Source organism: Phalangium opilio, unplaced genomic scaffold (genome assembly GCF_054372755.1).
Source record: "Phalangium opilio isolate 3A_F unplaced genomic scaffold, DU_Popi_V2 ptg000043l_1, whole genome shotgun sequence".
Taxonomy (NCBI): Eukaryota; Metazoa; Arthropoda; class Arachnida; order Opiliones; family Phalangiidae; genus Phalangium; species Phalangium opilio.
The window spans coordinates 1850678-1922766 of NW_028324167.1; the positions used below are offsets into that span (position 1 = coordinate 1850678).

Consider the following 72089-nt stretch of genomic DNA (forward strand, 5'->3'; position numbering starts at 1 on the left):
ACTTAGATCAAATGTTTATTATTAAAAAATACGCCGTAATTATGGAGATTCTTGAACGAATCGTCTTGTGACCACTTTATAAGACAGAGTTTTTACGCTGGTTTTTTCTAAACCAAAATGTTTCTAAATATAAAAAAATTTAATTCAACTTATGTTTTTTTGTCTTTTAGAAATTTAATAATAATAGTGTGCTACATATTTATCCAAAATCCATATTAATTAATTAAATCCAAAAAGCTTACAAATAAAATTTCAGAGAAAGGAATCCCTTAAAAACCAGAACCACAACCCAACAGAGAAAGTCTCTTTGATATTTATTTACGCTAATTTCAGAAACTTTGTCTTGTTTGAGAAGGCAACACTATACAGTTGGCTAAATATTTAATATAAACCAAATTTAATATCATTAAATTAAACAAATAGTGTTATAAACGTCTTTTAAAAATAGACCAAGAGCCAGTGGCCTGGATCTTACCTCATAAAGTAAGAAGAGAGAGAAACCACTCTAATCTCTCACGTGACCCAAAAATATCTACCGCCAAACTCAAAATTCAGTCGTAGTGTGAACAGTCTACAGCCGGACGACGGCGTAAGGTAAAATTTCTACCGTATGCTGCGTGATTTGCGCCGGTTTATTTCGGTCGAGTGGGAATCTAGCTTTATGAGGCACGAAGTTGTCATAGTCTGACGCAAGAATCAGGCCGTCAGATTAATTCTAAGCCGCGTATTTTCCAGTCAGACTTTATATTCTGTTATTTAGCACGACCAGATCTATCAAACAACACCGGATTCATATATTTACCTCATGAGGTAAGAATTCATACTTCATTCGACCATTTTAACCCCCGTCTGATTTATTGATGGCCCACTTTGATGACGTCAGATTTCATATATTTGGAATCGCCATTTCCAGTTCTATCATTTGCCACCTTCTTTATTCATGTACCTCATGAGGTAAGAAATCATACCTCATTAGGGTCAAACATGACCCCGCCCCCCTCAAATGCCCCAGCTGTGACGCGTAAGACGGCCAAATCTATTAATGAGCATCAAAACTGAACTCATTCCAATGGTCCGACCTTTTGTACTTTATGAGGTAAGATCCAGGCCACTGGCTCTTGGTCTAAAAACGCAACCTCAAAAAACCAGAGCTATGTTCGTATGTCGAAATTAGGAAAGCATGTTAGAAGTCCAATAAAACAACAATTATTATCACATTTAAAAGTTAATACAGTCCATTACTAATTTAAATAATTAGAAATGAAAAATATTATTAAATAAATATATCTATATGGTTGCAGTTGTGTTGAAATGAGAGCAATTAACTTAAAGACACTTTAATTTTTAACATATAAATCATATAATAATGAATCCAATTGAAATATAATGATTGTAGGAGACAACGTATTTTTCATCCTTTGTTTTTATACTTGAACCAAAAAGAGTTGAGAATCTTGAAACCGAAACATATCTAATTAGAATAGATCAGCTTTAGTTCAAAGCTCTCCTTAAAAATCTCTAAAGACTCTAAATTTCAATATATGTTTGGTAATAATGACTTTTGGTTTTGGTGTTTAGCTCAAAAAATTACTAATCTGAGTTAGAGTCAGAGCTTCCTATCCGTTTAAAAGTATAGTTTGGTCTAAAAGCAGATTATAGCTGCTGTTTCCGTCGTGAGTTCTCAATGTTTCCTGTCAAATTCGAAGCTATATATTATAGACTTACTAGTTTAGTTAGGTCTCAAAGCAAGTTATAGCTTTTTATTCTCCGTCGTGAGTTCCCATTACGACCCCCCCCCCTGTTATTCTGCCAATTCGACGGTAGTTACGAGGACTCAAAATTGTCAATTTCAGTACATTTTTGGTTATATTGACATTGTCTTTGATATCATGCTTAAATAATTTCAGAAACTTGAGAAAGTAGTGTTTTATTCTAGAGGGCCGGTAGGCCCTTCTAGATAAGATCCCACACCCTCCCGTAATGTTAAATGAAAATTCACAGATTTTCGCCGATTTTCCCATAGGAATAACATGGGGTTTTTGGTGCTCCTGTGCATCGAATCATTTAAAAACTACATGGAAGTTAGCTTTCGGAATACTTTTAAATTAACAAGTAACTATTCAAGGTGTGCCTTTTTCAAGTTTCATCAAATTTAATTAAGACTAAGTATGTTAATTTAATTAAAAATGTAAGTACCTCAAAAGATTATTCTACAGCAGACGACGCTAATTGTTCGTTACTCTACAGTAGACGACGCTAATTTGCCATTTCACCGCCTTGAAACTTTAACTTGATATTTTTCAATAAATATAACACCATATTTATTAAAAACTTCTCTGGCGGGTCTAATTTTCGTTTAATTATGTGTCTCGGTTGAAATTCTATACTTAAGATACCTTTTTAATTTATATTTTAGATGTTAGTTTCGACCAAGGCTTAAGTTGCCTTACTTAGGCCATGGATTTATAATAGAAGCTTACGCTTCATGGATATTTCCCTGTAGCCTTCGGTAAGGCATTTTGATTTTAAACATATTTATGTCACAAAAATTCGTGCGGGTGGGGACTGGGGGGGGGGCTGATGACGTAGAAATTGAGGCAAACTTTTTTCTTTCGGCGCGCGTGCGCGCGCGCTATTCAAAATTAGAACTCGATCACGTGAAAAACTTCAACCCCCCTCTGAATTTGCCTCAAATTCTACGTCACAAACGCGCGTGCTAGGCTGGTACTATTTCAGACGAGGAATAAATGTTGTGCGCGTTTTAAGGTGAGTGAAATATCCAGGAAGCGTAAGCTTCTATTATAAATCCATGCTTAGGCAGACTATTGAGTGAGTCTATGCAATGGGTGATTGTAAAAGCTGGAAGGATAGATGGATCAGTGTTGGAAATAAGGATATTTTTAAAACTGGACCTGTGGCCTAGGTATTTTAATTAAAATAACTGTCCACGGTGCCAATCACTGTAAACGTACAAGGGCAGTGAACGCAATGTCATGGATAATTGCAATCGTAAAGTGGACTGTAAAAGATACGGCTTTGATAGTTTAAAAATCGTGGCAGGTTTGTTTTGAAGTTGACTATAAAGCTCGGGTTCTAAAACGAATTGTGAGCCGTATCATATAAGAATTAGTAGAAGTGTAGAACCATTTTTAACCTCGTCCTAGAAGTGAAAAATTTCGCATTTCAGGCAAATATTATTTTATAATAGATTAATGCAAATAAAGACTGAAGGAACAGATATTATATAAAAAGGACTTGGTTTGCCCAAGCCTAAAAAACAAAACGATAAGAGTTTTTTCCAGTTGACTGAAGCGCGGATATTTTATTTTTCTATATAATTTTAAAGACAATCTGTATTTTACTACTCTTTAATTCAATCTCCTGATTTTACTGGTAATGGATTTATTTCCTGTAAATTAATTGAAATAAAATATTACTTATCTCAGATTTTTCATGATAAAATGTTTACGAAAATGGAATTGTTGTTGAAATTCTAGATCGTTTCTGGCAAAAGCGAGCTTTCGCAGCTTTTGCAGTTAAACCGTGGCTGGCCAAAATGGTCAGGACTTCATCTAGCTAAATCATGTGCTCATCAAAGCTGTTTGTGGCAATAATTAGGTCGTCGAGGTAAGCAAAGACGCCTCGTTTACGAAGTTTGAGAAAGAAGTTTTTGATCATTCTTTGAAATGACCAAGGAACGTTAGTTAGACCGAACATGAGTACTTTTGGACGGAATGAACGCTTATCCGTGACAAAAGCCGCTTTGTCTCTTGAGTCAGGGTGCAAAGGAATTTTCCAATAGCCAGACCACAGGTCATTCAAGGATATAAATTTTGGGCGGGAAATAGACTCTAAAATATGGTCTATCCGAGGTAATGGGCATTTCGTAGTTACGCCATTGACTCCTCGATAATCAGCTATTAGTCTGTCCTCCTTCCCCGCCTGTCGAATCAGGAAAACATGGGCGCACCATGGGCTATCACTGGGTTCTATAAAGTGTTTGGCTAACATGTCCTCAATTATACTATTGATCTTGTTTTGGAGCGGAGAGGCATAACGATAAAGGCAACAAACTATAGGGGGACCTTCGGTATTAATGTAGTGCTTTGTTATTGTAGTCCTACCCGCTTCTTTCGTATAAACCTGCCTATGTTTATAAACGACATCGCAAAGTCGTTCTTTTTGTTCCTCGTTTAAGGGGGCTTCATTCAGGGCCTTACTAAGTTCTTCGGCATCAACGGAATCGTCCTGCCCGGCAAACATATATTTGTCAACTAAAAATTATTTACACTAACATTAGGCTCTTCAACCGTGTCGACGAATCAGTGAATTTCACTAGAATAGGCCTTCCAACAATAAGTACTCTCGGAAAAATCAACGAGCATACCACTATTTGACAGAAAATCAAGTCCTAAAATCCAGCTACCCCAGTTTTGGAACCGCTTTTTCCTGGTTTCCCTGCACTAGCGGAAAACATAAAATACCAGACTTTTCGTAATCTGACTGTGTGTTCAATTTAAGTCTAGGGTATGAAGTTAGGAGTAAAAACTAGAACATAAAACAACTAACCAAGGCAGAAGGCCCTGACCAACAAAGACAAACAGGTAATTTAAATCCCTGTATTATATTTACATTAATCCCCAAAATAATTTTAACATGCACAGTATATAGATACATAAAGAAGGAACCCCAAAATAATATTCGCATGCACACTAGCCCCCAAAATAATATTAACACTTAACGGTTCCAATTTAAAATTGTTTTAACAATACCCAAAACTCGTTGGCTCTCTCTCTCTCTCTCTCTCTCCGTTTAACGCGCACGAATAGCAGAAGGGGCTACTTTTTAGCCCGCATCAGGAATAGCTGACGAGAGACGGGACAGGTCAGTGGTTCTACTTCGATCGGCGTGGTCACTCTAAACGCCTAAGCCTCGAGGCGCTGCGGTTTTCTTAAAATCTTCTCTCAGGACGGTCGAACAGGAAACTTGAAAACGTCTAAGTCTCGAGGGCTCTTTCCTTGTCGTAGTCTAGGAGCAGCAAAACGTTGCTCTCCTTCCTGGTCGTGTCCTCAACAAAAAGTAATTCTTCTCGACCTCCAAGTTCAGTCCCTCAATTGTTCTTTTTCGCGGGCACTTTCTCTTTAGCCAATCATGTACCGGGATTTGGTCTAATTGGTTTAGTTTTCCGAACTCCGGTAAAGGTTCAAAGGTTGACAAGAGAGAGTAGATTTCTCGGCAGCAAATGTGTCCCGAGAGAGATCAATTAATCAGTGGTACCAGGTACCATTAAGTGGCACCTCGTAGACGCGAATGGTCCAACTTTCCAAATATAGAGTTAAAACAAAAATAAAAACAGATAACAGAGCCATTCGAAAATATAGTTCAAATGGCCTGAACCGACAAAATAAAAATATAGATGCTTAACCCGATATATGTACAGTTTAACCCCTACCCAAAAACTTTCGCTTGGACATTTTTCATATATACAAAAGAGAGATAGGGAGAATGAATGACTGTAATAAAATGGGGTTCTTTGAGAAGCCCAGTACTGAGGAGACCGCCGTAGGAATAAGCGTAAGAAAGGATTCTCGGACCTACCTGTGAGCAGGTAACCATTTGGGAATAATTAGTGAAACTGGGAATTTATAAAAATGAAATGTATTTCTGAGCAAAAGTGGGATCTAAATATATTTTAACCATATATTGAGGGCCCGAATTGTAGTTCTGTGGAATTTTTTCAAAGCAGTTAATACGATACAAAAAAAGTTATAACCAATCAAAAAACCATCCTTATACATTAAAGTCGGTATGAAGTCTTATCTAAGAGAGCTATCGCTCTCCTAGAATAGCCGTGAAACGTTTCAAATGAAGACTGAGTTATGACCAAGAAATTCTAAAAGTATACGGAGAGGGAAATTGCAGTGCAACCGTTCCTTCATAGTCGCGACATTAGAAATGTATAATTTCGATATACGAAATTAAATGCATGATTTCGTGCAACACCCTGGTTTGGAATCCACTATTAAATATTTACATTTTCTTTTCGAATGTTAAAGTTCGCTTAGAAAGAGTATTTCAAATATTCATTATTGCTCCCTCATCACGTACTCCCTTCAAAATAATTAATTTCATGATAAAATGTTTTCGGAAAATGTAATTGTTCTTGAAAAAGCAAAGATTTGTAATTATTTAATTAATTTAGAGTGAATAGATCGATGAACTGTAAAATCTGTTGATTGAAGTTACTATTGATTAAGGATTAAATGGATATAAATAACTAAAAAAATTGCAATATCTAAACTCCAGGCAATTGATAAACCTCACACATATATTTTGTTTTTTCGGCCTTGATCCAAACAAAGACATTTTGCAAATAGTTAAGCGCTAATAGAGCGGGTATATGATTCGGTTTAGCAACCTTGCTCCAAATGTTCCGATATTGGGAAAAATGACGTTACAATTACACCGCTTTGTGGTACATTTCTCTCGAAGAGAAATATTATAAACTTCTGGTATTACGAAAAGCGGATAAGGCCTCATTTGAACTTCCATTATACATTTTAGATAATGTGATACTTGTTAATGAGATGGAAAAGAGGCAATTTAAAATCTAATAGGTTTTGAAATGGTCGTTAACCAAGACTTTCTCGTTAACAGGAATAATAACTCTGAAAAGAGTTCGGATACGAGTTGTTATTTTAATGATGAATCTAATCATTTTTACCATGCATAGTGATTTTAGAAGCTAGCCTCTGCAGAACTTTGGAAACAAGACCCGGGATCGATGCAATTTTAAAGCGGTAATAGAGTAAAAAGTAATGAATTTGGACGCGCGTCAAAGTTCATGACCTCCTATACCGGGACAGAATAGGGGGTATGAATTAAGAGGCGGGTCTTAGTGCCAATGGTAATAAGGAACTACGTATTTTTCTCCGTCCCCGTAAGCAACGTCATAAAAACGTACTTTGAGTGAGCCAATAAGATAATTTAAAATATTCGTTTCGTGTAGAAGGGTGGGGCTCTATAGTGGGCTATGATTCGGAACAAAAGTCCATTACCTTATTCCATATGGAATTAAGTAATGGACTTTTGGTCGGACTGAAATAAACGCTAACCTTTCTCTGTTCTTGCTTCTAAAAATTGCATGCATCCCTCAATAGATGAAATGACACGAAGCTAGAAAATATTCATGAGATGCGAGCTTACTAAAAAAATGATCTTTTAAATAGCGTGATGTACGACATCATAAATTCTGATTGCTATTTCTCCCTCCGCTTTACGTGTAACTTAACCTCAACAACTCGAGTTTCAGTTTGGCATTGGAGTTTTGCACAGTTGATCGAAACAGTATCTAGCGCCGTTTTTGTCAAAACTAGAAAAAGTGATGACTTCATACCAAACTGTTCTACTAAATTTTTGGTTCGATTTGTATCTAGAGATGAATTACGCGTAAATAGATCGAATAGACCTAATTATTCTCTCGCAGGCGTGACTCGAGAGCGTAATGTTAGCCCCTCGTGTTTTTCATGCTACCTCGTTTTTGGTGACCAACCCAGCGCTAATATAAAAATTTGCCGTTTGAACTCAATTCACTTCGCGAAACATGAAAGAAACCGTGTATAATATTACTGTTGCATGGCCGGAAGGAAAGGTAAGTTACACATAGCCGAAATTGTAAATAGTCCAAAATTTTTGGTTTAATCAGGGTTTTCTATCTAGTTTACAAATTACTTAACAAAAATTTTTAAGATATGCAGAAATAACGATTATTGTGTTAAAGTTTCAGAATCAGTTACAAAAAAATATCAAACAAGTCCTGTAAAATGTGTGAATAAGCACGTTGTTTTGGAAATGATGTATTTGATATTCTAAGTTCTAAGGGGAGGGGGGGGGCATATCTCCGTAACCAAATGTTATACATCCGATGTTCTTCGATAATTTCCACTCAGTTGGGCCCAATGAATTAGCACGCTCCTTAATTATTGATTTACTTTTCAAAAACACCCTGTTTAAAAATACTATCGGAAATTTTAAGCACAAATTAAGAATCCGGATTTAAGTAAACGCAAAACTTAAAAAGGATAAAAACCGGAGCTGTGCTAATTAGCTGAGAACTAATTCTATTAGAGTTAGCAATTAGATAAATATTTATGAGCTAATTAATTAGCCAATAAGAAATTAGATAAATATAAATAGAATTACTAATTTATAATTAACTAAACCATGAGTAACCATTAAAGTATAAAAAGGCCCATGCACTTTGGTAATGCAAAGTTTAATGTTTTAATGCCCTCGAAAAACGGGTGCGGAAGCCGTAAATTATTCTCGAAAAATGAGACAAGCCTCAAACCTTCCGTTATGATAAAATATGTCTCATTTCTTCTTGCCACAGTTCCTATAATGGACTCCCGAGAAGTAAATTTATAGGCACTGCTATTAATTCAAGAAGGAAAAATAGTCGAAATTTCGAAATGAGGCAGTTACGATATACGATTTACGGAATTTTCTTAGATTTGACTGTGGGGGAATTTCATTCACGAAGAGAGAATGCTAGCACTAGTATTCTCTCTGGTTTTGAGTAGCTGAAAAATTCAGAGTAGCACGAAAGTTTCATCATCGATATTTTAAGGCCTTTTTCATATTCTAATAGAAGAATCATGAATAAATTCCTCAAGTTTTAGTTTTTACTACAAATTGGCATAAAATATTAATTGAAAATACAATTGGCTAATTAGTCAATCCTAAATCTAATTAAATTTTAAATAGATAAATGCCTTTCGAGAAGCATACCAATTAATTAGAATTGTTTTTCAATTAGCACTAATGTAATTAAAATTCAATTACCATTTTCAATTAGTAAATGATGCTAATTAATTAGAATTTTAATTCGCTAACTAATTAATTAGCACAGCTCTGATAAAAACCATCCATATACATTAACACCCTTATGAAATTTACCTGAAAATAATAAACTTCAATTGTGTGGCTGTAATTGGGATTCGCTTCAGTTTTGGAATAAAATCGCCGACATCAAGAATCAAAGCTTTTGGTTCTAACAGATCCTGGTTGCTAAAGACTTTAGTTGTAGAGTTGTTGCACTTGAGTAAAAGCAAAAGTATATAGATATAAAACCACACGGTTTTATGCAATACACTTTTGGTAATAGTTATATTTTGAGATTGAACGCGTTTTCCAGAAACCTTGGGATTATCCTTACGACTCCGCAGTTCGAGTTTGGCATTTCATTTTTGAACACACGAATCGTCTCAGGTACAGTAGGCAGTCAGAAAAAAATGAAGGAGGAGTACCACTCTTAGCTATTGACTCAACCGAAGCCGAATTCTTTACTGTTCGTCTTGAGCGCCAGAGGAAAACGCGAGGGAAAAAGACATCCAACGATTACTGCTAGAGCGAATTTTCACCGAAGTGGGAAAATGCTTCATCAGTTAATCATGGGGATCTTTAAATACCGCTCTTATTTGAAGGGTTATTCTAGGATTACTTTTAGATCTGTCATACCTTATAATTGTGTAAATTATTGTACTGCGCGTGTGAGAGTAGCTCGATATTAGCATTGCCTTAAGTATTTGCAACGCAATCGCGATGTGGTCAAAAGTACTTTTCCCGCGTTCGCGACCATATGGCTCGGGGCTACTCCTTCTTCATACGCTCTTGTTATCACTAGGAAAGCTCATCCTTAATGTGTTTAAAATTAAAGGTTCAACCCTACTTTGGACGTGGAAGGATGGCTTAGAAATGTAAGTAAGATACTCACAATGAGCGAAAAAAATATATAGAACAAAGTTTGTAACAAAGATGTTTCTGTTTTGATGAGTTTGACTACGTTTTGAGGGAATTCTACAGTTGCACTGCTGTCGAAAGAAGAGGGTGTAAGCTTATTTTTTGTCTTCTCTACCCAAAGCAGCGTGCTTTTGGGAAATAATGATTTCAGAAATTTTGAACCAAGAATTTTTCCATGTCGACCGTTTCTCGGTTTTTGGTACCAGAAAACCCCCTAAACCTCAGGTTTCTGTAACAGAAGAACCCTTAAACCTCAGGTTTCTGTACCAGAAGAATCCCTAAACCTCAGGTTTCTGTACCAGAAGAACCCCTAAACCATAGGTTTTAGTGCCAGAATAAACCCTAAACCTCAGGGTTCTGTACTCGAAAAACCTATTTGGTTCGGTTATCAATTGTAGCACGTTAAGTGAAATTTCTTCAGTTCCAGGATAAACTTTTGCTAGAGTGTTTAAGGTTTTAGGTATGTCCCGCGAGGACTATTTGTCACTATCAGTCGAGGCTGCAGGAGATTTTAGTTGGGGCAAGCAGCGTCTGGGATAATTTTACCCGGGTGGCCTGGGAATCTAAATGGGCGCCTTTTCTTGATTCTTAAGACTTATAAATAAGTGTAAAAACGTTGGTGGGAAGTATGGTGCTTATTAAAGCGTCGCGAACTCTTCTAAGGATACACGTGGTCTGCCCATTTCGATAAATACTGCGCTTTATGGAATTCCATTTGAGCCTAAAAGCTTCCCACCAAGTTTAGTGAATTCGACGTGACTCTAAATTGAGTTGGAAAAAGCAACGTCGCCTGCGAAAACGATCTATAGCTCTCCTGAGAAACCTGTATTTTAGGTCTATATTTTAATTTTTTGCCGTCATCCGTTGGCATTTTTGGGGGTTGTCCACAAAAGGTGTTGGTCTGATTTCGAGCACACTGTATATGTGTAATATTTGCTTTAGCCTGCTTGTTCAATTGCCCAATTTCAGAACGATTCTATGGATATGGATCCACAATCTTGCATAAGGGAAACAGATTATGGAGATGCTCGGATGGCTGAGATGGGATTTGTTAAAATCTGCACTGTTCCTTTCATGTATACATCTCAAATAATGATATCTGCAAAGAATCTGACATTCATCTCTGCTCCAATGGGAGCCTTCGACGATATAAAATCTATTTCGAATGGCGTAAGGAAAAGTTCATTCATTACTTTTACTTCTTTTCCGATATAGTTAAGGCAAATTGGGTCAGCTATATTCAAACAAAAGTCCCAATATACTCGAGGATCTTCAAAAAGTAATATTTGGAAATGTAAAAGGTAAAAAATTGCAAGATAGCCAAATCTTGGGCTGTAATACTAATTTCATATTTCTCATGTGAGTCCACATAGCGTTGAGCCCCGTCAAATATGATTAAAAACCCTGACTCGCTTAACAAATATATACTTTTGCAAATAAAATAATATTCTGAAACCAAATAATGAATATTCTCAAGCTTTTATATTTTAAAGCCAACCGACATTACAAGTTTTATTTTAGGAAAATACCCACCATCGAGCGGCATGGTAATAGAATGATCTTTTAAGTCTCTCCAAACCCTGTAAGCCTTTTCGCCTTCATGGTTGAGGCTGAGACATGCAGGCCTTTCATTAAAGGGACCGTAAAAAGTTAAACTTACCCTTGAATTTTTTTTAAAAAGATCACCCGACTCCCCTTTCTTCTAATCATTGACGTCAGAAGCTCATGTAAAACGCGTCAAAGAAGAATTATTTTTGAGGTTGTAAAGCGGTTCCTTACATCGGGTTAATCTTTCTTGTGATTGATTGTGATCCGCCAAGCTCCGGTGTATCCCCAGTTGCCACTCCAGAGAGTCCCAGACCCCGCTGCATTTCATAGAACCTACGACCGTAGTAATAGCCAGGCGCTGTGATTGGCCCAATTGAATAACCTGCCAGAAAAGGGTGAATAACACGAAAAGGGGTAATAACACTAATATTCCGGAAAAAGAAAGACTTTCGCTTTGATTACCACCAGAGGGCTGACAAGTCAATAAAACTTTTTCCAAAAAAACAATTAAACACCCCGCCGACTTCTTCAGAGACCCTTTAAATTTTACCGTTGACAAGAGCAAGAGTGACGTGATCGATATTAGAGGACGACAAATTATATTTGCATATCACCGTTATCCCCTTTTGTTGTTAAGCGTGTATTTTTACTCCATGCCTTTTTTCAGATATGGATCGGGTTGGTTTGCGTCATTAGCGTTCTGGTGGCGATTGACATACTGTACATGATGGTGTTGGGAACTCGAAAATCAATCATATCCGTTGTCTCACAAAAATGCATACAATACTTGGAGCCATTTTGGGGAAAGGTAATGGAAGATCCGCTTTTGTTAATCACTTCAAACTTTTGAATGATTCGTTCATCACGAAATCGAGTCAAATACTCCGTTATCTTTCGCGTGGCTCATGTTAATGTCTCGATAGCACAATAAGGTTCAACCAATTTTAAGGCTAATTTTCATTGAGCTGTCAAGAGAGAGTCCTCTATGCCATTTTCTTTTGTCTCTCCGATATCAATATCCTTCCACATGTTCGCCGCTTAATCATTTTCATCCAATAGGGAAATATTATTCCAGACCAGAATGTCACAGATGAACCATCTGTTAAAAATTGCTGTCCAAGGAGAAAGTTATTTATGAGATAAAAATTTATATTAAGCGGCTGGTTTTAAATAGCACTAAAGAGGTGAAAATCTGTGTGCCGCGCCTTTTTTTAAGTAACATTGTTACCTCTCCAAGTGACGATGACGTCACGGTTAGGTATTATACCGTGTGTGTTGCTGTCACCGCGTTCGCAATTGGCAATTGGGTGCATAAGTGTTGTTGGTGAAAAAACTAAGATATCTTAGTTAATGTTAATATTTAATGTTTTACTGTTTAATAATAATGTCTTCAAAAGTGAAAATTTGAATATCTATTACTTTACGCAATTAATTTATAAACTTATCTCTTATTTTTTTTGCGTCTTTGTCTGCAGAGCCAGTTTTTATTAATGTTTAAATAAAAATAACGTCTCTTAAAACTATTCAACTAGAAAATTAGAAAGCCGATTAGGCTTCACACATGAAGTACGTTGCATGTGCCTGGGCGAGCTATACGATATTTTGTAATCTTCATGGAAAGACTTCCCCCTTACGCGGAGGTGAATAATTCGGTATCACGGCTCCTTCCGCCTTAAGAACCGATTTACCAGGTACATCAATTCGGGAACTACTATAAAGACTAAGCAGGGTGTCTAAAATGTTAATTGGATAAAACTATTCTCAATACCAAAGATTATTTCGGAGTAAGGCACGAAGATCTTATCAATTTGGGTAGCTTTTGTTTGGATCTTATAAGACGCCGTGAGTCTGTTTTTTACGAGACATTGCGACTCGGCATGGGCCGCTCGGGCTCAACTAAGGCTTAGTTTTGTTTTCAAGTCTAATATTATTAGCAGAGCTATTTTTCTGTTGAAATAAAAAATCTTATAGTATTAAGTTGAAGACCTATTAAAAGACTCGAAAATTTTCTAAACTTGAGCTTTAAAACGTTGAATATTTTATAACGACTACCAAAGTAACCTAACGACACCGCAAATTTGCCTACCGATCTTCGCGGTTAGGTTTACGGTGAGGTCGATTCGTAGTTCGATGCAAGAAATTAGTACTGCAGCCGTCACAGACTGGTTTAGTATTAAAAGGTTGTCTACGGTTAGAGGCTTATGATTGGTTAAAGATTATTTGTTCGTGTACTTCGTTTTCACTTTGGGAATGTCATAAAATACATGGAAAGTTGAACTTACGTACTTTATGTGTGAAGTATAACCCGCTTTTGTTAGAATTAATGACGATTAAAATAATTGATATCAAATATATTTATTTAATCAGTGAATTATTTGAGAAAAAATCTTAATTGCGTCTCGACTCGGAGAGGTTTATTTTGGTTTCCCAACTTTATTTAAACAATGTGTAATGATTTTGATACATACTATCACGCGGATATATGCAAATTAAAATAAAACGCGCGATTTACAACTGAAAAATTTATTCTGTCTTAAGGGCGTACATCACGTCATGATGCTAACCTAAGACACTTAAAATTTAACGAAATATGGTATTTGAACACACTTTCATAGAACCCAAATGTTACAACTAAACTTAACATCTTAAAATTAATTCGAATAATCTTACAATGTATTTAAACTTAGAAGAAATTTCTCAGCAAGCTTTGACGTCTATTTGCTCTTTTAACTCAGAAGTGCCCATTTCGAGTGAAAATATTTTGGAAAAAAAAATATCCTGTTCGAAGAAAACCATTAGCTGCTGACCCATTTCTGTGACCCCCCCTTTGGCCTATCGTGACTGTTCCCCAACTGTTCTGTTTCGTGATGAAAGAGAGTTTTGTTTGAAATAAGAATCGAAGGGGAAAGCATGCGCACTTTTTCTGAAAATAAACCTTAACTTTTCAAACCAAAATTGGGACTTAAATTTTTACCTATTCGTTCGGTAAAATACCGGAGAAGTATTAGCTAATGTTACAAAATTAATTGTTGCCGAAACCCGGGACTCTTAGATAGACATCGAATAAGGGTCATAAGTTGGAAGTTTTTGTCCGATTTTATCGAATAAGAAGAAGAGAAGTTGAATATGGCAAACTACCAAGACTCGGCCGAGGTGGTAGCCGCAAAGAAGAAGTGGGTTCCAGTTCGTGCTCAACTGACGAAGTTATACAAGAAGACTGACGAAGAATTGGAAGCAGATCCGAGGGATATCGCTAAATTGGAAGCGTTCCTCACAATGTTAACACAGAAGAGATCAGCGCTTGAGAATTTTGATAATTATATCATGGACGAGCTGACTTCAAATCCAGCATCCAGAGAAGATTACGACGAGAAGGAAGCAGATGTTATCACGGACTATGCGGACGAAGTTACGTTATATAAGACTAAGTTGAATTTCGAGATAACGGTTTTTAATGAAGAAGACCGCGAGGATAAGGTTCCAAAATCGTCGAGTTCAAAAACCAGCACGGCAACGAACATTCCAAGTGAAATTATATCAACGCCAACAAACAATTCTATAGTTACTGTGAACTATACCTCCGAGTAAGGAAATCATCCGGCGAGCGCCGAACCACGTGGGAATCATGAAGAGACATCCACGATCGAACAACTACAAGGTTTAACAAATGCGCAGCATGCTCAATATTCGCCTAAATTAGAAATACCAAAATATGACGGGGATATGTATAAATGGACCAGTCTTTAGTCTCAGTTCGAAATAGTCGTTCACAATAGTAACTGGAGTAACGTAAAAAAATTTACTTACTTTATTTTGACACAGTGTGTAGAAGATGTTTCGTTCTTTATTTATAAATATAACTTCTCAGAACACCCTCTGGCGGTAACTTCTAGCTGATATTAGTTTTCCTAATTTTTAAATTAGGAAAATTTTAATTAAGCTTTGCTACATTTCAAAATGTTAAATAAACATTTGAATAAAGGAGTTTATGTTTTTCAATAGATGCAAGTGCCACGGTGAGAGAAAATCAGAGACTCGTTTTAGTCTTTGGGCGTTACGCGTTCATAAAATAACATGTTTGGACTAACAAACCAACTATTATATTAAAAGGCTCGTTTACACAAGCGCGAGAATATGAAGCTTAAAAATGAGATATGAAGATGACCCGTGTTTCTGTTTCTCGCGTGACCGTTCACAAGCCCGCGAGAATATCACTTGAACGATCTTTTGCCTAGAGATGAAGCTGATTTTCCGAATAAGCTCGCGATCTACCAAGGTAGATTTTCTCGCACGAGTTCAGCTTAATCGGAATGTCATGTGACTTTGCCTATCCCATGACAAGCATTTGTTTAGTCGGTGGTTAATTTTACTTCGTCTGCTAGTCATTCACGCTTGATTTTGAGAGTGAGATTTGATAAAAAAAGAACACGAAAAAATTTTAAAAGCGAACAACAGAAAAAAAGACACAGAAAGAAAGGAACATTTAATAAATATAATTCGCGATTTTTCGGAGATTTGGGACAAGTCCACCATTAATTATCGAGACAGGGAATTGCAAAACTTAACAAGTTGGGAGAACCAAAATATTACCTCTCCGAGCCGAGACGAATTTACTTTCTAATCTACACACGTCCACTAGCCAGTGAGAAAAACCGGAAATACGTAGTTCAAATTGGCGGGATATTGCGAAAGTCATTTGTAAAGGTTTAATCGTTTAACATTTCCCTGTGTATCCTCATAATTCCAATGAGGACCTAATATCTATCACTTATGTGTGTATTTAACTTTCGGCTCACTCTGAACCGTTAACACCTCTTGTAAGAGGACACGAAACAAGGTCAATTCTGGTTTAAATCTAGACCCAATCGCTTCAACACTTATAGAGAGCCGAAGTATTAAAATCCATATTATGTAGTGAAGTTAAAAGTTGTATATATAAATGTAGTAAAGCTGAATTAAAAAGTAAACACCAAATTTGAAATGTTAATATAAAAGATGTTCTTGGAATATTGAGATGAAACAGAGCTTTATAGCTACACATCTACTTAAAGAATCGTAATGCCGAAAAATATTTAAACTATTTCCATTTAATATTCTGCAAAAAAAATGTTATCATTTTGTAAGAGATCTTTTCATCCTACTCGCTTTATATTAACTTTGATATTCGTGTAGTGTTTCGATTCGGATGCAATCTTCATTACTCGTTCTATATAAACTCTCACTTGTGTCATTACATAGAAAGAAGTTAATCTTAAATAATTAAATAAATATAACTGATATTAATTATTTTAATCGTCAGTATTTTACGTTAGTTATAGTTAAGTTGGTTTCAGAAACTTAATTCCTAAAATAATTTTAAACATAGCCATCTTTAACGTTATACTTCTAGGGAACACCTATATCAGAACTTTTGAAAATTTAGAGTATATAAGGCGATTGATTCACACAAAGGGATAAGAAAATGCGCAATTGGTGGAAGCCCAGCCATTGGGAGGCCAGACGTTTCTCGTAATACTAGCCGCTCGCCGCGTACATCTTAAGACTAACGACGATGATGGAGTAGAAGCCAATGTTACAGATTGGTGTCTATTAGGTATAGACGAAAGACCAGTAGATGGTGGTGTTAGAAGCCATTAAGAACAGATTGGTGTGTATGTGGTGTACACGAAAGACTGGTGCATGGTGTTGTTGTTAGAAGCCATTAATTGGCGGTTAGACAGCAGATGAAGGTGTAACGGCTAGTTAATGATTAGGGTCAAATAAGATGGATAGAGCAATGATGTAAAATTTTCCGAATTTTTGTGTACCGCGAACGCGGTCCGGAAATTGCGAACACGTTTGCTCCGATTTGCCAACTGCGAACGCGGTGACAGACACGTCCAGTGTAAAACTCTCCGTGACGTCATCGTCACTCGGAGAGGTAAAAACCTAAAGGTGTTTCTACGTACCAGTGAATCGCCATTTTCTTTAAAACAAGTTGGGAAACCAAAATAAACCTCTCCGAGCCGAGACGAATTTACTTTCCAAACACAGGTCCGCAAGCCAATGAGGCAAACCGGAAATACATAGTTCTAATCGGCGAGATATTGCCATGATCATTTAGTTTAAAGCGTTTTAATAATTTCCTGCGTATCCACAATAATTCTAATGAGGACCTAATATCTATCACTTAAATGTGTATTTAACTTTCGGCTCAATCTGAACCGTTAAGACCTCCTATAAGAAGACGTGAAACAAGGTCAATTATGGTTAAGATCTAGGTTACCTTATCTCATAGACCCAGTCGTTTCAACACGTATGGAGAGATGAAGTATTAACATCCTTATTATTAAATGAAGCTAAAAGTTACGTTTACACTATATATAAATGTAGTAAAGATGAATTAAAAAGTAAACACCAAATTTTAAATGTTAATATCAAAAGATGTTCTTGGAATATTGAGATGAAACAGAGCTTTATAGCTACACAACTACTAAAAGAATTGTAATGCCGAAAAACATTTAAGTATTTCCATTTAATATTCTGCAAAAAGAAAATGTTATCGTTTTGTAAGAGATCTTTTCACCCTACTCGCTTTATATTAACTTTGATATGCATGTACTTTTTCCATTCAGATGCAATCTCCATTACTCGTTCTATATTAACTCTCACTTGTGTCAGTACATAGAAATAAGTTTATCTTAAATAATTAATTAAATATAAATGATATTAATTATTTTAATCGCCAGTAAATAACTTTAAAAATAGTTAAATCGTTTAAAATAAAGTTGTTCCTATTTTCTTTCGAAACTTTGCTAATATTGACGTTTAAAGTGAAGAGTACCTCTCTTGCCCGCTTTCTTCAAATTTTGGGATATATATACGATTCGTTTCCATTATAATAATAGATAATAACGCATTCGCGTGAACCGATGGTGGAAGCCCTGCCATTGGGAGGCTAGACGTTTCTCGTAACCCTAGCCGATCGCCGCGTATATCTTGAAACCAATAATAGATAAAAACGCATTCGCGTGAACCGATGGTGGAAGCCCTGCCATTGGGAGGCTAGACGTTTCTCGTAACCCTAGCCGATCGCCGCGTATATCTTGACGAAGGAAAAGAAGCCAGAATGGACTGACTGGCGTCCATGTGGAATGGACAAAGACCTGAAGATGGTGGTGCATAGAAGCTGGTGTCAATGTGGAATTGACGAAGAACAGAAGATGGTGGTGCATAGAAGCTGGTGTCAAGGTGAAATTGACGAAGACAAGAAGATACTTGTGCTAGGAAGGTAGCAAGTACAGACTAGTGTCCATGTGGAGTGGACGAAAACCAAAGCTGGTGGTGTTGGAACTCAAGTAGAATAGCCAGAGGAGACAAACCCAAATTTCCGTGAACTGTCAATGCAGTCCGGAAATTGGGAACACGTTTGCTCCGATACGCAAACTGCGAACGCGGTCACGTGGGGTCTGACAGACAGACACACAGACACACACCTAGTAGCACATACCCATCCATTTCTGTGTCGGTTAGGAGACGCACTGTACATTTTAGTGCCGCTGTTTATCTACTGGCCCGTCAGCCTTTAAAGTGTATTTTTCAGCCAACAGTAAAAAACCCTGTTACCCAACTCCTAAGTTTTAAGTTAATTTTAACGCAATGTTTAATTATGTCCAAATATTTTAAGATAGTACTTAGGAAAATAACATTTTTAATCAAAATTTTCAAGAACTTGGCTAAATTAATTTTTTTATCGGCCAGCATCTGCCCAACACCAAACCGTAATGCATGAATAAGCTTACGATTTTCGCACGGGTGTTGTTTTCTATCGTTAGCAATTTTCCTATGAACCGGGTAGGTTGGTACCCGGGAGAAGGTAGATTGATTAGGCGTGTGCCAAGACAAAAATCAGGCGGTTAATTCTTGCTAGGGGGATTCCCTCGTACGAGAAAAAGGATTTTCGGAAACATTTTTCATGTTTTTGAAACTGGCGGGAAGTGATCAAATATCTTGCCGACAGATGAATATTTATATTGTTGTTTTTACTCTCAAGTGCATTTATTTACACAAAAATCTTCTTGATTTTCCTTTATTTTTAGGTATATGACAAAAAGGTTCTACTTCAATTTTTTTTAATTAAATAATTTATAATATAAATGTAGATGGCGGACATAGCCGTGGCTAAAAATTTAGGAAAAACAAAAAATTCCTGGAGTGCCCTTTTTTATTATTTTCGCGGGGGATGTTTTTCTTTCTAAAGTTTTATATAGAAGGGCAAACGTTCGGGTTTTTTGTGACGTTTACCTCAGCACTCCACTTTCCCAGAAGTTGGAAAGCTCGGACCACTGGCTTGGGACCGTGCTCTATTCTTGTCTTTTTCTCACCTCGGGTCCGCCTCCGCTACCTTAATTTGGTGGTAAGTTAACTTTTGTAAAATATCTTATCGTTTTAGTTAATTTTAAGTCTATATAAATTATTCCTGTACTTTATAATGTTCTTAGTGTAAAATAAGATCGACAGTAGTATTATTTAATCCATTATATTTAGTTTGGGTTTATTAGGCCGAGGCCTAGGCCTACTTTACTGTTCCCAAATTCCCAATCGTAAGTTTCGCAACTTCCCATAAGCCTTGTAATTTTAAATTTCTTTAAATAGCAGTTAATTTGAATAAATATAATTTTCTATGTTAATTTAGTAACACTTCATTACATATAATGTTTTTTAAAGTTATTTGTAGGTTTTTTAGAAGCGACGTAGCTTAATAAAATTAGCTGATCGTTTTAAGAAATCATAAAATAATAGTGTGAGAAATTTCCTCCTTGTTTTACCACGTACACTTCAGGGCTGCCAGTAAGTTGTGAGAGAATCTCAAGTTTGGATTTGTTGAACTTCATTCACAAATGACTGGCAACACTGTTTATAATATTGTTTATTAATGCTGGGTTCTTACTATTAATTCATATTCTTCGTATAGTTTATTATGATTAACAGTTATAAAGTTGCCGATATTAGGCATTTTCAAGGAAATTTTATAGTTAAATTAACTTGTTCAAAAGCGCGATCATTAGGCTTAATTATGGCAATCTGAGAGTGAAGGTCAGAGATTTGCTTTATAATAAAGTGTTACAATGCTTGAACTATTATTAACTCATGTAGAAATCAAATATTTATGGAAATGTGTTGTTGAGATTCTAGCGTTATCGACTCTAATTTAGTGTTCTTAATCATATAATAATAATTTGTTTGAATACATCATGCTCTCTTTAAATTTGGCTTTATTTATTTTAGGATACTCTTGCAAAACGTGGAATTTTTGAATCTCTTCTTGTGGTTCATACTTTGGCGTGCTGTTAAGTGAGTTTTGTTTTAGTCTTAAGGTAATGTCCGGTATAAATTAAAAATTGATGAATTCATCTCAGAGAATTGGTTCTTTGTATAGCAAGGATAATTGTAGTCTTAGTAAGAGGCAAATGCGTAGGGAAGATCAAAATATTTACAATCAGTTATAGAGATTGCAAAAAATCCAAATACAAACGACGAGGGCCAATTACTAGAAAATGATAATGGCAATGAACAAGCTAATATATTAGAGAGTGTAGATGATATACCTGAAATATCCCCGGAAGTTAGGGAAATATACCCGGAGGTTAGGGAAATATCCTCGGAAGTTAGGGAAATATCAAGTGAAGATGACAATTTAGATAGGCTTTCTTGTAGCTCTTTAAGTTTAAATGCAAGCTGTTCTAGTATTTCATCTGAGGTCATTCAAAGTAATATGTCATCGGACATTCGTAGCTGGGTTCTTAAATACAACGTTGATACGGTAAAATCTAACAGTTTGTTAGAAATACTTAAAGCACATGGTCATGATGAATTACCCAAAGATGGCCGGACATTATTAAAGACCCTTAGATATACTAGCGGAATTGCAGTTATCTAACGGAGAGTTTTGGTACATTGGGTTTAGAGATGGGTTAACTCAGTTTTTGGATTCTCATCCAGTATATCAAGAGGATATATTATTTTCTATAAACATTGATGGCATACCTTTGTTTAAGAGTTCTAACACTAACTTTTGGCCAAAATTAGCAGGGGTTTTTAGTTTTTCAAAACGGCTGGTTGGTGATATTTTCCCCGTGGCTGTGTTTTGTGGTGAATCGAAGCCTACATCTCTCAATATAACTGAAATTATTTTTAGATGATCTTGCTAATTTAAATAATAATGGTTTTAATCATGATGGTAGATTATTTCCGTGCAGTTTAGCGGGCCCGTTTATTTTAGACACACCAGCGCGATCTTTCGTTAAAAACTCTAAGGGACACACCGGTTACTATTCTTGTGATAAGTGCACAATTAAGGAATCGTGGTTTAAAAATCGCACAGTGTTTATTTCAGATGAGGATTCTGATGAATTAGTTTCTTTACGTACAAATAACTCGTTTAGAAGTCGGGATAACGAAGAGCACCATTAATTTGGAGGTCCATCGCCTTTAGAAGAATTAAACATAGATCTAGTTGGGCAATTTCCTCTCGATTATATGCATTTGGTGTGCCTTGGGGTGGTAAAGAGAATTCTAAGGTGCTGGGTACGAAGGTAAACATTTATTACTTAATAAATTGGAGAAAAAGGTGCTGTTCTTAAAAAAACCTTTTAAGGACCAAAGGATTTAGCAAGTGAACTTTTACTGGGTCGTGGCAAACGAAAATGTAAAGTAAAGAAAATATGTTCACCACTTAAAGAATTAACTGGTTATTCTAATTCTTTTCCGAAAGTTCATGTAAGCTGTCAGATGTTTAAAGGATTAACTGGAACTTCAAGTATATTGGAAATATAATGCTAAATAACATGGTATGATTTTAAACACTGATAAAGCTCGTTCTCCAATTAAAAAGAAAGTATCAAAACGTAAACGTTTGTCAAAGCCACCTCATCTTCCATCAAATTGCTCCCAACGTTTCTAAACTCTTTTCGTGAGTTCCTATATTTAATTTTGTTGTTTTTTAATATAAATCCTTAAAACCAACTGCTTTTAAAGCTTCTTCTAAAAGAATTACTAATAACGAGAAATCAATGGTTCATTACAAGTCTAAAAACTTATCTGGATTTGCATTAAACTGTGGCTCAGATTTTTCAGACTCTGGTCGTAATTTAACTAAATTTAAGAGTTTTAACGAAGTTGAAACGTGTTTTTTTAGGTTCCAAAATTGGTATTGAGGCTGAATCATTGTTGATTTCCAATTCAAAAAATGCCTCTGATAATCCAGTACAAAACGGTTTCCATGATTTTACAAACTCTGGTGGTAAGCTCCAAAATTTAATACTTGTGTAGGGAAATAACAATAATACTTTGAATTGGCTTCCTGCAGAAACACTGACATTGAAGTTAGACCAACCTTTAATAGCAATTACTCTGAAAACGCATAAAGTCGTTCACCTTTGAGCTCACTAGCTTTTTCTAATTCTAATAGTGAATTTAAAAAATTTAGGATTAAATATCAATTTTAAAATATCGTGTTTTTAGCTCCTTTCAAAAAAACTAATGGTGGAACCAGATTGACGTTTAAAAGCAACCCAAAAAATTCATCTGCCCAAAAAATTCATCTGAACTCTCACGTAGCTGCTACCCTGATTTTTCAAACTCTGCTTGTAAGGTTCAAAAATATAGTCCAACGGAAATATTTTTATAAAACTTGTTATTTTAAGCTTTGTCCAAAAATGTTGATAACGAAGCCAGACTAATGATTAATGCAAACTCAAACAATGTACCTAGTCTTTCACCAATGTGCTCCGAAGGTTTATGAATTCTGTTGGTAAGTTTCGAAATTCAAATATCTTCAAATGTATAAAAGTTTGAAAAATGGCAATTTTAGCTACTTTCAAAAACAGTAACGCGGGGGCCAGATCAAATTTAAGTTGTAACTCTAAAATTGCACCTGTTCTTCCACAAAACTGCTCCCAAGATGTTACGAATTATATTTGTAAATTTAATTTCAGCATTCAGTAATATAGTTATATTACAGAATACCCAAAAAGCATAAACGTAACAGAAGTTATTTTTAGCTCTTAGCAAACCAACGAACAATGCACTGAAAAAAATGAGCGTGCTTTCGGCATTCAAAAATGATGGCGACCGTTCAATTTTGAACAAACCTCTATTGACGAATTCAGATTTAACCAGAAAAATTCAATTTTGAACAAGGACTGTTTTACGCGTTCAAAACTAACCACTAGCATTCATTTTTGAACAGCTTATAAATTACCACTCAAAATAGAATCTTCATCCCATTTAATTTTGAATAACTGCCTTGCGCTAATGAAACGTTCAGACATGGTCGTTTTGGCGTTCTAATAGGATTGTATTAGTATTCAAACTAGAGCGTTTTAAGCGTTCAAATAAGAACATTTTGGCGTTCAAATGAGATGGTTTTTCGTGTTCTAACAAGAGTGTTTTTGGCTTTAGAACAAGAGCATTATGGGCGTTCAAAGGTGAATGTTTTTGATATTCAAATGAGACCGTTTTTGTTTTTTTAACGAGAGCGTTATGAGTGTTCACACGGGAGCTTTTTTCTGTTCAAAGTAGAGCTTTTTGGGCGTTCAAGGGAGCAATTCTTGGCGAGTTTTTTGGGTGTAATATTTACAATGGTAAAAATCCAGGTTCATTTAATCTAAATTTTAATATTATAATTCAACAAATCATTTTTATTATATTTTGATGTTCAGGAACATAATAATTTGCCAATTATTCATTACCATTATATTATTTTCTTGGCTCAGACTATTGATTTTTTTCAGGAACACAAGCACTTACAGACTCAAATTACGAAATATTATTAGAAAATGGAGGTTAAACGTAAACTAAATAACTTGCTTAACTGGGTGATTAATTAAGTTTGATTGGCGATCTTCCTCTCCAAATAATCGTGAAAAATACTAGCTAAGTTTATATACAATAAACACCTGCCTTTTTCAAAATATTGCTTGTTTTGTAGGTCAGGTTGGGTTAGGGTTAGAAAAGGTTTAGGTTAGGTTTGGTAAGTGTTAGGTAAGACTTAGTTTAGGTTAGGTGTCTTTAATACCTACGGTTCCAAATTTAAGCTTTGATCCTCTTAATACTAGACGTGTGCATATACACACATCCTATAAATTGAATTTTTACCTCTCCGCGTGACGTATGTCACGGAGAGGTTCAAATTTCGACGTGTCTGTCTGTCTATCCGTCTGATGTTACACCCTAGGGGACCGCGTTCGCAGTTGGAAAATCGGGGTAAATGTGTTCTCAATTTCCGAACCTGAAATTTGGAAAATTGTATTCCACTTATAATGGCTATTACTCCATTGTCTGTCTAACACCACTATCATCTGGTCTTTTGTCCATCCCACATGGACACCAGTCTGTACTCACTGGCTTCTAAATACCACCATCATCCGGTCTTTTGCCCATCCCACATACTGGCTTCTATCTCCATCATCATAGTTAAGGTTAAGACATAAGCGACGATCGGCTAGGGTTACGAGAAACGTCTAGCCTCCCAATGGCGGGGTCTTTTTCCAAAGGTTGCGATGTTCTTATCAACAGCTACGATTCGAGTCCTTTATATACTACCTATTTGAGTAAGGCGAAGCAGCAGTCGTATGCTTCATTTCAAACGTCAATATTAGTCAAGTCTCTCAAGAATGATTAATTGTTCTTTTTTAAAACGATGTAACGCTCAATAAGGCGAACAACTAACGAAGAAAATGTTTAATATTAATTATATTTATTTTAGTATTTAAGATAATCTTGTTTCTCAAATTCAAGTTAATACGAAAAGGGTTAAAAAGCAGTCTATGTGATTGTCTGTGTGTGTCCGTCCGTTGTTACACTAGTGCGCCGCTTTAGCAGTTTGTTTTGTGTTGATGTGTAAAGAAATCCTACAGAACCTTAATATTCAATTTTTTCATAATATAAAGTGAATATGTGGAAATAGTTTTCGTATTTACTATGCCTTTAATAGTTTTGTGGCTTTAATGCTCTGTTTCATTTTGATATTCCAAAGATATTTTCTAATATTATTATTTGAAATGGCTGTTTATATATTACTTAAGCTATACTACATCTGTATATGCAATAATCCTTGCTATGGTGATTACAAAAAGAAAGCTAGGATCCGTCGGGTAAATTAAGGATTAACAGTAATTAGCTTAGTGAACCAAAGAGGAAGTAATTGAGACCCGAGATTTAGTAAATTATGGGTTCTGATTTTCTTGTCTGCATTGAAGAGACATTAACGGTTCAGAGTGAACCGAAAGTTAAGTACACATTTAAATAAGGTCTAGTTTTTAAAACAGATGTAAGGACCATGGTGGCAATTTATCATTGAAAGGGCTTGTCGTAATTGGGTTGTAGCTTCGGAGTTTTCATTCTTATTGTGGTGCACATTGACTTTCATTGCGTCTAACCACAAATCAGCTTTGCTGATAATTAACGTTAAAACCCGCGTTGGCAAACTAAGAATATATATGAGGTGAAACGAGACAATATTGTTTATATTGCAAAAACCAGTTGTGAATGTAGTTATGAGAGTACAGGGTTAAAATTTGAGGCGTAGACAACTGGGCCTTTTAAACACATAAAGACTCCATCTCTCCCAAAAGTTATGCACTTAATTTCCTGTTTTTTCCCCATTGACTGATTTCATGTGTCCAAGGCACATTCTTATTGGATGTAAAATGTCATCTGCTTTACTATATATTCTCTATGCTTGGAATACTGCTTTAAGCTTAGTTCCCACTTGACCGAAAACACGACGGAAACACTGCGTAAGTACCTCTGCGGTAAAACATCTTCCGCCTAACGTGACCGAAACAGTGTTCTATTTTTGAAGCAGAGGCCGACGTAAAATTATTTTCATAACCAATCAAAATTCGTTTCGCGATGAAGCTTCTGCTGACGTCATAATAGGGGAGTTTTTTATCGCCGCTTTGAGTTTTGTTTCAACTCGCCAGTCGCCATTTCCACCTTTGCATGCTATGAATTTTTGAGTTTGAATTCTCTAATCGGATTTGATCGCTAGTCGCTATTGCCGTGTTTGTACGAAATAAACCTTTCATTTGAATCTCTGACCTTAATTTGGTAGAAGTAAGCTCCCTAATTAAGATACCATCAAGGGAAAATCAAAGGCCAAGGCTTAAGTACCACGTGACTACCTGCCGACCGCCCTTTTTGTCTGAATTCGGTCGTATGTGTGAACCAAACTAAAATCTTGCCGTTGAAGGCCTGCGTAAAACTCATTTTTGACGCAGCATGCTAAAGTTTTCGGTCGTCATTTTCGGTCAAGAGGGAACCTAGCTTTAATAATTCGTAAATTTTTACATCAAAAAAGGAGAGATATAATTCCTTATCTAGGTAAATAAGTTTGTAAGTAGACCTCTTGACTCGGAGAGGTAATATTTAGGTTTTTTCAATAATAAGAAGTGTTTTTTCGTCGGCAGCGTTTAAAAATAAAATATTTGCTGATGTCTTTTTTATAGGGAGTGTATTACATTAGGAAATCATATTTGGGTACTCGTTTTATGTTCAAATTTCTTTGCAGTGTTATGTGATGCATATGACTTAAAATGAAAATAAATATCAAGAAATGTTTTTATAAAGGTACATTTCTTTAATTTAAAATTATTTGGTTCTTGTAAACTATCAATTTTGCTAAATATTTTACAAAAAAAATTGGGTTTAGTGCTAATTTTATTTAGCCACTCAATCGTTATAGGTTAAGTAGATTTTTGCAGTAAAAGATAGAATCTTTCCGTTCCCGGGAATTAGCAATTTAATTTCACTGGGAACGTTTAACCCAAGATGTTTGTCCCATTTGATGAATCCGACAATTTGCGGCGTTGGTCGGCAGAATGGGAGGAAAGCGGTTAACTACTATAGTCAAATCAACTTGAAATGCTGTAAATAGGGTACTAAAATGAGGTAAATTAGGTGAATAGAGGCTTAAATTAGGGTATTAATACGGGCAAATAATATTTGACCATGGCGTGAATTGATCACACCAAAATCGTTCTCGTTAAATTGTTAATGCAATCCTATTATAACGCGAAACAGTTACGTATTAATGCCAATTCGTTCTCGTTTGAACGCCAAAAGTGCTTACATGTGGACGCCAAAATCGCTTTCCTTTGAACGCCAAACACGATCTCGTTTGAACGCCAAACACGATCTAGTTTGAATGCCAAACACAATCTCGTTTGAACGCCAAACACGATCTAGTTTGAACGCCAAACACGATCTCGTTTGAACGCCAAACACGATCTCGTTTGAACGCCAAACACGATCTCGTTTGAACGCCAAACACGATCTCGTTTGAACGCCAAACACGATCTCGTTTGAACGCCAAACACGATCTCGTTTGAACGCCAAACACGACCTCGTTTGAACGCCAAACACGACCTCGTTTGAACGCCAAACACGACCTCGTTTGAACTCCAAACACGATCTCGTTTGAACGCCAAACACGATCTCGTTTGAACGCCAAACACGATCTCGTTTGAACGCCAAACACGATCTCGTTTGAACGCCAAACACGATCTCGTTTGAACGCCAAACACGACCTCGTTTGAAAGCCAAACACGACCTCGTTTGAACGCCAAACACGACCTCGTTTGAACGCCAAAACGCTCTCGTTTAAATGCTAGTGCAATCATATTTGAATGCCAAAATGACCTAATCTGAATGCTTCGTTAGCGTGAATTTTTGAATATCAATATTAGCGTTCAAATATGAACATTTCCTTAACGTGTACAATTGAATACCTCTTTAGGCGTTAATATTTGATTGCTAAGGCGTACCACCACAGTGGCAAGGTATTGAACGCTGAAACATTCAATTTCGAATGTTCTTTTTTTACTGTGTGGTTTTAGGTCAACGTTAAGTGGCCGCTCAAAAATTGCGTCTAGTCAAAATGAATGTGAGTATTAGTTTACTATATAATTAAATTTAATTGTTATTAAAACTAAATTATTGGTCTTAGAAACTGAAGCCTTTCAAAAGTCAGTGTTGTTAATGCCAGCTGACGCCAATACAAAGTTAGATGTACTAAGCAAGCTAGTTCAAGCTCTAACTGGTTCCAGTCGCCAGCAAACTGATTTGGACGAATTCCAAATTGAAGGCTTTCATAATTTACCTTTAAAATCAGTTGAAGACTTTGAGCGCCTGGAAGAACTTTTAGAATCTGCTGACATTAGGATTAAAACTGTACGTTTTTAGGTGTATTTCACACTCGGGCATGGTTTTAGGCCAGTCGTTTAAAATCGAACACCATAATTCGTAGAAGGTCCGAGGTCTTATAAAAATATTTGATGGTTAACTGTAAAAAATTATTTCTTATTACCTGCCATGAAAGAAATTCCTTTCCAGGATAAATACAATTAAATTTTGCATCCCCACCTGGAAAACAAAGAAATTGACGGTTAGCGCAGACACAATTGAGAAACATATTTACTTACTTCTTCAGTCAAGGAACCACTCCTTAAAGTATTCAAACCCATCTTCAATGTTTTACATAACTAAGTTATTTGGTGAGTGGACTTTTAATTTTGATTGCATGTCATTCTCAAATACCAGGTTGCAGGCTTTCAAATAAGCATACGTTTCATAGTTTCCTTGAAATGTTCTGGTATGTCGCCATAATCGGGATTCGCGTGTTCATACAACTCTGCCATTACATAATCTTGCTATTTAAAGCTATAAAAGTTCCTAAATTTCTGTGAAAATATCAAAGAGCATATTTAATTTTACCTGCATTGATTTAAAAGGCTTGACACAAAGTTTTGTCCAAGAATCCCGGATGATGTTAGATTCCAGCAATTTGGGTACATATCGGGGGATATTTTCATCTCTCCTCTTATTCTCTCTTTTCTTCATATTTACAATGGTATCCCAACCGAAATTAGTGCCATTCTTTCTAAAGCACCTGCTTCCTCCTTCTTTTGATGCGACAAGTGCATTGATGAAATTTTTGAGCTGTAACGAAGCAAAATGTTTCTGAAAAACTTCAAAAAACCATATTTTTCATCCTGAAAAACATTCATTACCTCGTGTGATGGGCACATGATCCAAAATATTTCATGATCATGGAGAAAAGGATTTTTAAACCATGACTTTACTTCAAAATCAGTTTCATCATGTTGGGTTAGTTTTTACACCATATGCTCCAGAGTAATTTTGGGTTAATTTGATTAGACTGAGATTTGAACTAGCACCATCACATAAAACTGCAGAAACTTTAAAACCAGCTATGTGAAGTGCTTTAAGCACATCGAATAAGCAAGCCGATATAAAATGGCTGTTTGTTGAACTTTCTGATGAGAAATAAGAGCAAATAATGTCATAGTCCTTGGTTAAGTCTTGCCATAAAGTTTGCAGCATATAGCCCGCCTTTGGGAGTGATTCCTCCGTACTCATTTAATTGTAAATATTATCCAGAGTTACTAAGTCCTGAACTGACATAGCCAACCCAATTAGTTTGTGGTTCTTACTGTTCCACGCGACCTTAGGAGCAACATTAACCTCATCAAAAATGAGTATTCCACCTCCCATTGGCGTTTTTAGACTTTTCGCTATTTGCTCATTCACATAGTCATCGTAACATTTCTTTGGCGCCTTAAACGGTCCATGTTCACCCCAGGTTCTTCGGAGTTATGGGCCATTTTAGATTAGACGCTTCTCCAACTTGGGAGTTTTAGGATATCAAACTGTTTAAGCGCTAAATAAGCAGCTTTACTTCTGCATGCAATCGCCTGAGCAATCCGATACGTAATGGCGCTCCAGCGTTTACTTTTACTTCCAGCAGCTGCATTAAATAATGCTGGAATGCCATGCAGATTTAGCATTTCTCTTACAATTACGATTTTAGTCTCCTTGAAAATCCCCCTTATCCTTTTCATGTTGCTCGCGACTATCATTCATCCAAACTTCTTTGAAAGTCTTTTGCATTTCCGAATCATTTTCCGTTTCTAAGGGTAATTCAGAAATAACATTGTCCAAAGAAGGTTTTACTGTCGACTTATTTCGTCGGCTGTTTCATTTTGCTAAAGTCTTCAAAGCCAACCTGTCAACCAAATTGACGGTGGACATTGATCGGAACATAAACCACTTTGACGATCTCTACAAATACCCCAACATACGGATTGTACTAGCGAATGACTACGACCTCCATGTGTTTTTGCAGGTAAAAAAGCGCTTCCTAAAGAACGGGCCACAAAAAATCTATAATAAACTAAGGTTCAATTTGGTTTCTCTCATTGTGGTTTATGATGTTATTCTAACGGTATTCTCAAATTCTTTTCTAACTAGTTCTAAAAATATTTTTACGATTAGCATTTATTTTAATATGTCGGAAAACACGTGTTGCTTTTTCTACAAATTTCGTCTAGCCTTCAACTTTCGAGGTTTTTATTTAACTTCTCAGTTTACGTGAATACTCTAGAGCTATATTGTTCTTGCACTTGCACTGTAATCCTTCATATGACTCGAGCAGCATTTTTGGCGTGTGTAAGAGCCAAAGATATTTTCTTCGTGTTTTAATAAAATGTATATGGAACCTATTTTCTTTATTATAGACTAAGCGAACGGATCTTGTGGTGGAATACATAAAAAGATACAAAAAATTCTACAGAAAGAGGGGAGACAACGATGACGTCTTTAATGAAGGGAACGCCATAAACTTTGGCAGCGTTCATCATTTGGAGTACGTTTGTCTTCACCACTACACAGCTGGAAAAGCTTTACATTACGGTAGAGATAATTTCTATTCGATTGCAAACGCTTTCCAAGTGTCCAAAGCGTCGTCGATAACAGTGAAAGACGTGGTAAATATAAGGTAATAGGGATTTTCATTAGCAATATCGTTAGATCACTTAGGTGATATTTTCTTTACGGGTCAGACTTATGAAATTTTGGAAAACTGGACATCATATCTGTCGTGTCTTAACGATCTCTATAAAAAACTATTACCTACTGATGTTAGTTTTTTGGCCCACGGACAATATGTATAAATAGTATGAGCTGTATTATTTTGGCACCCACTATCTCTCTGACGTTCAATGTATTAACCAGCATATTTTATCGGACAGTACTGTTTAGTAATAAAGTTACCTTTTAATATTAAATGCTCGTCGTGTGCTCATTGCCCTAAGATACAACAAATGGCGACGGAGGCGAGATAACGATTCTCAATAAACCAAGCAATCTTGCTACTTACTGCTTGCAGCCACGGTTACACGTTAAAAGTTCTACGTTCACAAGTCCACTAAGGCACTAGCAACTAACCAACCCACCTGCAACAAGGGTCCAGTCACCGGCTATTTCGAACCTTACAACAACACTGAACCTTGGAGTCTTTACGCTGAGCGCGTAGATTTGTATCTTATTGCCAACGACATCACCGACGCTATCAAGAAGAGAGCCTTCTTCCTGACATTACTCGGTCCAACGACCTACGCTTTACTGAGAAGCTTAGTGAGTCCACTGAAACCAACAGAGAAGACGTACGATGAGTTAGTATCCTTGCTCACGGAACACTTCAATCCAGCCCCTTCCGAAGTCGCTGAACGCATCCAGTTTTCTAAAAGAGATCGAGTGCCCGGCGAATCCGTCTCCACGTACATCGCACAGTTACGAAAACTTGCCGAACACTGTAATTTTGGAGCTAACCTTGACATGATGCGGAAGGACAGGCTTGTGGCGGGTATACAGAACCCCTCCATCCAAGCAAGATTCATCAATGAACCTTCCAAGGACTTAAACCTACAAAGAGCCCTTGACATCGCGCAGACGATGGAATCAGCTGCGAGACACCTACAAGGTATTAACGGCAGCACTACAGCTACTGGAGCGACCAATGGCGTTCATCAATTATCGACAAAATTACAAAACAAGACCTCCCGTTCAAGGTCAAGGAAACCCTCGAGACCCAGCAGTACCAGACCCTCGACCAGAGAATGTTACCGATGCGGCGAGACAAGTCATAGATCAGACGACTTTCAGTATTCTTCGGCTACCTGCAATTACTGCCAGAAAAAAGGACACTTGGAAAGAGTGTGCTTGTCAGCAAAGAGAGACCGTCGAAACACGAACAACGCACCCAGAAACAATAACAATCACAGAAACCACAGGGTACATTCCCTGAATCAAGCATCACAGCAAGTTCCTGTCGAACCTACCTCGACAGGCAATACAGTCAACGAATACGACATTTTTCAAGTCAAGGATACTCGCCCTACACCCATTCTACAACCAGCTCCAAAACCCTACATTTACGATTTTCTCATCAATGGCGTGAAAATTCAGATGGAACATGACTCGGGAGCGTCATACTCGGTAATATCAGCGTCTACGTATGGAGAGCTCAAGAAACGCACTCAGATGCCCGACCTTCAACCAGCGCTAACTTCACTGAAAGCTTACAACGGCATGCCGGTTGACACCGAAGGTTTCGTACAAGTCACCGCGACGTTACGTAATCTGAGCGCCACTCTACCACTTATAGTTGTTACCGAACCCTTAACCTCTCCCTGCGGAAGAAATTGGATTGACGCCTTCTGTTTGACACCACCCAACGCTGCGACGAAACATGCCATCGCTAACGTATCCGCCGATTCAAGATTAGAAGACATACTACAACAACACGGGTCACTCTTTTCCCCTGGACTTGGGTTGTTGAAAGAAGTCAAAGTACACCTCCAGACAAGGCCCGATTACACGCCCAAAATCTTCAAGCCTCGACAAGTTCCATTCGCTGTCAGAGAATTGGTTAGCGAAGAACTCGACCGACTACAAAAAGACGGAATCATCGAGCCAGTCAAAGCTGCCACTTCGGCCGCACCAATTGTTCCAGTTCTCAAGGCCAATAAAAAAATTCGCATCTGCGGAGACTTCAAGCTGACAGCTAACAAAGCAACATTAACGGAACAATATCCTTTGCCCCAAAATTAACGAACTTTTTTCTACGCTCAACGGAGGACAAAAATTCACGAAGCTTGACATCCGAGATGCCTACAATCAGCTCGAGTTGGACGAAGAATCTCGCAATCTCGTCATCATTACGACATTAAAAGGCCTGTTCCGATACAGAAGATTGCCTTTCGGAGTTTCGTCAGCGCCCGCTGTTTTTCAACGTGAAATAGAACTACTACTCAGAAACATACCTCATGTAGCCATCTTCCAGGACGACCTCCTTGTCACCGGTCGCAACGACGATGAACACTACGCAAACCTGGAAATAGTCCTATCCCGACTGCAGGAAGCAGGACTGAAGCTGAGGCGTGAGAAGTGCGAATTCATGGCCACTTCGGTGGAGTTCCTTGGGCATAAACTAGACGAAAAAGGTCTCTCACCTTCCGAGAAAAACCTTCGACCTATTTTGGATGCGCCCGCACCTACAAACGTGGCTGAACTCAAGTCTTTCCTGGGTCTCGTCACGTATTATTCCAAATTTGTACCGAACATGTCCAATCTACTCAACCCGCTCTATAAGCTCACACGCAAGGAGGAACCATGGATCTGGAATTCGGAGGCTAGTCTAGCATTTCGGGAAGCGAAATGAATCTTGGCTTCTTCAACCGTTCTCACTCACTACGATCCGGTTAAACCACTTGTACTTGCCTGCGACGCCTCGCCAGTTGGCATTGGAGCCGTTTTATCCCACGTGGAAGCAGACGGATCAGATCGACCGATAGTATTTGCCTCAAGGACGTTGACTACCGCCGAGCGCAACTACAGTCAAATCGAAAAGGAAGCCTTGTCTCTGATTTCCGGCGTAACACGCTTCCGAGAATACATACTGGGAAGAGAATTCACGTTACTTACGGACCACAGTGCCCTGGCAATCCTCTTGGCGAACGACAAACAGACAACAACCACCGCAGCAGCAAGAATACAACGTTGGGCGATAACGTTAGCGGCTTACGACTACCAGATCAAGTATCGCCCAGGTAGCAAAAACGGAAACGCTGATGCCATGAGCAGGCTGCCATTACCAAGTACAGACGAAATCACTCCTCAACCTACAGAGTACGTGATGCTGCTCGAAAACACGGACTTCAACCTCGTAACCGCCAAAGACGTTAAAACCGAACTGGAAACCAACCCGAACGAGAAGAAGTTGATTGACTTTATCCTAAATGGATGGCCAACTAGCATACCTGAAGAACTAAAATCCTTCTATTCAAGACGACATGAACTGTCTGTAATGAATGGACTTCTATTCTGGCACAATCGTCTATACATTCCTGAGAAGTTTCGGCGCGTCATACTTCAAGACCTGCACGAAGGGCACTTGGGCATGACCAAAACCAAACGACTTGCGAGAACAGCCGTCTGGTGGCCGAGCATAGACAAAGACCTAGAGACGCTGGTTTCCACCTGCCTTACATGCCAGCAAAATTTGCCTATGCCACCGAAGATTACAACGCATTGGCCAAAGACCACATTTCCAATGGAGCGCATGCATATCGATTACCTTGGACCTATAGACGGCAAAATGATCCTGGTTCTACTCGACACATACTCCAATTGGATAGAGGCCGTACCTACCACTTCGTCTACGTCCTTTTCCACGATCGAAATACTTCGAGAAATTTTCGCACGCTATGGCTTAAACCAGAGACTGCATCTGAGATTTTGCCCTCCTTTTGATCTTTTTCCCTTCCTTTCATTTCGTTGCAAAACGGCACTTCTTACAAGATCTACAGCCAAGCTTCCTTTGGTATTCCTTGCGGAAAACTTCTAGTTCCTCTTTGGTGAAACCCTGGGCCTTAATGTTAGGAATATCAGGTACAGTTTTGTGAAAAAGAAATTTGCATTCTTTATCTTGGACTAGGTGATTCATTGCTTGTTCTAGGTAATGATATAATTAAATATTAATTAACCCTTTGGATTGAGATAATACTTTAGTACATACAGAGAGAGTGTCCTGCGAGTTTACTTCTGGACCATTTTGTGTATTCCTGCACGACGAGATCACTAACTCTGGATATGTATGGGATTAGAGTAACATCAGGGAAAAGCAACCCTCCTTTATTAATCATCGTGATTTCAGGCAGCGTTATGTCAGGATACTGGTCCATATTTCGTAGGGAGAGGCTTATTTTGTCCAGTGTGTGGGCTGCATCCCTTTGTCTTTTTGTGAGAGGCTTTAATCCTTTCAAAATTCTATACCTAACCTGCATTCGGGATTTGCTTAACTTCCAAATCTCTCCCAAACAGCCACCCCCTAACCTATTTAATATATATAGCCTGTCTGACTTTTCATGCCTTACAGGCTTATGTTTACTCTTTTTAATTACTCCAGGCGAGTTATTTTCTTTAGGGTGTGGTAAGTTTCCTCGTCGAAAAGTAGAAACAACGTCTTCAAATCTCATTCCCATCCACTGGAGGGTAACAAAAACCTCGTTTTCAGTAAATGCATTCAAGCACTTAGATTCTAAAAGCCTCATAATGCTTTGACGAACATATTCGGCCCATTCGTACAGAAAGATCGAGTAAGCTCCATGAAAATCTTTCAGTTTTTTACCTAAGTCTCTTTCATTTCATTTCCCTTCTTTCTCTAGATACGCTAAAATACCCTTTCTTTCCCCAGTTGAATCTATGACAAAAAATTCCTCATTGTAGTTATCTAGCAGAGCATTCAGATTGAAATCGTCTTCCCCGGGCAGGGGAGCTAAGCCTTTGGCAACGTTTTTACTTTCATTTCTCTTGGTATTTTTGGCATTTTTCACCTTCATATTGATACGTTCGCTAAGACATGATTTGTGACATTAATAAATTTTGTGGGCATTATTTTAAATTACGAAAAGTTGAAACCTTACTTCGATTTAGTTCAATGTTTTCATACTTTGAACAACAAACACCATAAGAACAAATAAATCGTCTGCTAGCCTATGCAAGCGTTCCCGTGGAACTAAGTTTTCGAGAGGTAGGGATACAACTCTACAAGCTGGTACAAGTGATTCGCCGCCGCATTACGGTGGCGTTGCGCTTAGGCGGGCCCGTTTAAGAGAGCGAGGGAACTAACACGTTTCATACGAGCGCTGGAATTCTAGATTTTCTGACGTAGTCTATTCACTTTTGGTAATACCCCATGAAAGCAAGGCCCTTGTATAATTTACATGCACACCGTAAAACATTTTCTTTATACTCCTATCCCTCTGTATGTAAGTCAATTTGCACGCTTGTCGGAATGAAATGAATTCCGTTCCGCAGGACACTTCCATTTTGATTTTAATAACGTTGATAGGGAAAAAAATTGTGCTAATGAAGGCCCCAATTAGCGCCCCACTAATAAAATGTTCAACTAAGTTAGCTAGCCACGTTTCTCTTTCAGGAAAGACATCTTTTATTGAGGATTTTAACCGAGGAACATGACGTTTCTCGGCCCATTTCGCATTAAAATTGGAGTCAATCCTCGATAGTATTCTTTAAAACCATAAACTATAAGTTCCTGGAATGCGTGAAACGTGTTCTTCAATCGACTGTGATATTTTTGGTCTTGTAAAAGGGTTTGAACTCGTCCTTAAGGACTTAAGATGGCTTCTGTTGACCCTGCTAATAAAGCTGCCGCAGTTAATGACACCGGAGGTGGTATATTGGGAAAATGGTGTTTTAGAAACCGCCCATATTCGTAATAAGTCCCAAACATGACAGACATTGAAACAGGTTTTTAGATTAAAGGTTACGTCGGCGCCGTTTATTACCGATCTGGAACGCTAGATGGCGCCAGGAGAAGACAGTGTTGTATAGGATTTCCAAAAAAAGTCCATACCCCACGATTGGCTGAATTATATGACGTCATACAAAGACCCTATTCTGGACTGTCCAATAAAATATCAATCATGGCTTGCTAGAACCCGCGCGTAGGGCGTCCGTTTAGGGTATATTGTCGCGTCTTTTTCTTTCAGGATTCGGTTTCATGCGGTTTTCGCAACGGTTTTCTAAGTTTGAAATTCATTCTAACTTTGCTGTCGTAGAGAGCTGTACTAGACTAGTTCGTTACGATTTGAATATAAAGTTGACACGAATTTGTTGCTGTTTTTATAATTTTTTGTTACATTTATTATAATTTTCACAACATAATTTAAGAATTAATAGTACTAGTAACAGAAATATTAGAAAATTTTTTGTAGTTTAGGAAAATATCACAGTGAGTCAAACGTTTGTTTTGACCAAGGCTTAGGAAACTTGGAAATTTTGGCTTTTGAAATTCATTTATAACTTATATATAAGTAAACTTACTATGGCGACTAAAGGTAAAAAATTTAACTAAACCAATTACTGTCTGACAAATTAGAAATCCATTATGTTTTGCAGAACCTATCCATAGAATAAAGCTTAGTAAAGCAGTTTTTGAAAGATGGACAACGGAGAAGAATCGGTGGGGTATGGGAATAGGATCACAAAATGATAAATTTGAGACATTCCTACTTGACAAACTGCAGTAAGTTTTTGAGGCCCCCAACCCTCTTTTTCACAGTAATTATTATGCTGTTAGCTAATTTATATTTCTATGTTTATTGAAAACAAGCCACGGGAAATGTGTCATAAATGGACCCAAAGTGTGTTTGATACCACTGAGAAAATTACTCAACCTGACCCCATTACCACATTTGAGATGATGACATCTCCAGGGTTTCCTCCTCAAAGACATTATCGGCGTGTGACACCAAAAGGTAGATATTCAAAGCTTTATTCACCTAACTAAGCCCAGGAGTTTATTTTTTCATTTATTTGCAGATAAACCAGAGACTCCTACCTATAAGAGGCTAGGTTTGGCTATGGAGTCACCATTGGCTAATACGCCTGTTAAAAGAACTCCAACAAAACGGGCAAAACGTACTTTATTTGAAGTGGAAATGGAAGAGGAGGAAGAGCTTGAAAAGTAAACATTTGTGTTAAACTTAAAACAATCCTACAGTCTTCGTTCTTTCTAATTTGGGCAACCTTAATTCAGGGAGGAAGATGGAGATGAAATGGAAAGAGACGCTGATGAACTAGAGCAGGAGGCATTGGGAGACGAACTTGAAAATCTAGAGTAATATTTTTTGGAATATTGTTTAATTAATTTGTTCGAAATTTTCCTAAATCTCCGCAAACACTTATAGTAATGAAGGAGAATGTGATGATCTCAATTTTGAAAATGATTTTACGGAAGATGATGATAAAGATGCTGATTATGAAGAATTAATAATTGAGTACAATGAAGTAAGTTCTCCCACTTTAATTCTTCAATCTTCTTATAATTTCAAATTAATACTTATATGTTACTCTTTTTAGCTTGTGCCGCAGAAACCTAAACATCTAACGGCTGAAGAAATAATAAGGGAACCTATGTGTTTTGTGTTTACTCCTTTTCTGACATCTCTTTTTCAAAAAGCTTTTGGAACAAAGTGCCAATATTGCAAATCAGCCATCACCTACAAAGTTCATAGGCGAGCTACCGCCTTCATTTATACGTGGAATTGTTGCGAAGGATCAGGTGGAAAACATGCTAAGGTAATTAGTAGATTTCCATTGCTCTCTTTCAACCACAAATGCCTAAGGTATATCTCAACACTTATAGGGCAAATGGGAAAGCCAACCCAATTTTCACGGCCTCTATGCTGGAAATTTATCACTTGCAAGTTCTATAGTTCTCTCTGGTAACCAGTATGGAAAAGTGGCGTTATTTATGCAACATTCCAATGTACATTTTTTGGAAAAGACACCTTTTTCAGGTAATTCACTGTTTTCCTTGATGGTGCTGGGACCCCATTCTGTAACGTCCATTCAGAGAAGCTACTCTGTTAGAACCCTATCCTATTATAAGGAGAGAAATACTACATAGAGTACTTTCATTTTGCCTATATACAGAATTTTTAAATTAATATTTTTCATCGTGCCTACAAACATCTTCCTAGTAAAGATTCTGCCCAAAAACAATTCTTCCCTTTTTTTATTATGATCTACATCCCGTCACAGCCCTCCTCCTCTTTCGCTGTTTATAGTTTTGAAGAGAATTACAAAATAAGCGTCCTTCCAAATAGAAATTTCAATTTGCTTTTATAGTTTTTCGGAAATTTTTAAAAATAATGGCTTACCCCCTCGCCCACGTTTCCGTTTTTCTAGTGGGTATCAATGTACCGCAGGGTTTGTACACGACCTGGAAAAGTCTGGGAAATTGAAAATAGGCCTAAAAAGTCAGGGGAAATTATATTTTTGAAGTAAAAGTCAGGTAATAGTGAGGGGAAATTGGAAGTAGTAATGGATAGGTGGGTACACTAGCCATACAGTAACCTCAAAATCGCTGTAGGCTGTAGGCAATTTCACACGTATTTGAAACTAAGGTCTAGAGGTCCTGCACTCGAGCTAAAAAAACTGGCGGGTATTTTAAATCCTGAAGCCTAATTTAAATGAAATAGTATAATTTCAATTGCAATTAGGCTTTTTTAATCATATAAATATAAATTAATATAGTCTAAATAAATATACGCTGTAAATTCGTAAAGCCACTTGCAGACTGAAAATTTGGCCTTTCAAGCCAAATAGCATATAAATTTTACACACAAGAGATACATTGGTGTTTGGCGGACGACCTTGAAATTCACGAAATGTCTCAGTGTGTCACTGGGTTTAGAGCCTGAGACAAAAAATATTGAAGTTCTACCCCATCAGATTCCATCAAAAGCGTGGCCGTCAAAAAATGATGGGGGGGGGCTTAGTCTGCCGGTCCTTTTTTGAAATTGGCCTTTACATAAAATCCCTATGTTGTTGGGGGAGGAAAGCGTAGCCGAAGGGTGTTCATCCCTCCCGCGAAAAGAATATTTTGCAGGGGAGGGGGGGAGTAGAGATGAAGGATGTTCTTACCCTTCCACCGAAGGAGTTCATAAAAAGGGTCCTTTTGACAAAAATTCAATTCCCAATTTTTTTAGCCCTCTTTTTGAAACTATTACCATGGATAAAGAATGCGCGTGAGGAAATTCTTTTCACTCTACAGGATAGGCAACTCCCTTTCTCTGATGACAGCTTATTCTGTATATAGAATAATTTCGGTTGAGAGGGGGAGTGAACTGTGTATCCCCTACGTTAGGGGCAACTTTGTGCTAGAGAATACTATTTGCCCCCGGAAGGGAAGGGGAGAGGGGATATCACTAAGGTAAGAGATAGAGGGTTATGACGTTGCCGTATATGGGAAAGATATTACTCTATACTCTGTTACAACATCGGTTCTCAGAACGCGCAAACCCACGTCTCTATGTGACGTAGCTTTGTACGTGCTGTCAAGAGACAAAAACTTCAGGATCTTCAGGATTTAAAATATCCGCCAGTTTTTTTTAGCTCCAGTGCAGGAGCTCTAGACCTTAGTTTCAAATACGTGCGAAATTGCCTACAGCCTATTACACGTATTTGAAACTAAGGCCTAGAGGTCCGTGCACCCGAGCTAAAAAAACTCGCGGATATTTTAAATCCTGAAGATCCTCAAGTTTTTTGTCTATTGTCAGCACGCATAAACCTAGGTTGCATAGAGACCTAGGTTTGCGCGTGCTGACAACCGATGTTGTAACAGAGTATATACAGAATAAGATGCCGTCCGAGATAGTGTTGCCTATCCTATAGCGCGAAAACAAATTTCTTCTCGCGCATTCTTTATCCATGCTATTACTACCGTGATAGAAGGCCGGAGACCAAGGAGCCTGTATAATAGGCGATTTAAAAAATGACGTTTCACATGGGGCGCGCGCAGAAACGCGGGAGGGAAAAATGCCTTCCATCTCCGCTTTCCTCGCCCATTACATCGTTTGTACAGGGCACTTTTTAAAAAGGCCTATTATATATCCTCCTTGCTGAAAGCTCTCTCTCCCAATAAACGTGTTTTTCCCCTACCAACCTCCCTCCCTCCCCAAAGACCCTTCGCTCGCCCGCGAAATTTAAACTACATTTCTTTCCTCTCTCTCCTCTCCGGGCGAGACTCCCCCTCTCCCTCTTCCCCCTCTCACTATATACCAGGCAGGCAGTTCTCTCTCTACGTCGCGCTTTGAATTCGTTTCTCTCCGAGCTTCTCTTCGTATCGTGTTATCGTGTACGCGTCTAGTAAAAAACAAGACGGCCCAAGGGCTCGTAATAGTAGCCACATCGTACGAGTGAATAGCCCCTCTATACCCTACCCTAATGAGTGGATAACCCCTCTATAACTTACCCTAATGAGTGAATAGCGCTATCTTTTACAATGCTTTAATGATTTACCGTGCATAAAATCAGAGTTAATAGCCCCTCGATGCCCTACTCTAAACAGTGATAAAATTATAACCGTATAAAATTACTTACGCTGTAATTCTAATACTCCGGCGAATCGAAGAACAGATATTTATGCCCAGAAACGTTTGAAAGCGAAGTTTAGTTATAGTGATTATCCCCTCGAATTACCTTTAGCAATGCTAAAATGATCAAACGCATAACGCTCATTTAACAGCATGTTAGCTATATCTAAACCCATACCCCAAAGATACAAGTTCAGAAGTATCCGACCCCAAAGATACAAGTTCAGAAGTATCCGACCCCAAAGATACAAGTTCAGAAGTATCCGACCCCAAAGATACAAGTTCAGAAGTATCCGACCCCAAAGATACAAGTTCAGAAGTATCCGACCCCAAAGATACAAGTTCAGAAGTATCCGACCCCAAAGATACAAGTTCAGAAGTATCCGACCCCAAAGATACAAGTTCAGAAGTATCCGACCCCAAAGATACAAGTTCAGAAGTATCCGACCCCAAAGATACAAGTTCAGAAGTATCCGACCCCAAAGATACAAGTTCAGAAGTATCCGACCCCAAAGATACAAGTTCAGAAGTATCCGACCCCAAAGATACAAGTTCAGAAGTATCCGACCCCAAAGATACAAGTTCAGAAGTATCCGACCCCAAAGATACAAGTTCAGAAGTATCCGACCCCAAAGATACAAGTTCAGAAGTATCCGACCCCAAAGATACAAGTTCGGAAGTATCCGACCCCAAAGATACAAGTTCGGAAGTATCCGACCCCAAAGATACAAGTTCGGAAGTATCCGACCCCAAAGATACAAGTTCGGAAGTATCCGACGCCAAAGATACAAGTTCGGAAGTATCCGACCCCAAAGATACAAGTTCGGAAGTATCCGACCCCAAAGATACAAGTTCGGAAGTATCCGACCCCAAAGATACAAGTTCGGAAGTATCCGACCCCAAAGATACAAGTTCATTATAGTGATTACCCATTTTAGTGATTATCCCCTCGAATTACCTTTAGCAATGCTAAAATGATCAAACGCATTACGCTCATTTAACACTATGTTAGCTCTATCTAAACCCACATTTGAATTAACCGCCAAAACGTTCCAGTCAATCATAACATAGATGGCGATAGCTACCGAACGAGAACGAAACGGGGAAAATCGTTATCTATTTAATTAGCACATAAATAAAAAGAAAATAAATATAAAAACCCCAAACATACAAATTCATAAGTATCCGACCCCACAGATTAAGAGGTACCCCACCCCACATCACCCCGACATTTTAGAGATAAAAATAAATAATAAAAAACTCGGAGTTTCTATCAAGTCTCTATGGCTCGATGGTAGAATCTTTGTTTACCACGCCATCGACCCGGGTTCGATTCCCGGCTGCGATCCGAAAAAAATTTTAATTAAAATGAAATCTCTAACCGAGCCCAGTTACCCCTATGGGTGGGTTGTGGTAATATAAAGTTCCTTTTAAGCTAAAATCTGACGATAACGAAAGCGAAAACTCCGGCCACATGTACTACTACTACTACTACTACTATTACTACTACGGCTCGGGTCAAACTAAGAGCCTCATCGTATACTACGATGTGGCTAAAAAGGGGGGGAGGGGGGTTTAAAAATTTCCGAAAAATTATAATAGTACAGTCATTTTAGCCCAAAAATAGAGGGAACCCGCAACAAATTGAAACAAAGCTGAAAATTTCAGATCTTATAGATTTTTGGGCGCTCTTTAACGTGGTGTGGTCTCCCACACTCTCCCATTGGAGGAATTTCCGCCATATTGGAAAATGGCGGACAAAATCGAGAAAACGTTTAATAACTCCGGTTCTACTTAACCGATTAACACGTAATTAGGCTTCAATTGTAGATCACCTTCAAACACATAATGCACCTCTTCGGATATTTTGTCCTACAACTAACCGGAAGTTCACAATCTGAATCTGAAGATAAGCCTCATATAAAAATGGGAATTTAAAGCATTTTATGGTTTCTATATTCAGAATACATTTCCAAAATCGAGAAAACGTTTAATAACTCTGGTTCTACTAACCCGATTAACAAGTTATTAGGCTTCAATTGAAGATTACTTTCAAACACATAATTCATCCAAAAGATATGTTTCCTACAACTAACCGGAAGTTCACAATCCAGCCCGGAAAGTAAGGAAAATCTAATTTTTGAGTATTTCGAAACGGTTTCAAGCGAAATAAATGCAAAGAGGGTTTTAAACCTAAAATATATTATTCCCACTGTATTTTTACCTCTTTAAGTGACTATGACGTCACGGAGAGGTATTATACTTTACGTGTGTGTCGGGGAGGGGGTGTCTGTCTGTCTGTGTGGTCTGTGTGTCGGTCACCGCGTCCGCAGTTGGCAAATCGGAGCAAACGTTTTGCTTCTACTCACAACGTTAGGATCAAGAAGTGCGTGGCGATCGGCTAGGGTTACAAGAAACGTCTGGCATCCCAATTGCAGGGCTTCAACCAAAGGTTCATGCAATTGCGGATTTCTTATCATTTATTGTGAATCAATCGCCTTATATACCCTAAATTTCCAAAAATTGTTAAAGAGGCATAGACTAGAATTCAACCGTCAACAATAGCTATGTTTAAAATTATTTTAGGAATTAAGTTTCCTAAAACGACTTCAGTAGAATTACGTTACACTACTAACGACTAAAGTAATTAATATCAATTATATTTTCTTAATTATTTTCTTAATATTATTAATTGCGTCTCGTATCGGAGAGTTTTATTTTGGCTTACCAACTTGTATATTAGTATATTTATCAATATTGGTTAAGCTTAAGTTTAATCATAATCCTCTACTTGAGGTTGAGCCTCAAAATCTCTATGTTCATTTGAACAAGATACTCCCTTGCATTGTCTACAAATTGAAGAACAGACTGGACCAGTTTTACCGCATTCACATTTCAAATCACAGACTTCCTTGCATTTACGAGGGATCATCTGCAGAAGCTCAGCTGGAGCAGGTTGTAGAGTGGTAACGATTGGTTTGAGTTCAGATCCTACCTGTGTCCAACCCCATTCTCTAGCATTTAGGCTGCTTCCAAGCCACGTTTGAACTTGGTGATAAACTCTATTTGAATGTTGCTTTGCTGCCGCACTTGTTGGTGGAAGAGAAGCTAATTCAAAAGCTCAATTCCATAATCTTCATTTAAAGTATACATTTGGTTTTGTCAACTTTGTTTCACACGCTTTAACTCAACTTTGGCCATATTGACAAGTGTGGGCGGACAATGGTATATATTAAAACATTAAGTTTTATGATGGTACAAAGGCTGTTTTACCCTCTCCCGTACTATACATTATAGCTCTTGTCAGAAAAGAAACAAAATTTGTCAGTAATAGGAACTATATGTTTAATTTTGGAAACGTATTCTGAAAATAGAGACCATAAATGCTTTAAATCCCCATTTTTTATATGAGGCTAATATTCAGGGTCAGATTGTGAACTTCCGGTTAGTTGTAGGACAAAATATTTTAAGAGGTGAATTATGTGTTTGAAGGCGATCTACAATTGAAGCCAAATTACGTGTTAATCGGTTAAATAGAACCGGAGTTATCAAACGTTTTCTCGATTTTGTCCGCCATTTTCCAATATGGCGGAAATTCCTCCAATGGGAGAGTGTGGGAGACCACACCACGTTAAAGAGCGCCCAAAAATCTATAAGATCTGAAATTTTCAGCTTTGTTTCAATTTGTTGCGGGTTAAAACCTATTTTTCCTGTAAATGAAATTTGTATTTGGAAGGACGCTTCTCTTAAAAACTATAAAATCTGTAGAACTTTATGAATTCCGAGCTACACAGCAGCGGTTACCAAGGATGGGCCATGCCATTACAAATGATGGGGGAGGGCTGCGACAGGATATAGGTAAAAAAGGGGGGAACAGCTTTCGCGCACCTAAAAATTTGAATCTTTACCAGGGATTTGTTAGTAAGCATGGTGAATGATGTTAATTTAAAAATTTCGTAGAGTAATGGCAGTTCTAAGTATTCAACCGTCACACCCTTCTATCTCTTATCTCAGTGTAATCCCACAACCGAGCGCGTAAGTATCCCCTCTCACAAATGCGCGCCCATAGGAAGGGATGCACAGTTTACACCCCCTCTCTACCGCCACTAGTCTATAGGGAAAAATGTTATTTATATGAGTGAATTGCAACAAATTTACAAAACGTGTATGAATTCAAATAAAGGTTTACTAAGAAATCATTAAAATTATAAACATATTTACAAAACATAAAAATTATAAACATATTTATAAAACATAAAAATTATAAGCATATTTACAAAACATAAAAATTATAAACATATTTACAAAACATAAAAATTATAAACATATTTACAAAACATAAAAATTATAAACATATTTACAAAACATAAAAACTATAAACATATTTACAAAACATAAAAATTATAAACATATTTACAAAACATTAAAACTATAAACATATTTACAAAAAAAAAACATAAAAATTATAAACATATTTACAAAAATCTTCCTCTTTAACCTCCCCCTCCCCTCAGGCAACTCTTTCAATTACCCCGGAAATCTTCCCGGTTGGAACCCTCGGTATTCCCCATCGGGGCTTGGAAATGATTCACGAATACGCCTTACACAACAGGCTGGCAAAACCATCCTGTTGCCAAGGCCGAGGAACCCAAAGAGGGATAGGCATAGATTCGCGTAAGCTTGAAATCTCAAGTTTGCGTTATCTATGTCTAAATTCCTCTCTAGGATTATCTCGCCCCTGGGGCGCATCGTCAATATGAGTACCATTGGTTCCAAACAAAATAATTGAAATTGTGGCCTGAGGGTTTCGCATTGAATGGTGCCCCGGATGGTACGACAGCACACATTCTCAAGCGGTGTTGGCATAGGCATACAGATTCCGCATAGGCAGAACTGTTGCCCCTGCGCGGGGGGTGAGGAAGGAGGGGGACATTCCCCCAATCTATCTAGTTTGTGCCTCTGTTTGTGGTGCGTCTCCGAGGCCAGGGTGGTCGTTTTCACGTAAAACTATTTCATTAAAACATTGAATATTATCAACCATTCATATTTTAGGCTTTGCAACTAAAATTGCATGAAAGAAACATGGAAGTTTGAGACTGATTTTAATAGAAGTGTGTGCGTGTTACTTAGGGTTGGTCAATGAGCGTTTACCCTTGTTCGGCAAGCTTATTCAAAGCAAGGAGGGTATCATGAAGAGGGGTACAAGGCTGAGGTTGAGAGTTCTCGCTTTATGCATTTTGCAGCACGCGCGCGCGTATCTTTCACTGCCCTCACATTGGTTGAAATATGGTAACGGAGAGTAAGGTAGAGTAACCTTCTCTCACTCGGAGCGCCAGCGCTTTACCTCTCTCTCTCTCTCTGTCTCTCTCTCTCTCTCTCTCTCCAAATCGTGCGCGCGTCCGGGAAAGGGCACACGCTTGGGCCCTCTGTTAATTTTTACCGTAATTATAATTCAGTGTAAAATTTAAAACGAAAAGCGAGAACTCTAAAAATGCCTTGTCAAAGCCGTTAGCTTCTACTTCTCTTCTTTCTATCCTCTTCGTTTAAAGTATAGGGTCCTCGCCTGTGACGTAATTTCATTCCCCCTTTCTTGTCCCCTTGCTGTTTACAGGAGTATGTCCTTTCAACGCCATATTCACTAACCCGTTAACCGGCTTTTAACCCCTACTTCTTATCCCATTTTTTCACGCAAAGACCGTGTACATAGTCGTGTTCAGTCAGAATGTTATATAGTATAGATAGTAATACTACTGAAGTCCAATTGAACACGGCTATAAATGTCTATGGAAAGAGACACGGAAAGTCTCTGTTGTTAGACAATTAGAAAATGTCTTACTTTCTCCTAAAATGGCTTCCGTTTCCGGAATCAACCTGGCCAATCTTCGGAGAAGTCTATCTTTAGTGGTGATATCTAGACCGTCGATAACATCCTACAAAAAATGTCTTTTACCTTTGAATTTAATTCCAAATATATATATATATATATAATTACACGTACATCAACGGCTCTAGATATATTTTCACTAATAGACGGCCCTGCCTCGGCAGGCACTACCAAAACTGAAAATGCCCCCCTCATGCCCTTGGGCTTGTCGCACCCTTTTTTGAGCCGGTTGGCGTCTTGCCTGGGCACCGCGACTCCTACGTTTTTTAGGAGCAGGGGTGGGCTATAAAATTTATATTTTGTCCTTTACATCATATGAAAACTAAAAAAATCGGGCTGTCATTCAAATCATGCGTGCATGCAATATTTATCCTCGGATGCTTTATAAACTTATGTTAAAATGGTCTTTAAAGAAATCTGGCCAATGAACAAATGACTTAGGCTAATTTCACGCTATGCCACGCTTGATGCGGCGGTCGCAACACTAAATGTCCCGGACCGTCAAACTGGCCTCATTTTATATTAATTTTAAAAAGTCAAAACCTAACCTTCAGCTCGGGAAGTTCTTCTGAGGAAGTATCTTCCTTGGGATCCTCATCTTGAGAATTCGAATCCTCGCTTCCTCTTTCAAATTCTTCGATGAGGTCCCGAGTTGGCTCCCCTGCTCTTCCCACAATTATTTGGGGGTCTGGAGCGCGGGAGGTGCTAGGTCTTTGCTGGTTTGTGCAAACTAGTACCTTTTTGCCCTCAAACCCGCAGCTACATCGATCGGTGCACTCGACACCATTTGCCCTACATGGGCACCCTAGGCGCCCATGGGCTCGAGTACACACGGACCGACACGAACAACAATTTGAAAACGGGTCGGCTGAACCCGATTTCATTGCAATTGGAAAGTCTTCCATTTTTTTGAACGTTCTACTATCAGGAACACAAGTTTTAAAATGAAATGAAATGGTAGAGTGTTGGTTATGCCTGATTCGGCCGTGGGAAAAAGTGAAGCGAGCAATTTTAGCATGTTGGCGTTAAAATCAAAGGGGGTGATCACTTTTGGTTTCGTGCCTAATAACCAATGGATAAGGAAAAAGTAATCGGTGTAGACGCTGTACCTTTTACTACAATATAAGGATTATGCTTAACCTTTAAAGGGAGGTTGAAGTAGAAAATGAAGTTGTTTTTTATAGACTCTTCTACTAATTATAAGACCAGTCTTTATTGTGTAACATTCGGGAAATTCTCCCGAGTCATTTTAAAATTAAAATTAGGTTCAGGTTTTAAGGATAATTTTAAATAAGGACGTCCGACCAATCGCGTAACGCCCTGCCTTTTTGTTAACAAAATTCTCGTGTCACGCGCCATGTCTCGCGCCACGATTGTCACGTCGCGCGCAAATTTTATCAAATCTCGTGATAAATTTCATTCGACACGGAACGTGTCACGAGAATTTTGTTAACAGAAAGGCAGGGCGTTACGCGATTGGTCGGACCTCCTTATTTAAAATTATCCTTAAAACCTGAACCTAATTTTAATTTTAAAATTTTTCTGATATATTTCCTAAATGTTTCACTATGAAGACTGGTCTTATAATCAGGGCTCGACATAAGGCACTAGTCAAGGCATTTGACTACTAAAAAAAATGCCTTGACTACTAAAATAAATCGAAATCTGGGGGCTCACTAGTCAACTTGACTAGTAAAAAAATGTCCCAAATATTCGTAAAGCATGCGTCTCACTAGTCAGTGACTACTAAAAAAAATTGGGATAGGGGGGCTCACTAGTCAGGCTGACTACAAAAAAAAATATCCTTATGTCGAGCCCTGCTTATAATTTGTACAAGAATCAATAAAAAAATCACTTGATTTTCTACTTCACCCTCCCTTTTTAAGTGGCGTGCACTTGATAGCGCTAACATCCTTACATATAATACCTTTGAACACGAAATCTGATAGTGATTAGCCCCTCGATATAATTATAGTCAGGCTTATCAGCTCCTCTTGATGGTTGCCCCAAGTTTTTATTGTTGTGCTAAAAGAATTCACTTAGTTATTTTGTATACGAGAAGCTATGGGAAACCTTTTACTTTTAGAAGGACAGGATGGTTGCAATTTAGGGGGGGGGGTTACAGAGTCAGGACCAATAAACTTATTGACTCAAGGGACAGATAAGGAGATTGGTTAAAGAATTTTTAGGTTTCCGATGCTTTTGAAATGAAAGCAATGTCTTTTTACTGTTTTTCTACTACAAATTTGTCATAGCGTTGATGTTGGGTAAAAAATTGAAGAAGTACAGTCAAAACAAAACTGGAGACTTCAGTTACGGTTTTAATATCCATTAAAAGCACTCAAAACCGTTTAAAACACATGATTATTAAAATTATATTAAAAATCTAATGATATTAATAACTTCGAAGACATAGCACTGAAAAGAAAATCCTACAACGAAAGCTTAGATTTATTGTAGTGTGTGTAGAGTGTAGAAAGAAATTCAGGTGTACAATTATTTTGGGAGTGTCCATCACCTCGTTATTTGAACGACTGCTTATCATTTATGTGGTTGACAAATGCACGCGATTACATGGTTATTGCAATCGTAAAGGGGACTGGTAAAAGAGACAGTTTTGATAGTTCCAAAATCGTGGCACGAGGACGGTTTCGAAGTTAAATATAAAGCTCGGGTTCTAAAAGTAGTTGCGAAACGTATCTTTTACTAGTTTGCACAAGTGTAGAATGATTTTTAAACTCGTCTTAGAAATGAATAATTTCGCATTTTTTATAGTCCCGTATATGAGTATATATTGTCCCTGACTTCCACTAGAACCAGTTTTTGTATGCATATACATGTATAGAAAGCCTTCTCTCACTGAGGGGTGATTCGATACGGTGGGGTTCCTTTCTAAATTACATAGACATCAGGTACACGTTCAATAGACCCGTAAGTTGATGGATTTATTTCTGAAATTGGTTACTGCGAGGGTTTATTTCTGATTGTGTTGATTTTCTCCGATTTACGGAAAGAGAAAAAATGTAAGCTAAACTAGAAATGGCACCTTCTAGAATGGCAGTTTCGTGGTCACTGTATTTTGCGTGTATTGAATTGGGCATGGATTTCTCAAGACTATGTGGCACTCTTCGTAACTGTATAGTGTATGCGAGCCAATGTATAGAGTAGAGAGAGGATTAGACGGTGTATCCCTCCCTATACAAGAGCGCGACCAGAGGGAGGGATACACCGTCTACACCCCCTCTACCGCTAGTCCGTTACTAGTCTATAGCCTTAAATCGTTGTTGGGTGATGTACAACCTTAGCACATTGGAAAGCACACGGACTAATGCAAAATGATTTTTGCCTTGTTTGAGAATGATAAAATAAAGGGTCTATATAAAATTCATCCCCTCTCACCTTTAGAGAAAACGATGTATAGACATGGAGACCGGGGAGTTCTCGCTAGCGAGCATATATCATTATTATTAAATTGGGCATGAAATTGTTTTTCACCATCAGCTATCAGCTTCATTTTTTGAAGCCAGCTGTTGATGTTTTCTGGGAGAGGACGCAAAAAGAAACTTTCGAAGAATTGTCGGGAAAAGAACTTGTAGTAGCTGGAGATGGAAGGATGGACAGTCCAGGGCATTCCACCATGTTTTGCACTTACACTTTGGCAGATACTGAATCAAAGAAAATCATAGCTATATCCAACAAAGACGTTCGACATGCTGAAGGGAAAAGCCCGAACATGGAGCTCCTGGCTTTCAAAGGTGCTTCCAAAGAGGTTCTGGAGCTTAGCGCCCAACACAATGTCAAAGTGCTGGAAGTCGTCACAGATGCTCATTCGGCAATTTCAGCTGAGCTAAGTTAGTTTGAAGCACGACATTAACGTTTGTCGATTTTAGAATGCATGGTATATTTTTTAAAAAAATTTATTTGCGACTATTCCTAGGGAAGGAGGATTCTTGTTTGCCAGGTGTAAAACACTCGTGGGACACGTGGCATGGTGGCAAAATAATATTAAAGAGATTGAACGAAGTAAACATGTTTCCATTTTTAAATCTCTTGTCACACCCTTTATCAAGTGAATGAAACAGAACGTGTTTCATGTAGATTGGACTGAAATCTAAAGAACATAGAGATTTATGTCACTGGGCTCCTCTACTACGTAATCATTTCTGGTGGTGCTCCAAAAATTGTCAAGGACAGGTCTTCACTATGAAGGTATTGTGCTATGATTACCTTGAATGAATCTTGAAGAACAGGTGGTCATTTGAAATCCAATTATTTATAGAGTTTGTGGTTGACTTGTCTCCACCATGTTATCAACGAGCATGAGTGGCACTTGGAGATAGGCATGTTCAATCATTGCGACCATGAACCTTTAACTGAAGAGGAGCTGGAAAAACACCCCTGGTTACAAGCCAACTCTCCCACTTTCTTAAAATTAAGAAGCGAAGTTATGAGGAAGTACCTCTTGAAAAATATGGGATACTTCACAAACTTTAGGTATGCGTGAGTACATAGAGAGATGAACTGTACCACCATTCATCACGCGCAAATCTTGTTTGTTACAGGCACACAAGCTTTCTCGAAAGTTACCACAGTCTAATTCTAATGTATGCCCCAAAAAGAATCGCTTTTGGGTATGTCTAACTTTGTTTCCATCGTAATCACTTAGTAATTTTTGTCTGTGATGTAGCTACTGGGGCTACCAAATAAGGATTAAATTAGCCGCCATAGACCACAACAAGCACTGTGGAAGGCCTCGGGCTTATAGACAAGATGGACAGCCAAAGTAAAATTTCATTAATATACTTATTATAGCCTATGTGTTTGTGAAATAAGCATAACGGTCATAAATGTGTGGATTCCAGAGATACACGTGCCTACAGTAAACGAACGAAGGCGTGGTACATTGTGCCAATATATGAGAAGAAAAAATATTCATATATTCCGGAATTAATGCGGATCATTTTCGAACAGAGGGAAAACTTCAAGGTAAAAATAAAATCTGTTCTTTTTCAGCTATAAATTTATTATGATTTCTAGGGGTCATTGAAACAAAAAGTACCACTGGATGCTGATCACCCGTTAAGGATTGCCAAAACCAGAGGAATGGTAGAAGCCCCTTCAAAGGAGGAATTAAGAGAGAAACAGATATCTCGATTTTAAATAATAAGTAATAACTAAATTTCTTGGGAAATGACCGCAAAGCGACCCCCACCACCCTAATAACTCGTAAGTCATAGGAAGGGAAATTTGCGGTCATCGTGCACTGTCAGTCCTTGAAGGGAAATGAAATCACTTTTCTAATGTCAAAAATAAACTTCAGCAATATACGAAATAAGAGGTTTCGACAAATGGAATGCTGAGGAATCAACGCTTATTAGGCTTGGGATCCTAGACATAAGAGACCCAACAAAGGCTTGGGATCCTAGACATAAGACACCTGAAAAATCCATCACCACCCTCTTCTTTGGACCAACGTTAGTCGTCCTCATCACCAACGGGTAGGTAAGATGGTGCCTGCATGACACAATCACTGCTATTTAGTATCAGCTCTGGCTTGATATTGATGGCCTGAAACTGACGAAACCGTTTGTTGATGGTCCTTGCAGGTCTTGAGCTAGGGACCTTGTAATGGATGCAGCGAGATGGCGTCATTTGGCATTAGTGACCTTTCATCCCGCATATACCCGCTTAGTCGGTATCAGTTAAGGGCGGCATGGTTTGGGCTGACTTGGCGGTATACCGGTGTCTCCTTGGTCACTTAGATGGACAACACATCCCCATACGATAAAGGACTTCAACCGTTGAAATAAAAGAGAACCAAAGCACGTAACGTATTATTACTTATTAGACTCTAAACTTGGCCTTAATACATCAGTTCATATTTCTTGTTTTATAACCCTCATACTTTATGACATCGGAGGAGAGGTTCCTCAGTATCACCACCATGAAGGGGCCGGATACCTTCCCGCAATTGGAAGCGCCTGAGGAGTTACCCACATCGGAGGCATCAGCGCGGAAGGACCTGCATACCAATGTACCGTTACCATATCTAGATGAGGAATGTACCGAACGCCCTGGAAGCGGAGTCAACGAAGGAAACATGATGCGCCAGTGTCGAACGAGAAGCCTAAATTCCTGTGCCACAAGCAACCAAGAAAGTCGTTTTGTATCTCAAGCGATACAGGCTCGAGAAGAGACGCTGTAAAGGAGTTTTCCTCCGCGGTCTAACCCGGTTTCTCCTTTCCATTAGTTAGTATGCTGTGGCATAGGGGCTAGCCACCACCCCTCTATGCAATGTAAAGGGACCCACCTGTAAACGAGCCACAGGCTTAGTGTAGAAATCCCTTCATAGACAAAGCCTAGTTATTATTATTAGTCCTTCTATATCTATATAAATCAAAGTCCTAACAGACTGATAATCAACGCCCAGCCCAAACCGCTTGCCCTAGAAAGCTGAAACTTTGCAGGAACGTTACTTAAAAGTAGTAGGCGCGTACTAAGAAAGATTTTTCCATTTCGCCGCCATCTTAAAAAATGGCGCCAACAAATGTAAACTCTTCTCCATGCAACAAAGCGTTTCAACCGACTTCACAAATATTTAGTACACTGGCAACCTATAGACGGGCTGAATGGTCTTTCGGGTTCGATTTGTGGCCATCTTTTTAAATGGCGGCCAAAAACTTAAAAACCCTTCTTTATGGAATAATGACCGCGTGAATAGTAATAAAAAATGTCCCGACGGGCTAGCGGGCAACGCCGAGTGCCTTTGCTCCTACGGTGTTACAAAAATATTATTTATCTGTTAAATGTAACCATTCTTTGTATCATTTTGATGGAAGTTCTTATTACACGCGAGCGACGCCGCGGGTAACAGCTAGTCAGAACATATATATCAACCAATTTTTAAATTTAAATTAAATACAAAATTTTACTTACTAATTTTTACCTAGTACCATTTTGTTTAATAATTATATATTTGTTATGCCTAATAGGATTATCGATTGTAACATTTTATATTTCTGTATAATTATCATATTTGAATGTGTTTGGGGAACAAGTAACGGACGCCGCCACGAGGCGTCGTTTTCCGTTTGTGACCTTTGATCCCGAATATACGCGCTTAGTCACTTTTCATTTAGGTGCGGCATGGTTTGGGCTTGTTGGCGGTATACGGGTGTCTCTCACTTAGATGGAAAACTGTTGGAATAAAAGAACTAAATGACGTAACGTATTATTTAATTATTAATTAATGGACTCTATAGTAGTAAGATGTTTTCTCTGGCCCGCTAACTAGCTTTAATGTACGGATTGTACGATTTGGTCTGTTACAGCCTTACTGGGCTCAGCAGATGGGATATTAGGCTTAATAGACACCTGCATTAGATACTGATTCTTTCTCTCCTCTTTGCTGCAGCTACAGTGAGGGTGCACAATATGCATTTGGCATCAGTGGTGGGACGTGACTCCTCCCACAATAATAATGACTATAATTAAAGGGTTCCACATCCACAAGTCGCTTGGTACGGATGAAATGACACTACCTAGCTTAAACTGCACTAGGTGAAAGTAGCGCCATTGTCGCGGAGCAAGATTTTTCCAGTGGAAAGTATATGAAAAGGAATTGCTGACCGACTTCAAAATATATTTCCATTGCATATTTTGAGTTTCTATTTTAGAATCAGATACCGCGGTGAACTTCTTGCAAGGTTTTACAATAATAATAATATTGGCTTTTTATTGGAACAATCATTAAGGTGGAGTCCTAATTTACAATGGTGTCCAGAGTTAATTTAATAAATAAAAGTAATGCATAATAACTTAGATTAAAAGTATAGAGCCTGTTTACAGATAATCCCAGCCTCATTGCCTTAATTTCTGTGCCACGTGATTGCTCATGGCATCTTTAAAAAGCATTATTGATGTTATTATTTTGTGGTGATTTTCTAGTTCATTCCAATATTTTATGCCTTGAATTTTACATTCTTGTCTCTAACGCGCGAGTTACAACTTTCAGGGTAGAAGTTATATTTGTCTCCACGTGTTCTTATATTATTATTTCCCTTTGGGAACCAGTTTATTACATATTCTGGGAAGAGACCATTTCTCACTTTAAACATGAAAATTAACAGGTCAAAGTAGTAGTTGTAGTCCGTGGTATTTATATTTGCGACTTCCGTCGCGGAGGAGTATTTTCGAGTATTGGATATAAATGTATGTATATTTTTGAAAGTAATTGGTTTATTTGTTCACTTTGCTTATATATTGGAAACACTAAGTTGTCCCTTTGATTACGTGTGGCAGAATTGGGCTCAAACATGTTTATTTGCTATTACAATTATGAAACTAAATTAGTCAAACGCAAAGGTGAATCTATTTCTTTTCAACGTCAATAAAGGATCAATGTATTGTATTTGTGGTTTATCATTATAATAAGCACACAGTAAGACCAAGTGTAAGTCACTGAACTAAATTATATACTTACTAAAATAGGACGAATGCATTTCAATATCGTGGCTATGTAGGATCACATCCGCAAACCAAAATTTTGGAATAAAAAGAGTATAAAACAAGCGTTCAATATAAAACTATTTTATTTTTTTCCCGAGTGACCGAACATTCTCAAATATAATAAGTAAATCTTACACCTTCATTTCAGTTTAGACCATCTAAATAATCAAAAACAAACCACCCTTTCACAGCATGAAGTTAGAATAATAAACAGCCCGCGCCTTCAAACCGTCGTCTGCTCTAAGTCTAAACTGTTAAATGGCAACTTATGTCCAGCACTGGTAGAAAAAAAAGGTCTGATCATAAACCAACCTTAAAAATTAAAGGTGGCAGCACATTCTTGGATTTTTTGAAGCTGTGCGGACAAGTACAACTCTAGGGGCGAATCGTGAGCAGATTTCCGCTTTAATAAAACGAAATAAAAATTTATGAAACTCCCAGAAATTACAATTATATGCGCTTATATGTCTAATGAACATGTAAAGTCTAAATTTCAGTATGCTTTACAGATAGGTATAGAGTATGGCAGGCAGATTTGCTTTGAAATATAGATGCGATGCTAATAACACATAGAAAGTCTGTTCCTAACTGTTCCTTCTTCTAGATGTCGCCACGTGGCACGTGCGCTTTCTTGAATCACGAGGAGCGGTAAAAATTAGGCCTAATACAAAACATGAAAGTCATGGATGACATTTTCTTTTAATTGCTGCTTGATAATTTAGTAAAGAGAAATTATTGGTAGACATTTTGGTAGAATCTCCTTTTTCTCGCAATCGTTGAAAATGGATGACAATCATCCACCGCAGTGTTGTATCGGTGCAATCAAGAGCGAAGCATGTCACAAGAAAGAGCACACTAGAAAGAAGGGCTTAATTGACCTTACCCAAGTTGACGAGGAAGATATGAGTATTATTGCATTGAGATCAAGTATCGACAAAAACCTCATATCCACAATATGCCATCACCATTTTGCAGTTTTCTTGACGAGATATTCAGCTCAACAACTAAAATGCTGCGATCCCTTTCAAGTGCATAAAAAACCAATTGCTGGACCTTCCGTTAAAAAGATTATATCCAAAGAAGAATCCATCCTTATTAATCAAAACTCGGAAAAAAATGTAAAGCCAGGCCAAAAGCTGTGTACGAAGTGTTTGATAAAGTTCAACAACCTTAAGATTTCCGATGATGCCGATTTCTTGATCACGTCACAAAGTGATTTTACCGCCAGTTTAGAGCTAGGCGAAGCAAGTCAGCATCTTTCAAATAACGAAGAAGCGGAGCAACTGGAATTGGAGACCTTGAATCAATCCTTGCTCGCGTTGGAAACATCACCCATAAAATTGCATGCCATCACTTCGCATCAACGAGGCTTGTATGGGAAACGGAAAGTTGCCCAGACTCTAGATGGAATCAAAACTAAAGTTTCCAAAGCACTCAATATCAGCAAAGAAGCTTGTGATCCGAGAACGTCCAGTTCTAGCGACTTCGATGATTTAATTTTACAATTGAAAGAAAAAGTCTGAATATCATCCGGGAATGTCAAGTGCAAATTAATCACTTTGATTCCCAATTCATGGTCAATAGCCAAAGTCTCCAAAGAGTTCGATGTATCTGAATACTTGGTGCAAAAAGCTCGAAGACTGAAAAGAGAATTAGGGATTTTTCCAGAAATAGATGACAAGCGTGGAAATAAGTTGTTAGAAGAGACCAAAGAAAAAGTCACTTCATTTTACAAAGAGGACGAGGTGTCGAGGATGTGTCCTGGAAAGAAAGAATTTGTGTCGATTCGTCAAGATGGAGTTAAAATTCAAAAACAAAAACGACTTTTACTATCGAATATACGCGAAGTATACTTACAGTTCCGAACCATAAATCCGGATTTAAAAATAGGATTTTCTAAGTTTTGCACCTTGAGACCTAAGTGGTGTGTTACTGTTTCATCAAAAGGAGCGCATAATGTATGTGAGTGTGAAATTCATCAAAACATTAAGTTAATGACAGCCGCTCTACCTATTAAAATGGATTACAAAACTGTAATGATGAAACAAGTATGCGCCACTAACAAACGCCAATGCATGCTTCACGGTTGCGTAAACTGTCCTGGAGAAGAAGAAGTTTCTAAGTACCTAATGGCATTATTTGAGGAAACGGAAATGGATTCTGAAGAAGAGATTACCTATAAAATATGGTTACATCTAGATGGGCGAACAAAATTAATTGATATTACAGAAAGTATAAGTGATTTCGTTGAAAATTTTTGTATCCGTATTCGTCGAGCAATTCCGCATCATTTCATCGCCAAATCTCAGGGGTCATACTTAAGGAACCTTAAAGAAAACCTTCCTCAAGATCACGTGGTGACACTTCTGGACTTTCCTGAAAACTACTCTTTCGTCGTTCAAGATGCTGTCCAAGGTTTTCATTGGGAAAACAGTCAGGCAACCTTGCATCCATTTCTAATATATTACAAGAATGAAACAACTTTGAACTGTTTAAGCTATTGCATTGTTACCGACGAAATGGACCATGGAGCGGGATCAGTTCACTGTTTCATAAGCATTTTCGTTAAACATCTTCTTTCCGTTTTCCCAAATTTAAAACACATTCATTACTTCAGCGATGGAGCCGCTTCACAATACAAAAATTGCAAAAATTTGTTAAATCTTTGCCACCATGAGTCTGACTTCGGCGTTTCTGCGGATTGGAATTTTATCGCAACTAGTCATGGGAAAAGTCCATGTGACGGAAATGGAGGAACTGTGAAACGCTTGGTTTCAAGAGCTTCTCTTCGACAGCCCTTAGACAAGCAAATAATTACTCCGATGCAGTTCTTTGAATGGGCCGAAGCGCATATAGCCTCCATTAAGTTTTTTTATATTAGCAAACATGAAGTTCAGCAACATCGCGAAAAACTCGACGTAAGACTCTCTAAAGCTTCAACCATCGTTGGTACCCGAAGCCACCACAGATTTGTGCCGGTATCAAAATTTGAGCTTATGATGTACCGGATATCTGAAGATGATTATGGATCAAAAGTTAAAGTCGTTCAAGAAGACCTCCAAACACAAACTTTAGTTGAATTTGAAGATATATCGATTGGACATTATGTCGCTGCCATGTACGATGAAGATTGGTACATTGCTTTAGTACTAGAAACCTTCAGGGAAGAAAATGACTTTCTCCTCAAGTTTATGAAAAGAGATATCAATTCTAACCATCTCTCTTCGCCTTTGATCGATGATAGTTGCCATGTTCCTCTTAACTCAATTTTGTGCATTGTATCAGATCCAACAGCCACTGGCTCAAGAGCTAGGACATTGAAACTAATGGGAGAGGAACTTGAAATGATTAAGACACTGGCATCAAAACACGTTTAAATTTTAAATCAAATACTGTACGTAAAGGACTTTGCTGAAAATGACGCTTTAGAATTGGAAACTTTGACAAAAATTTTAATTCCTTTAAATATTCTGAATTTTATAGGCCAGGACAGATAGTCCAAAAAAGGGCTAGACCTAGAACATTTGAACATAAAGATGAAAATTGGTAGATATGTTATTTTTGACCCAACAAAAAATGTACTAAAAGTCCCCTGCTGTAGAGCGCGAGCTTTCGCCGCCATCTTGGAAAAAGGCCGCCGGGAATTACAGCTACAATGTATTCCACGTTCTTCTTCAAAAATTATGAAAATTGGTACACATTATGATTGGAACCACATAAACATCATGGCAAAATTTTACAGCTCTGTGTTCAACAGTTTGGTCGCCATATTGGAAAATGGCCGCCGTGAATACTAGGTACAGTGTATTTCACCATGTTGTTGGAAAATTATGAAAATTGATAGGTATTGTAATCAGAGCTGTGTGAACCTCATAGTAAAATATTGAAGCCATTACTCAGATAGTTTGGCCGCCATGTTGGAAAATGGCCGCCATCAATGTCATTTAGATACAGTATATGGTTCAAAAATTATGAAAATTGGTAATAATTAGGTTGAAGACCGTCTAAACATCATACTTGAATATTGAAGACGTGCTACTGATAGTTTGGGCGCTATCTTCGAAAATGAATGCTTTAAATGCCAAAAATATTACCGATATACAAGTTTTCTATATATTTTTTTATTGAGTAGATGATTTTTATGAATGTATTAAACGCCATAAAAATAACTATTTTCGAGTCTAAATTATCGACCCATCTTCAAAAATGGTCGCTGAAATATTACTATCCTTAAATCTGGAAAAAAGAAAAGGAAAGTCATATTACTCGGATTTTAGTATGGAAAAACCGTTTTATATGGGGTATATACATTCCATTGTCGTTAAGGATTAGATTTAAGACATTTCGTTCATATTTCTCGTCATCCTGAAGATATTTTATTATGGCTAATACCTTGACAATGACCAAACATTGCCGAGAAATCCAGTCCCAATCGTCTACATTCACAGTTCTTTATACAAGATGATCTGTAGACTGCAGGTACAAATAAGGAGTGTTTTAAGTTCATCTGATGCCGGAAAGAGAGTGGTGTGAATGGGTCTTCGACTTTCGCGATCGCTAACCAATCCCCACTGTTTGGGATTAAATCGTTTCCTAGCTATTGTTGGACTTAAAGAATGTAGTTTTGCGGCGTCAGTTGTTGGATGAAGCTTAGCGAGATCAAATGAGGACTTGGCAGTATGTGTGGCAACGGTTCCATTATACGTGTAATATCTACATAATTGAAGCGTGACGCGTCAATTATCACCATAAAAAAGCGACGAGAAACCTCTCTTCGGCAGCAGCTATGGCTTCCTTAGATGCAATATGGTCATTAAAAAAGCGCAAGGAATTTGTAAGATGTTAATTATCTGTCATTACTTTAAACCACGCCTTATTATAACCACACACAGTTACAGCAAGTAAATGAAAGAAGTGCTCTCTTAACCTTTTAATCTCAAAGGACTTGTCGTGACGAAGGGGGCCCGAGTTCGATGTGACGGTTCGGTAGTTCCTTGGGTTCGCCCTTGGTTCTGACCGTTCCTTGCCCCGTTCCGTGAAGGTTTTCCTTAACCGCTTCGCCCCCACCCAGGTGTTGCCTTGGCTCGCCCCCGTTATTGGCAACCCTCGAGGGGTCGCGGATGCATTATTTGTTTGGGCCGTATGGCACTGGTGTGTTTGGAGGGAACTCTTCCGTCCCCTCGAGCCTCCTGTTACCTTAATCCTTTCCTGTCACCGACCACCTCCTGATTGGGCTCGCCCCTGACGGTGTCCAGCTTCTGTCACCTGCTCAAGTGGCGTTTGACGGGCCCGCTGGCCGATCCCGTGTGCCATGACGGCGGTTCCGCAGGTTCAATTTGGAATATGATGCGGAGGGGCGCTGATAAGGCCCCCAGCTATGTGTAGCGCCTAATCAAGGATTCTGACATGCAGTTATTATGAAAAAATCTTCACGATGACGACGAATATGAATGAAATGTTAGAGATTTGTCTTAAACAACACTAGAATGTACAAACCCCATATTAAATTATATTCTCTAATCAACATGTTGAGAATAACAGCTTTGAATAACTTTTCTTTCAGATTTTAGGGCAATAATTTTCGTGTGGCCATTATTAAAGATGGCGTCGATAATTTCAACTTCGAGATGGCCATTTTTGTTGTTTATTACGTTAATGAAAATCATCTATTCAAAATTGGAATTTCGAAAAGATTTTTATATTTGAAATATATTTAGCATTTCCGGCAGTCATTTTCGAAGATGGCGCCTAAACTATCAGTAGCACGTCTTCAATATTGAAGCTTCATGTTTAGACGGTCTTCAACATAATTATTACCAATTTTCATAATTTTTGACCCATATACTGTATCTTTATGACATTGATGGCGGCCATTTTCCAACATGGCGGCCGAACTATCTGATTAATGGCTTCAATATTTTACTATGAGGTTCACACAGCTCTGATTATTATACCTATCAATTTTCATAATTTTCCAACAACATGGTGAAATATACTGTACCTAGCATTCACGGCGGCCATTTTCCAATATGGCGACCAAACTGTTGAACACAGAGCTGTAAATATTTGCCATGATGTTCATGTGGTTCCAATCATTATGTGTACAAATTTTCATAATTTTTGAAGAAGAACGTGGAATACATTGTAGCTGGCATTCCCGGCGGCCATTTTCCAAGATGGCGGCGAAAGCTCGCGCTCTACAGCAGGGGACTTTTAGTATATTTTTTGTTGCGTCAAAAACAACACATGTGCCAATTTTCATCTTTATGTTCAAATGTTCTAGGTCCAACCCTAAAAGTCCTGGGCTATTTAGGAGAAATCATGAAATCAGAATTTCGCCAGGAAATCGTAGAGAAAACCAAATATATAGAAATATTTTGGTATCAGTAGAAAGGCCTGCCCATTGGCTAGTGAAAACAGCTCCTAGAATTGGGAATGTCTCATTCTGACATCGCCATTTTGGGCCGCGAATGGGACCCCCCGAAAATATATTTTCTCGGTTTATGCGCTAATAACGCCTAAACGCGAATTTTCAGAAATATTTGAGCAGTACCAGTCGATTGCCCGTGTAAAACTACATTAGAAAATAAATTTTCATGAAAATATATTGAATATTTGCAAAGTTATTCCACCTTATGTGAAGGGACCCAAATTTGTCAACCGCACGAGGCAAAAACCAGGGGTATTGGTTAAAGAGTCATATTTCAAAAACTATTGGGTATTTACTTCTAAAAACCCGCCAAACGTAGTTTTAGGGGCTACTTAAAATATGCGTAAATTTTGAAACTTGAGATTTAAAACGTTGAATATTTTATAACGCCAACCGAACGTTACTGCAAATTCGCCTTGCGGGCTTCCCGGTTATCTCGACGGCGACGTCGAGGTCCCATCCCATGCGAGAAAATAGTAATAGCCGTCGCCGATTGGTCTGGCATTAAAGAGGCTATCTATGGTTAAGGGGCTCATGATTGGTTAAAAGCTTTTTTGTTCGTCTGCTTAGTTTTTACTTCGGGAATATCATGAAATCCATGGCCAAAGCTATGGAAAAGTGGGACTTACGTACTTTATGTGTGAAGCATAATCCGCTTTTGGTTATATTCAAGGAGATGATTAACTGCTTACGCTGTTTTAAGAATCTCGTCATTATTGTTAAAAATCTATATTGGTACATTTTTGATTTGGCTCGAGATTGGGTTAGGAATATCCGAAGTATTTTCTAAAATTCATTACCGAGACTTGGTTTTGCCACATTTCATTCTTCAGTCTCTGTTGCGTTTGATCCGACGATCATGAGCTAGGAGAAATTTCCTAGATCATAAGTAAAATAATTGCAATAAGTATGACACTTCAAATATACCCAATGCTAAATGCTTGGCTTTGGAAAGGTTTTTCCCAAGGGAAACAACATAAGAAAGTTCCAGGAAACTATAAAACTTTATTCTCCATGGCGCCTTAAAAATGGTCGCTTCTACGACAGTATTTGACCAAAAAAAAACATTGCTTTGGCGGTAATGATGTTGTACTCAGAAACAGACCTTGGTTAACCATTCTCATTTAGTGACATACTTTTTGTTTTGCAAAATGTTACTTATGGTTAATTATCGGTTAATTCTGGCATATTCATGTAGGGAAAAAATTGTACTGTGGATAAAATTGATACAACTGTAGTTTGTCCCTTATTGAACATAAACATTTATAGTGTAATATAACTATTTTGGCACTAACCCTCCATTGAGCATAAATATCTATTGTGAACTCTAACTATTTGAACACTACACATTTATTGAACATAAATATTTATAGTGTAATATATCCATTTTGGCACTAACCCTTCATTGAGCATAAATATCTATTGTGAACCATAACTATTTTGACACTACCCCTTTAATGAACTAAAATGTTTATAGTGTAATATAACAAAATTGTAAATCTACTTTTAAATATGTACACAAAGCGTCCTTAAAAATCGAAAATTTAACTAGAATTACTCTAATATTTCTAGTAAAATTAAAAGTAACCTTACCTTATTAGGGTGGTGAAGTGGTTAGCACTTTCGCCTCGCAGCAAGGGTCCCGGGTTCGATCCCGGACTGTGGCACCGGGTGAAAAACCTGGGAACAAACCCTTCTGCGTAGAGTTTGCAAGTTCTCTCCCCGCTTGTTAAAAGGAGTTTTCCTCCGCGGTCTTACCCGGTTTCTCATTTCCATCAAAACTTGACGAGGTTAATTGTAATAGTTGGTATAGGGCGCTGTCGGTTTGCTGTGGAATAGGGGCTAGCCACCACCCCTCTATGCATTGTAAACGGACCCACCTGTAAACAAGCCACAGGGTCGAAATCCCATCATAGAAAAAGCTTGTATTATTATCATAACTATTTTGACACTAACCCTTTAATGAACTTAAATACTTATAGTGTAATATAGCTATTTTGGCACTAACCCTTTATTAAACATAAATATTTCTTGTGAACTATAACTATTTTGACACTAACTCTTTAATGAACATAGTGTAATACAACAAAATTGTAAATCCACTTTTAAATATGTTCACAAAGCGTTCTTTAAATTCTAAAATATAACTAGAATTACTCTAATATTAATAAGTACCTTACCTTAAAATTCTACTTAAAATTAGGCCTTGAATATAAGTATTTGGAAGTTAAATTGGATAAAAACATATTGTTCATAAAACACACAATTAAACTTTAACCCAATAATTATTAAGAAGAGAAAAATATATTACTATAATAACATATGCTTCTATCAAGTTCTTAGGTAATAAGAGGGAGAGGCAGGCCCGAGACCAGCGCCATCGAGCGCCATGCTTTCACAAAAACCCAAGAAAGTCCATCGATTATTGGCCGAAATTAACAAAAAAATCGAGCGTTCCCCTCTTGAATTCAATATAAAAGGTCACCTTTTCAATTTTGAAAACACAATCTCCAATTTTCTCCATAGATGTAATCAATATTCAATAAAGCTCAATACTTATCTGCGAGTTTTTTTAAATTATGTTAGTTTGCTTTTAAGTTTAAACTAAAATCTGATTCAATTATTCCAGTTATCATGAAGGTTCAGTGTAAGTTAAAGCCAAATTAACACGCCACAATTAACGGAATTAAACTCAATTAAGGACGTTCGTTCAAGTCATCAAAGTATTTTGTTTCAGTCCAGAACACTGATATTAACGAAACGTACCAAAATAGCTCCATCACAATTAAGCACCAAGTGTGAAAAATAAAAAGAAACAATTTAAGAATAGAAATTTTTCTGATTAAGAAATTTTAATTGCATATTAATCTATAAACGCCTAGACGAAATTATTTCTTCTTGAATATTTAAAAATTTTAAATTTTGTGACTTCCTTTAATTTAAGGAGGGAGCTAGACAAAGTGGGCGTGGCACCCTCCTCCTCCCAGTACAAAGTTTCCTTTAAAACGCATAATACTTCAATTATTCAGAGTGTGTTACCATGCGTCAATGTAAAATTTATTGGACCTAATCTAATTTCTCTGTTGCAGATTCATACAGACACAGAATAGAATTGGAAAATTTTCACCAGCAATAGTGCAGGACTAGTCTCCGAACCAATTTCATCCCATTACGAAATTTAATGTTGAAATCGAACTTTTCAAACCAATTAATCATGTATGTGATTAAAGAATAGTATCAAAAGCGGATTATGCTTCACACATAAAGTACGTAAGTCCCACTTTTCCATAGCTTTGGCCATGGATTTCATGATATTCCCGAAGTAAAAACTAAGCAGACGAACAAAAAAGCTTTTAACCAATCATGAGCCCCTTAACCATAGATAGCCTCTTTAATGCCAGACCAATCGGCGACGGCTATTACTATTTTCTCGCATGGGATGGGACCTCGACGTCGCCGTCGAGATAACCGGGAAGCCCGCAAGGCGAATTTGCAGTATCGTTCGGTTGGCGTTATAAAATATTCAACGTTTTAAAGCTCAAGTTTGGAAATTTTTTGAGACATTTGCTTCAACTAAATATTTTCTTTAAATTTCAACATAAATATAGCTCTGCGAATAAAATTAGACACGAAAACTACACTAAGCCTTGGCTATATATCAGCGGCTGAGGCCGAGCGGCGCATCTCGAGCCGCCGGCGGCCGGGATTGCCGTAACGGCGAGAACCGAAAAATACCTCGTTAAAAAACAGACGTCTTAAATAGTCCAAGAAAAAGCTACCCAGATTGGTAACATTTTAACGCCTTACTCCCAAATAATCTTTGGTATTGTGAATAGTTTTATCTAAAGAATATTTTAGACACCCTACTCATTCTTTATAGTAGTTCTCGAATTTAGGTACGTGGTAAATCGGTTCTTTAGGCGGAAGGATCGGATGGATACGAAGGAGCCGCGTTACTGAACTTTTTCCCTCCGCGTAAGGGGAGGTTCTTTCCTAGGAGCTTAGAGAATATCGTGTAGCTCCCCAAGGCGCATGTTACCTACTTCATGTGTAAAGCCTAATCGGCTTCTGATAGTATGTTTATAGAATAAGTATTTTTTCTGTGTCACCAGGGATAGATTTAATTTTAGAAGCTCTAAAATTAAATCTATCCCTGGTGTGACTAATGAACCTTTTTTAATTAAACCGGAGCCTCCGAGATGAACTAGGCCCAAGCGTGTCGCGTAGCGAGAATAATTTTTTAACCAATTTAGTTCGCCGTGGTTTTACGCTTGGAGGCGCTTATATTAACGTAAAATAACCAAAGTTCAACCCCGTGACCCTGTCGACTTCCTAGGTATTTGAGCCAAGGTCGCGGATTTTAAGTATACGTTTTTATTACTCTTACTGAATTATTTTAATTGAAATAATTTATTTTGTTGTCATCAATACAATCTAACCGAAAGATTCAATAAAAAGTGAATAGCCACAAAAACATTTACGTTAATTTTAGGATGAAACTAATTTCTCTATCATAAACATTTTATGAGTGACCCCTAAAATATCAACGATAATTTAAGGAAGACCCCTGTCACAACGGTAATATAAGCGCCATCTCGTACACATATATGGTGAAAATATTTTCCTTAACAAACTGGATATATTTCCCCACATTGACATGCATGGGCCTAGTTCATTTCGGAGGCTCCGAGTAGTACTCGAAACCAGCCAAAACTTAAATAAAACAATGAAATACCATTCGATTCAAAAAACATCATTGAATATCTCAAACTATTTACAAAACATTCTCTATTTGACAGATACTATTATAATCAATTTACCTGATGGATAATACTTTTAACTTATAATAATGCTCTACTAGTACCCGAAAACCACTTTTCCGTCCGTTTACCGGGATACCTGAAAACAATTTGGGTACACCCCTCCTCTCGGATACCCGACAAGAAAAGTTTTCATTACGAAAACCCGGTAAGTAATCCAAAATTCACTACCCGCTCACCCAAAGAAAAGAAATATTTGAAATTTTGAGAATAACTTCGTTCATTTCATCAATTTCATAAATAATTGCAGTCATACGGTAGGGGCCAACGATTGTGCTAATCCGGCACTGATGAAAGCTATAAATGGGTTTAATTGGTTCTATGCTGAAATAACCAGATGGAATCGCATCAATACCTTTAACTAATATAATAGAAAAAGAAGATTTAAATGAGCAACTTCCAGAACGTTTCCTAGAACTATAAATTGAAGCACGCGAACAAAGTAAGTTTGGGTTTCTGATATCGAATTTTCTTCACAAAATTTCGAAAGAAACGCTTAAGAGACTATTGATTAAAAGCAAGTCCAGTATTTGACATGAATTTACCCGTACAAAAATTTACGGCTGCATTTTGCTTTTAAGTAGATTTTGTTCGATCTGCAATATATTGCAAATGTACTGGAATATTCTGGAATAATACTGAAATAAACCTGAAAAAGCTTCAACTTCAGACAAAATTTAGATGCATTCCAGAGAGCACGGCAGAACATTTTAGAAGTTTTGCAGAAAAAATACCTGTCGCTGGAAAACTCAGTAGAGCAGATATACATACCTAATAAAGTATAATCTACGGTCATAAAATAGCTACCTTACAGCTAGAAAACAGAGGGGTAACAGTAATTCCCGTATGAAATCAGGTTGTTTGTAGGCTCATTACAGGTACCTTTCAGATTTTTTGTATGCATGATACAGTCAGAAAGAAGTAAGTTTGTAGGATCATTGCAGGCGCGTTTCAGATACTTTGTAGGATAATTGCAGGCGCGTTTCAGATACTTTGTAGGATAATTGCAGGTGCATTTCAGATACTTTGTAGGATCATTGCAGGTGTGTTTCAAATACTTTGTACGATCATTGCAGCCGCGTTTCAGATACTATGTAGGGTCATTGCAGGTGCATTTCAGAAAAGGGGGTAGAAAGAGGGGGAGTAGAAGCTAGCGGCTTTGGCAAGGCATTTTGGGTGTTCTCGCTTTTTTTTTTATTTATTTATTTTAAGTGTGTCCACATTAGTTAACAATAGAATGTTACAATTTTATGTAAATGAACGCGATCCCCAAAATTAAATCTATTATTTAATATTTCTATAGTTTGATAACAGTGCCGTTTAATTTTGTTTTAAACCTTTTGTTTTGCATAGTCAGTAAGAATTGTCTGTTTATTTCGAGTTCTAATCTAATATTTCTAACACTTTTATAACATTTTCGCCTAATTTTATCTCTAAATATTTTGTTTTGCATAGTCCGTAAGATGTTTCTGTTAATTTCGAGTTTTTAACTAATATATTTACATTGTTTGATAACAGTTTAGCTTTCTTTAATATTTTGTATTGTATAGCTGGTAAGGATTCCCATAATATGTCCAGTTTGATAGCAATTTCAGTTTTATTTTATCTTTAAACATTGTGTTTCTCATAGGAGGTACGATTTTCCTGTTTATTTCCGTTATTTTTAAATTTCTATGCTTAGTATGATAAAATAACTGTTTTATTTAATTTTTAAATATTTCCATTTGCATAGCAAGTAAGTTTTTTTGTTTATTTCTATTTTTTATTTTGTTTTGCATAGTCGGTGAGATTTCTCCGTTTCTTTCCATTACTTTTTGTTTAAATGTATCAGAAGTGGGATGAGACTAGAAGTACTGACCTAAGCAAATTCTTCACTCGGCAAAAGTGAATATTCTTGATAACACACCAACGGTTGGCCCTCTGGTGGCGGTTTCAGAATTTCACCTCCAAAACGTGAGACGCTCGGGGTAGTAGACGTCCGACTTAGATTCATGCACCCGCGTCCGTGTTCCGCCGCTTTAGGTTGAGGGGAAGGGCCTGGTAAGAAATTTTTTTGGAACTCGACCAATTTTTTTCTCTCTAGTTTAGGCGCGATTGAAGCGGCATAAAATCCTCAAATTTGTTCACTAGTGCCAGGATCTATTACCAATTCTAGAGCTCTTCACTTCTAGTCTCATCTCACTTCTGAATGTATTAAAGAAATTACGCTTTCCTTTTCTAATCAAATAATGCGTTAAGCTTAAAGGGAGGGTGAAGTAGAAAATCAAGTGATTTTTTTATCGATTCTTCTACTAATTTTAAGACCAGTCTGCATAGTCAAACATTCAGGAAATACTTCCGAATGATTTTAAAATTCAAATTAAGTTGAGATTTTAAGGATAATTTTTAAGGTCCTCCGACCAATCGCGTAACGCCCTGCTTTTTTATTAACAAAGTTCTCGCGCCACGATTTTCATGTCGCGCGCGAATTTTATCAAATCTCGTGATAAATTTCATTCAACATGGAACGTACCACGAGAATTTTGTTAATAAAAAGGCAGGGCGTTACGTGATTGGCCGGAGGACCTTCTTTAAAATTATCCTTAAAATCTGAACCTAACTTGAATTTTAAAATCATTCCGAAGTATTTCCTGAATGTTTCACTACGCAGACTGGTCTTATAATTAGTAGAAGAATCGATTAAAAATCACTTGATTTTCTACTTCACCCTCCCTTTAATACACTGAATACACCGTTTTGGATTTTGGCACTTTCAGACGCCAAAATCACGCAAAACTTTTGATAAGCGATTTAACGGGGCAATTCGTTTACGAAAGGGTGATTTCAAAAACAACCTTAGTTTCTTATAATTCCAAAATTTAGAACTTTAATCATGGATTTCTCTTTTGAAAACACTATTAATTTAAGAATGGTTGTAACAATTTATATTTAAAAGTCATAATTTCGGTATTTCAAATTCGTGTCTCATATTATGATCTCAGGGCTGTTCCCTAGGACTGGAAAGTAGTTCGTAATTAACCAAGAGGAGTCAGCACTGCACCTGGGACATTTACACGAATTGAACCGGAGCCAATTCAACTATATAGCAAAAATACTTGTATAATCAACATACTTTCTGATAATTTTAAAAATATTAGACTGTTACTCAATTAAAATTATGATTAATCCGAACTGAACAATTATTTTGATCAATTGTTTGGAGTTAGTATTCGAATAGAAAATCAAATCAAACTAAGAAAGATATTATGATGTTCGTTACTAATAATTACTCAGAGTTTAGTTAACTCAACAAAAAGGTGTTTATTATCCTACTCGCGTAGTACGTTAGTTAAAATGCCCGATGAGAAGTGTCATATTATGATGAAGAGCTCGCTTATATACAGTTAATGTGACTCTACGTCACATCGTCTACAACACCGATAGATTAGATAACAGAAATAGACTTAATAGATAAGAACTTCATCATAGAGTAATGACTACATCTATAACAGATATGTACCTCAATGTTTATTTAACAAAAGAGAAGATAAAATTCAAAAATCTTTAATTCTAAGGGCGTGCTAGCTATTATTTTCACTTATAAATATTTGCTTCGTACTTTCACTGACGTGACAAGTGGTGGAGGCGCGGTCCGTATCCGCCCATACTTACATCGGCATTTTTTGGCTTTTGAGCTCAAGCTCCGTCACCGATTCTTCGGACACTGAAATTTATTGGTCTCCGTACGACACATCGCTTTTAGGCTCACCGTTAGCCGCCGATTTCAAAGTTAATTTGGCGGACGATATTCCTGCGGTACCTCTCGGAAATCTCCAGCCGACTGTTCCAGTTCCCCGCAGCATCATTAGACATTTCTCATCACCCGGTCAACATTTTTTTCGATACGAGAAGCGTTAAAACATAATAAGTCGAGAAAAAGCCGCATCCCTGGGGCTGACCGTCAGCCCTGCAACCGATATCGTGTTCCGAGTTGCCAATGGTCAGAACATTAAACCTCTGGGGAAAACTCACACATCTGTCCAGCTCGTGCAGTCCACACAAATGATTGACGTTTACGTGATTGAAGACTTCGCGTATGACCTACTTCTCGGGCTAGAATTTTGCATGAACAATAAAATCATAATAGACTTTGGATAATCTACGGCTCAAATTCAGAACGAACTCCTCCCCTTTACAAATACACCTACTATTGAAGGTCCAGTACAAATAAGGCTGGCACAGGATACTGTGATACCACCTGAATCAGAAATAGTATTGGACGTTACGTGCAAGAACGACGACTAAACACTACTCGTAGAACAATCCCGCGGCACCGCTGACCGATATAAACTTTTAGTTTGTAAAACCTTAACCGCTTTCAACGAGGGTAAAGGCCTTCTGCGAGTCGCAAATCTCAGTAAACAACCGATAATTTTACCTGAAAAAACACTTGTGGGTGAAGGCTACCCGGTTCTTGACATTAACTACCTTGACGATACCTTTAGCCTGGATGAATCCCTGCCTGATAACTTGGATTTCGGAGACCACCTTAACGAGTCGCAATTATCATCCTTAAAAAGCATACTTCAAAAATATCACAGGGTTTTTCTCCCCTCACAACGGAGATCTCGGACGTAAGTCATTGGTCCGACACCGAATCAACACGGGGGACGCATCACCAGTCAAATCCCAACGTTATCGTAAATCTATCACGGAACGAGATACTATCAAAAAGGAAGTAGACAAAATGCTCCACAACAACATCATCTTGTTCGCCCTGGGCCGCTCCAGTAATAATGGTCAAAAAGAAG

The 72089-nt window shown here is 37.7% G+C and overlaps 2 protein-coding genes and 1 long non-coding RNA gene across 3 annotated transcripts; all 3 read left to right on the plus strand.

Annotated features, from left to right (window-relative positions):
• Positions 1 to 30834: 30834 nt before the first annotated feature.
• LOC149677325 (uncharacterized) lies at positions 30835 to 33913 on the plus strand. The gene is made up of 4 exons (XM_089837272.1): positions 30835 to 30861; positions 30930 to 31178; positions 31600 to 33264; positions 33347 to 33913. Exons 1-4 carry the CDS (start codon positions 30835 to 30837, stop codon positions 33911 to 33913), a joined length of 2508 nt encoding a protein of 835 aa, XP_089693398.1.
• Positions 33914 to 37897: 3984 nt separating this feature from the next.
• Positions 37898 to 38246, plus strand: LOC149677326 (uncharacterized). The gene is made up of 2 exons (XR_016366356.1): positions 37898 to 38033; positions 38098 to 38246. It is a non-coding gene; the product is annotated as an uncharacterized LOC149677326 (long non-coding RNA).
• A 414-nt stretch (positions 38247 to 38660) lies between these two features.
• On the plus strand, positions 38661 to 53879 carry LOC149677327 (uncharacterized). Its single transcript, XM_089837273.1, has 13 exons — positions 38661 to 38856; positions 38924 to 38954; positions 39011 to 39077; positions 51043 to 51392; positions 51479 to 51564; positions 51640 to 51750; positions 51821 to 52035; positions 52104 to 52172; positions 52229 to 52324; positions 52404 to 52527; positions 52579 to 52708; positions 52862 to 53039; positions 53148 to 53879. The coding sequence occupies exons 1-11, from the start codon at positions 38692 to 38694 to the stop codon at positions 52699 to 52701; spliced, it is 1437 nt and encodes a 478-aa protein (XP_089693399.1). The 5' UTR covers positions 38661 to 38691; the 3' UTR covers positions 52702 to 52708; positions 52862 to 53039; positions 53148 to 53879.
• The last annotated feature ends 18210 nt before the right edge of the window (positions 53880 to 72089 follow it).

Bases quoted from the DNA above. Each gene is read 5' to 3' on its own strand.
- LOC149677325 (XM_089837272.1), top strand. From the start codon at position 30,835: ATGACTCGAGCAGCATTTTTGGCGTGT. The intron at 31,179-31,599 runs GTAAATATAAGG...ACACGTTAAAAG, and splicing joins CGATAACAGTGAAAGACGTG to TTCTACGTTCACAAGTCCAC. The intron at 33,265-33,346 runs GCAACATTAACG...AAATTCACGAAG, and splicing joins TCAAGCTGACAGCTAACAAA to CTTGACATCCGAGATGCCTA.
- LOC149677327 (XM_089837273.1), top strand. From the start codon at position 38,692: ATGTGTTTTGTGTTTACTCCTTTTCTGACATCTCTTTTTCAAAAAGCT. The intron at 38,857-38,923 runs GTAATTAGTAGA...CAACACTTATAG, and splicing joins CAGGTGGAAAACATGCTAAG to GGCAAATGGGAAAGCCAACC. The intron at 51,751-51,820 runs GTATTGTGCTAT...AATTATTTATAG, and splicing joins GACAGGTCTTCACTATGAAG to AGTTTGTGGTTGACTTGTCT.